The following is a 59,250-nucleotide window of genomic DNA, read 5'->3' on the forward strand; positions in this document are numbered from 1 at the left end:
TGGTCAATTAGTACAACATTTCAATCAGCAAGGATAAATAAGTTCTAGGGATCTGTTTTATAGTTCTGGGGATCTGTTTTATAGCATGATTACTATAGTAAATAATATACTGTATACTTGAAAATTGCTAAGATATATAATGATTAAAAGTATATCAACGGAGAAAATATTTCACTGAAGCATTATTCACAATACTCAACATATGGAATCAACACAAATATTCATTTACAGATAACATGGATAAAGAAAGGTAATATATAACCAGAAAAATCGGTACAAGTCTCAGCTAGGAAAACTACAAGTTTGAAGTCAGCTAGGGCAATTTGAAGAGGGCAACTTGAAGAGTCGGCTTATGGCAACATGTGCCTTAATCACACTAATCAAAAGGAATCATATAAAGTTAGAACAGAGTTCAAAGCAAGAAAATTATCAAGAATATTGGGATATATTACACAGTGATAAAGAGGACAATTCTCCAAGAAGATATCATAATCCTTAAAGTGCCTAACAATAGAGCACTAAAGAAAACTAATATATACAGTGAGAAAAAGATGAATCCACTATGATCAGTGGAGACCTCTATACCCCTGTATCAGAAATGGACAGATAAACTATTCATAAAATCAGTAAGGACACCTGAATGGTGCTGAATTCAACACCATTAGTTACATAATTCTAATTTGTCCAGATCAAAAACAGCTGATGAATTCTTTCCAACACTTAATAAAAAGGTTCTATCAACTCTCTATAGTCTTTTTCAGAAAACAAAAGCAGAGAGAATACTTCCAAATTTAAGGCCAGCATTATTTCAAGATACCCAAAAGCCATTACAAGAAAATCACAAAGCATTATCTCCCATAAACATGTATGCAAAAACCTAAACAAAAATTTAAAAGTATGTAAAAAGAAATACAGAACTATACCATGGCCAAGTGAGATTTCTCCTAAGTATGTGAGGTCAACACTAAAAAATTAACATAATCTACCATATCAAGTTAATACAGAAAAATTGTATCAGATGCAGAAGAGGCATCTGACAAAATCCTACTATCTCTTATAAATAAAAGTGTTCAGTAAACAAGCAGTAAAGAGAACCTTCCTCAAAGTAATAAGAATTCCCACAAAAACTGCTAAATGGTACAAAGTCTTGAGGTGTTCCCACTAATATAAGGAGGAAAACAAATATGCCCACTCTCAAAAGGTTTATCTCTTTCTAAATGTCATACTGGAAGTCCTATCTGATAAAATAAAACAAGAGAAGTAAATTTACAAATTATTTTTAAATGATACTATCATCTAAACAGAAAATTTAAAATGTGACAACAAAGTGCCTGATGAGTGTACAAAATTCCGGAATTCAAGGATAATATACAAAAATGTATCTCTTTCTTCCAGGTCAGCAATCAATAACTGGAATTTGAAATTAAAAAGACAGTATCAATCTCAAAACAAAACATTAAGGTATAAATTAAATGCCATCTAGAATTCCAAAAAGCTTGCTAACTTTATTATCAGCAGCTTTCATGACATCATTACGTGAAATACAAATATCACATGCAAACAAATAGAAAAACTAATAATTCATGATTTCTCAAACATCAGTAATTTACTAATTTCCTTCTTGGAGTTATAGAAAGTTTCAGAATCTGAATAAGTATGTTATACCATATACAAGTTATTTTCAGTGACAGTTTGAAATGCCAAATTATTCATGGTACAGTTTTATTTCAAGCTTGTAATATGTTGGAGATTTAGTTTGACTCTCTAACTCTACTTGTGTATGTTCACATAGGTACATATTAATATCCAAAGCTGTACACATATACAAACACCTCTATATTATCTACCATGTTTCAAACAAGTTAAGGTTAAAGTTAATTTAGAAATAGACATTAAAATAACAGAAACAAAGCCAGGGGTAGTGGCACAAATTTATAATCCCAGTACTTGGGAGGATGAGACAGGAGGATCACAGAGTTGAGACCAGCCTCAGCTACTTAGTGAGGCCCTCTGAAACTTAGTGAGACCCTGTTTCAAAATAAAGAATAAAAAAGAGGCCTGGAAGTATAGCTCAGGGGTAGAATGAGCCTGGGTTCAATCTCCAGCACTACAAAAAAATAAAATAAAGTAACAAAAACACATATAAATATTGATTTGTGAAAATGAAATTTATGTACAATAAAAGTGTACATGGACAACTTAATTTTGACCTTACCTACTAGCTGCTGAGTATGAGAAAAGGATTCTAGTATGAATTATGAAAATAACTCTAAGAGTAACTTAAAAAAGGAAAAATACACATACAGCCTTTCTTTTCACTTGCTGAATGTGTCCCAAAACTTGTTAGAGGACTTCCTTATTATTTTTATTTTTTAATGGTACAGGGGATTGAACCCAGGAGCATATACTTTTGAGCTTCACCCTAGCCTTTTTTTTAACTTTTATTCTTAAACAGAGTCTTACTAGATTGCTAAAACTAGACCCAAAACTGTGATCCTCCTGTCTCACCCTCCCAAATAGAGATTATAGTTGTGTATCAGCGCCCAGCTTGTGTTATTTCTAAAATTTTTGTTTAGTTTTATGATTTTCCACATTAAAACACAAACTTTTGCAACTTTTCAAGTGCTTTTAGCACTTTAAATTTGTGACACTTCCACAAATTCGCAAGTACCATCAGAATCACTTTAAGGGCTATTGAAATATATTGTTGAGATCACTGCAAAAAAAAAAAAAAAAAACCCACACATCAGCAAACTGGCTACCTATTCCTGTTTTCATGCTGAGATATCAGAGGAAACAAGTATCAGAAAGATGGCAACTTGAAATCTTCAGTCCCTCATTCCCCACAAAAATATCAACAAAACCCAGTAACAAACACACACACACACACACACACACACACACACACACACACACACACACACATGTCAATTAAGAAAACTACCTGGAAAAACTCACCTATTAAAAAAGAATGAAAAATACTTTCCCGGTAAATAAAAGCTGAAGTAGTTGATTATCATAAGATTTGCTTCACAATAATTGCTAGAGGAATTCTGAGTTGAAACAGAATACCAGATAACACAATGAAAATTCTATAAATATAAAGATCTGCAGTAAGCATGTAGGTGAAAAAATATAGGACCTAAATTTAATGCAAATTTGTGCCCCTAATTACTTTTAATTCTTATAAAGATATTAAAAAAAGAGACAGGCATGCTGTCACATACCTATAATCCTAGTTCTTGGGAAGCTGAAACAGAAGGATCTCAGGTTTGAGGACAGAATCAGCAACATAGTGAAACTTTCATCAATGTATTTATAGACTGTTCACAAACACAAAAAATGCTGTGGTGTGGTGTGGTTCAAAGAATACTTCTAAATTCAATACCAAATGCCACAAAAATAACAAAATTCTATGTTTAGGTTATTGATAAAGGGTATATAAAAATACAATCTGTGACATAAAAAGTGGGGAGGTTAGAGATGAAAACTAGAGATTTTGGAGGAAGGAGAACATGGCATGTGATGTAGAGGAAAATACACCCAAACCAAAAAGAGTTGGGGGTGTAGGTCAGTGCCAAGAATGCATTATACCCTGGGTTTGATTTCCAGTACATGGGGGTTGGGGATGGGGAAATTTACACACACAAAAAGAAACAACAGCCCATAGCCCATATTATTAATGATATTTGTGGGAGAAAAAAGATCATACACTTTGCCTAGTGGAATTTATTCTTGAAAAGCAAGAAAGGTTCAACATCAGTATATTGTAACACAGCACATTACAAAAAATGAAGGATATAATTTCAACTGATCCTTTTCATTATAAAATGTGTAACAAGTAGGACTGCAAAAAAGCTTTGACATAATAAAGGCCATATTTTTAAGTCTATACACCCAATATCACACTCAAGGGTAAAAGACTAAAAACATTTCCACACAGATCCACAAAAGCCAGTTAAAAAAGTAAAAAAAAAAAAAAAACCTCACAAAAAGGCAAAATTTATAATATTCAGATGATTCAACTTAAGTATAAAATACTTAAACTGGTTATCAGGGCCTGAGAAGAGTGGAGAAAAAAGTTGCTGTAATTGGCTCTTCAAGACAAGAAATGTTTCAGTACCAACAATGGTAATAAAATTAATACTACTACACTGTCTGCACCTCAAGAATAAAATTTTAGCCAGGTGTTACTTCCTGTAAGTAATAATTTGAGTCCAGCTTGGGCAATATAGCAAGGCCCTGTCTCAAAAGTATCTTGGTGATAGAGTCTTTGCCTAGCAAGTATAGGACACTAGGTTCAATCCTGAGTATTAATTAAATAAGTAAACCAACAAACCAGATTCAAGGGCCCTATGTAGTTTTTTATTTAGAAGGTCTAGATGGGTCCAAGAATTTATATTCCTAACTAGTTTCCAGATAATACAAATCTCAGAACTGACGTAATGCTGGCAATCCCTGATCCACATTTCAAAAGCTTCCAAGTATCAAACCTTTAAGATATTTATTTTAATGTTTTTCTTTACATAGATCCTATAATTTATGAAAAATAAAAAAGAACTAGGTGGTAAATTATCTAAGTAGAGATCACAACCTGGATTGGTTGTATTATTTAAAAATTACTTAGCTGGGTATGGTGGTCAATGCTGGTGATCCCAGTACTTGGGAGGCTGAGACAGGAGGGTGGCAGATTCATGGCCAGCCTCAGCTACTTAGTAAGGCCTTGTTTCAAAATAAAGAATAAAAAATATGGCAGGGAGAGGGGGTGTAGCTTGTCAGTAAACTACCTCTGGGTTCAACCCCCAGTACCACACAAAACAGAAGTGTGTGTGTGTGTGTGTGTGTGTGTGTGTGTGTGTGTGTGTGTGTGTGTATGTATGTATGTATGTATGTATGTATTTATGTATGTATGTATACATTTGGGTATAGCTCAGATGTAAATGTCCCTAGGTTTAATCCCTAGTACCACAAAAAAGAAAAATTTATTTATAGTTAACCATAGTTAGTCTAAATACGGCTCTGGCCATTGACACTCATGTTGTCTTAATCTTTAACTAGCTTACTCTTTGACCTCTCAAGGAAACACATTTTTCTATCAAAATAAGAATTATACAATCCTTCACAACTAAACCAATGATAGTGTTTGTCTGTTTGTATTAGGAATTTAACCCAGGGGTATATTACCTCTTATCCAAATACCTAGTCCTATTTTTAAATTTTGAAACAAAGTCTCACTAAGACTGGCTTTAAACCTGTGATCCTCCTATTTCAGCCTCCCAACTACTGGGATTATAGTTATGCAACACCAAGCCTGACAATGACACTGTTGTAATAATATCACATCTAAACTAAGGTGAGGGGAAGATGGCGAACGAGAAAAGCGGGGCTTAAGAGCCCCGCTAACAACCAATCTCCATTACCACAAAATCAGCGCCTTTCATAGCCAGAAAACACCATCACCAGAGAAACAAAAAAATCACCAGTCTCCAGAGAGAAAGCGGACTGAGAACAGAGCTCAGAGCCACAGAGGAGATACACTGGCCTCATGCCCGAGGACGCAGCAGCAGCGCTTTACTGCCAGCGGCAGCGGCGAATTCACCGGATGGCTACAGCAAGCCGAGGTGAGCCACTGCGGAACAGCCAGGCGGGATTTCTCGGCACAGGGAGCATCTAAAGCTCCCAGTGGCTGAGCTCAGCACACGCTGCAGGGATTCAGAGTGGAACTCAAACCAAGAAGAAATACGCCAGCCTCACGGCCGAAGGGCATAGCAGCGGCGTCATATTGTCACTGGCAGCGGCGGCAGCAGCGAATTCACCAAGTCCAGTACAGCTATATCTGCGAACTCAAGAACAGTGAGTCAAATTGCAGGCCACAGAGGAGAAATCCCAGTACTGTACTCCCTGGGACTTGACCCAGTGAGGGAGTGGCGGTGGCAAAGATATCACACCATAAGAGAACATACAACCTGGCACCCCCCCATAGTTTAAAGAAGCCTCTATTGACTCCCTGGGTAGAAGACTCTGTGATACAACCCAGTAAAGGAGTAGTGGGGTCTGAGATACTACAGACTCGAGATCCAGAGCACCTTAAGTGAAGTCATAGTGACACAAGGGAAGAACCCAGAGAAGGCACAAACTTCTGAAATCATGGGAAAGAGGAATAACACTGGAGCAATGAATGCCCACAACCCCACAACATCAGAACCCGATAAAACAGAAAATCAGAGATTTCTAGAAGATCAAATCAGGAAAATAACTGTAGAAATAATAGAGGTGCTTCGAAAAGAACTCAGAGAGAGCCAAAAAGAGATAAAGGATGCAATTAATGAAGTAAAGGCCTCAATTCAAAGCACAAACAACCGATTAGACCACATGGAGAACAGAATCTCGCTCTTAGAAGATAATCATTCCAAAAATGAACACATAGTTTCTAATCTAGAAAAAATATCCGACAGCAGGAATCTGATATTGAAGAAATATGGGCCCATTTTAAGAGAGCTAACCTAAGAATAATTGGAATAGAGGAGGGAAAAGAAAGTGAAACCAAAGGGATCAACAATCTCTTCAAGGAAGTAATAGCAGAAAATTTTCCAAACATAGAGCAAGAGGTTGATACACAGGTCCAGGAAACTTATAGAACTCCCTTTAGACAGGATCGGAGAAGAGGATCCCCACACCACATCATTGTCAAAATGACCAATGTGGAAGCCAAGCAGAGAATCTTAAAGGCAACAAAAACAAAGGGCCAAGTGACATTCAGAAGCAAACCAATTAGAATCACTCCAGACTTCCCAAACCAAGTCATGAGAGCCAGAAGGGCTTGGAGTAACATATTCCAAACTCTGAAAGAAAACAACTTCCAGCCAAAAATTTCCTACCCAGCAAAACTTTTTTTTTTTTTTTTTGGTGGTACTGGGGTTCCTGGAAGCCCTCCTTCCTCCGGGCTACACTCCCAGACCTATTTTATATTTTTGAAACAGGGTCTCTTACGCCAGCGTGGCTGGCTTCGAACCTGCGCGATCCTCCTGTCTCCGCCTCCCAAGCGCGGGGATTACAAGCGTGCGCCACCACGCCCGGCTTCCAGCAAAACTTTTTATCAAATTAGATGGAGAAATAAGAAGCTTCCATGACAAACAGAAACTGAAGGAATTTATGTCTTCAAAACCAGCACTAGAGAAAATACTCAAAGAGATTAACTACAAAGAAGAAATAGGTAACACACACCAGAACCAGAGAAACAAGATTTTCCATCCAACAGACAACTAAGATTGGTTATCTGTGGAGATTCATTATTTATGTTAGTCTTTTACCTATCACTAAATTGTATTGTTTGCCTTTACTGTTGTTAATTTTTAGGATTTCTAGTTGGAATATTAATATACCTTCAGATATAGCATTTGGAAATATTTTATCCAACTCTATTAGTAACTTTTAACTGTTTACATTGTCTTTGGATATACAATTTTTTTTTTTTATTTTTTAGGGAGTTTGTATACTCTTCTGTTGCCTTTGCCATTGAAATCATATCCAAGAAATCACTGCCAATTTCAATGTTGTGAGGTTTTATGACCCAGATTTTCTTCTAAAAGTTTATAGTCCTAAGATTTATATTTAGGTCTTTTATCTATTTTGAGTTAATATTTGTATATGGGATTAGGCAATGGTCCAGTTTTATTCTTTTCCATGTAATTATTATTTTTCAACAATATTTATTCAAAAGATTATTATTTCCACCACCAAATGTTCGTGGAAACCTTGTCAAAAATAACTTGACAATATAGGGAAGAAGTTAGCTCTAGGCTTTTATTTAACTCCAATGGTTTATATATCTGCCTTTAGAACAGTACTACACTGTTTCAATTATTGTAGCTTTATATGGTTTGAAATCAGAAAATATATATCTTCTAGCTTTGTTCTTTTTCAAGATCGTTTTGGGTATCTAGAGTCCATATTCCATATTAGGATAGATTTTTTTCTGAAAAATAAATATGTAAATATATGATAGTTTCACCTAAAAAAATAGAAAAGAAAATATTCTCTGGTAAGAAAGAAAGTAAAAAGAAATATTGAAATGTTATCTTTAAGTCATCAAAAGCTTGGTATCAGACAAATGAAACTGTTATGTGAGATTATCATTTTTAATTTTGGATAAATTGCTATAATACTAGATGTCAACCACTAAGCCAAGCATGGGAAGGAGGGATGGGGTAGAGAATGGGGTGGGGATTGGGTGGGGGGTGAATGGGCGATGTGTGCATGTATATCTACCAAAGTTTGTATCCCACTATGATGTATGAATACAGTGCACCTATTAAAAAAAAAAAAGAATTTACAATATGATAAAAAAAAATAAACTAAGGTGATAGCAGCATTCCCCTTAATTGTAATTTTGGGACAGTGACTTTTAATCACACACACACACACACACACACACACACACACACACACACACACACACACACATATATATATTTTTTTTTTTTGAGATAGTGGGGTTCCTGGAAACCCTTCTACCTCCAGGCTACATTCCCAGACCTATTTTTATATTTTTTTATTTGGAAACAGGGTCTCTTAAGCCAGCAAAGCTGGCTTAGAACCTGCGTGATTCTCATGTCTCCACCTCCCAAGTGATAGGATTAAAAGTGTGCACCACCATGCCAGGCAGTAATCCCTTAATAAATCAACATCTAAATTGTTAACTAATTCAATGTGCTATTTTTTGGAAATAAAATGTCATCATAAAGCACTTCATGCAAAGTAAATTAATCTCAGGGAATGAAAATGCTAATAATATTTAATCTTTTGTCAAGATTAAATAAAAAACATGGATTTCAGGAATATAAAGATCAAATGACTAAGTAACTGTTGGCCACTCTGAAAAATGCTTTTATAAAGTCATAGGATTATTACTATTTTTATAAAGGTAACAAAAGTAAGAAAATAGAATTCTACTTTGCATTCTACTTATATATAGAAAAATTAAGAATTTAGACAACCGAAACTGCATTATTAAAAAGAAAAAAAAGTTCATTTAGTACTTGGATCAAATATGTTAAATATTTATTAACAAGAAAATATTCTTTATTTTTGCTTGTTATTCTCAAGTACATATTTATAATAGTGTCACATTTTCTTATATGAATTTTGTATTTAGGTATTTTATAATGTTAACAGATGAATAGATATATAATATTTAATAAGAAATTTCAATGAAACAATAACTTATGTATGAATTTGTACCTTTTTAAAAACCTTTAACATTAAAATATCAACATTTTTAGCTTTACTAATCAAATTTAAGAAATGAAAATGAGCTGACAACTAATAACAGCATATAACAGTAAGTACAATTTCATTTTGTCTTCATACAAATATCTTATTATATTCATTTGATCAAGCTTTAAGTACTTTTAAAAGATTTAAATATTGTGCTTAAAAACAAAACCATTTATGACTGCACAGCGTGTAAGAAATATGAAGTATGTATTGTGTTCTTTATTATTTAGTCTATTTAAAAATATAAATAAGCTATTTACTTGTATAAATTTTATAGAATACTTTTAGATTGCTAAGTTTAATAAGTTTAAAATTTTTATATATTTCCTTTTATATTACTCCAGGGAAAAGTCAAATTCAGAGATTTAAAAAAAATAGTTTGTCAAAAAAGTATAATGAATAACAATAAAAACTGCTCAGGGGATATATACATACATACTTAGACATGTAAGAATATATAAAAGGTTTCAAACTTTATTCTATGACTTTAGTGACATTCAGTTTAAATTCCTATGTGCCTAAAGCACTTTAGAACTAAATTTATCCAGCATTTTAGAGGTTGTTAAATACCAAACATTTAGATTTCTATTCCTATAAATGTAACATCTGAATATCAGTGACATGAAGAAAGGTAAAAGATAAAAATCTGAATGTAATAGTGGAATAAAGCACCATAATGAAGCTAAAAGGTAGCTTATTAAGTGAGGTGAGGAAATTTGTTTACTAATCTCTCACAATGTGCCAGTAACATAAGAAAACTAAAAAGTGTTTTCTGTTTTCTAAGATTCATATAAACCAAATTATAATTAACAAAATTCATCTTATATATGGGTATATATGAGTCACTAACTACTTAACATTGTCAACTCAAAGGAAAGCCCAAACTAAAAGGCTTGGTGATATTCCAAGATAATAGATTTTTACTATGTATTTAAAACTTTTATCTTCTATTCAAACTCTCTAAAGTCTGCTAACTGAGAAATTAAAAAGGCTGAATTTGCCAACTCATTACAGCTGTTATATTACTTCCTCTTACTTCTATTTACTTGCAAAAATACGGTTCTCTCAAAAGTTATGAAAACGAAAATAGATTTGTCTGGGTTAGCTTCCCAGAAAATATTTAAGATATAAAGATGAAATTGAATGAAAAAATTATATCCAGAAGCACATTACCTTCTGATTTTCAATTATCAAGATAAAGAAAATATCTTCACTTTTACTAGTATCCTTATTTTTTCCTTCTAACTCTTCACTTGAGTTTTATTTCTCCATGAATAGAAAGTTTACAAAATGTTTTCATATATCCCTCAATCTTTCAAATCGTTATTAACAGTTTTTATCACAGATTTAAAATCTGGGATTGTCTGTGTAAATAGGTATAAGTCACAAACATATCTAGGGTACATTTAGACACCAAGTTGCAAAATATCCTTTGGGCCACAATGTATCTCTTAAAGACTGCAAGTTCAGTCTTGCTGTATGTCTGATTGGGAGAACAGAGCTATTTCAAGATAAAACAGTGCAGACAGAAAACTAAATAACAAATTAGGAAAATATATCAAATTTTTCAAAACTTGCTTATGCAGGAAAAAAAGAGATAAACACTATGAAGAAAGGTGAACAAAGCATTTTGTCAAAAACACTTATCTAGTCAACAAAAATTAAAATGTTAGTGTCTATAATTAGCAATGCTAGAGGCTCCAAAGGAAAATTTCATTTTCAAGTAATTTGAAAATATTTAGAAGTCAAGAACATTATTTTCATGTTATGTCAGTAAGACTTGAATCTTCCCTTTACATTAGCAGATGACTCGCTTTAATGTGAAAAATCTGTCAAAAAGTCACCAATCTTGAGTTATTTTGTCTTAGAAGAGTATCATTATAGTGAATAAACAAATAGTACAGCGGCTAAGAATGGACATTTAGTACAGAATCTAGAAGTACTTTAATAAAAGCAACTAAGTTGTTGCCTCTTTTTCTTATTTGTTAAATAAACTGAATAGAATCCAGAACACCCTTGTGAATAAGATGTAAAGAAAGGACAGACAGAGCAATAATTTTTTATGTATACACAATATAAATCATGTACAGTACTGTATGTGAACAAGAATGACAGACTTTAAAATGAATTTCTGCTTCAAAGCCAACATCTTTACAAGTCTGTGGACATACTGTTAGGATAGGTCAACTTCTTTATGATGTCGCATTATGTGCTGGTTCTTTTCTGAAGGTCTCCGGAACCCTTTCTTGCAGTACTCACACCGATGAGGATAGTCTTTTGTGTGAATTGAAATAACATGTCGTTTAAAGCCTGAGGCATCTGTAGTGCTATACTCACAATATTCACACTGATACACTTTGCGGCCACTGTGGGTCTTCATATGTTTTTTAAGCTCATTTTGCTGTCTGAATCCCTTTCTACATCTCTTACATCTAAATGGAAGATCCTTTGTGTGAACAGAGAGAATATGGCGACTTAGCACAAAAGGATCTGCAATCTTAAAATCACAGTGTCTACACTGGTGCATTTTTTTACCCTTGTGGGCAGCCTCATGTTTCTTGAGTTCTGAGGGCCTGTGGAACCCTTTATCACACATGTCACACTTGTGGGGATAGTCCTTCGTGTGAACTGAAATGATATGTCGCTTCAAATCACTTGAGTTCGAACTTTTGTGGTCACAATGCAAACACTGGTGTGTTTTGTTTTCTTGGTGGATAAGAAAATGTTCCTGCACATCTTTGGAATCTAAGAAAGTCAAAAGACAAATGTCACATTTGAATGGCATCTCTTTACTATGCTTAGTTTTTACATGGGTTTTCAAGTTAGAAGAGTCTGCAGACTTATATTCACAATACTGACATTGGTATGGCTTTTCCCCAGTATGAATTCTCATGTGCTTTTTAAGTTCTGAAGGGTGACGAAATCCTTTGCCACACTCTACACAAATATGAGTAAAGTTTTTGCTGTGGACTGCCAAAAGGTGGCGATTCAATAATCCTTGTTCAGCTGTCTCATAATCACAGAATTTACACTTGTGCATTTTGTTGGCTCCTTTTTCCTTATGCACCATTTTGTGAGTAAACAAAGCCCCAGTGTGGGAGAAATGCTTCCCGCATTCATCGCATTCGATAGCCTTCTCTGCCTTGCCAGTCAGCTTGTGGTTTTCCAGGTGGCTATGTAAGCTGATCTTGTTGTTGGTAGTGTAATCACAGTCAGTACAGCAGTACTTCTTCTTGGTAAGGTGTTCAGGATGGTTTTTCATGTGTCTTTTCAAAAATCCTCTTGACTTAAATTTCTTCCCACAAATCATGCAAGGGTACACAGTCAAGGGATGTCCATCTGGGCCTATAATTATTGCTAAGAAAGGGGAAAAAAGCATTAGTGCTTTAAGCCAAGTTCTGTTTTGTTCTAAAAATTCAAAGTGTGTTTTCTGAACATCACGAGGCAAGTACTCCAGACTTATGAGCATTCTTTTCATTGCTTTCTAACAAAAAAGAGTCACAAAATAATAACAATCTGATTTGGTTCTGTATAACCATATTAATTTTAATTCATTTATTTAAAGAAGAATGAATCAATCAAATAGAGATGAAGCCACTTTAATTTAAAAATTTGTAGAAAATTATGAATAAAGTTCACTATATATAATTTGGTCATTACAATCCCAATTTATGCTAATTTGTGGTAATGTTTAACCACACCTATTATATGCGGTAATGTTTAACAACACCATATTATATGCTGGTTTGCATGTTGTAAACCACAAAAAGTTTGCATGTTGTAAACATGCAAACCAGCATATAATATAAACCAAACAATATAGGAAAGGAATACATTATGTGAATAATTGAAATACTCTCTTACTCCTTTATAAAGTAAGCCTGATTTAAATTAACAGAGATTTTTGAAAACCATTCCCTTAAAGTTAAGTAGTGTATTTTAGGGTTTATTTTCATTTATAATTAAATCAACTGAAACTCTTAATCTTTTTCTTTAATATATAATCCAGAATCTATTTTTTTTCATTCAAAAATAATCATTCACGAATATCACTGAGTTATAAAAGTTATATTTTTTAAATTCAATACAAAAAGGCTACATGTGGTCTACAGTAAACATATCACAATATCCCTATGGATACATGCTAGAGTTTCTTCTAAGACCTCATAGAGATCCCTGTACTGTGGAACTCATGCTCTCTCACCTGTCTGGTACTGTCTAGAATCAGGTCTTCTTCTTTTCTTTGGTTTTTGTTTGGCCAGTCTGCCAAGGCCAGCAGACTCATCTATGTGCAATAGGGCACTTGCAGTGCCATTTCGATTTTCAATTCCATCAGAATTATTACCTAACAATGTGCATTAAAAAACACATTACAAAATATTATGAATCGTAAAAAAATAAATTATTACAACCACAAAAGTAAGCCATGATACTCATGAATGACAGAAATTTTCTATATCAGATAGTATTTGTTGTTGTTGCTGCTGCTGTTTTTCACTGGAGACTGAACCCAGAAACATCCTACCTCTTAGCTATATTCCAAGCTCTTTTTATCTTTTATTTTAAAACAGGATCTTGTTAAGTTGCTGATGGTCTCACTAAATTGCTGAAGCTAGCCTTCAATCTACAATCCTGTCTCAATATCTCAAATACTGGAATTATAGGCATGTGCTACAATGCCTGGCTTCAGATTTTTTTTTCTTCCTCTTTTACAGGTCTGGGGCTAGAACCCAAAAGCATTCAACCTCTGAGCTACACCTCCTGCCCTATTTTTTATTCTGTATTTTGTAACAGGGTCTCACTGAGTTGTGGAGGGCCTTACTAAGTAGTTGAGGCTGGCCTCGAACAGCAATCCTTCAGTTTCAGCCTCTTGAATACTGGGATTACAAGTGTGCTCCACCATCCCCAGCCAGATAATAAGTTTTAATGAGATGTTTAAAACAGGACCAAAAATTCCTATCATCCAAATCAGTAGCATTTTGACCCCATAGGTTTCCTTGTGGTATTTCAAAATTATAAAGTTATGAGACAGGAATAATAAAGAAAAAAAAATAAGCATTGTACTTCTTATATAATAAGAATAAAATTTTTATTAAAAGAAAAAGGTAAACTATATAATCTAAGTTCTCTACCTTTGCTTAAGTCATCATACCAGTTTCTTCATGCTTCTGAAATGCTAAGACCACAGAAACCATTTTCCAATAAGACATTCAAAAACCACCTAATTCCTCAAATTGCTGTGTGACTTACCATAAGCTGCTGCCCATGCAATTGGCATGAAGGCTTTCATTTCAGTATCATCCAATTGCTGTTCATGCACAGCAGATACTGCTGCTGCAGCAACAGCTGCATCCTCCTCTCCTACAATCACTTCCATATAAACCTCATCAGTAATTTCTGCAACACCTAAATACAAATTAACAAAATCCTTTGTGACTAGATTGAGACCACATAGGAAAAGAATAAAATCAGGTGTAAAACATAACAGTACTTCATAATTATTGTTGGAATAAATTACTCATTCTTTGGATTTCACCATAATTTGTTAAAAAAGCAACATTCTGAGTATGTATTAAGTGTCACTAATGTCCTTTCTTTGAATAGGGTAGCATAAACCTTTCCATAACAGTGTTATAAAAAAAAAGAAGAGCTTGTAGAAACATAAAGTAATCTCCCACAAAATGGCCACCTACTTACTTAAATCTTCATCTTCTTGTTGAGAGTCACTGACAGTCATATACACCATCTTTTCCCTAGGAACACGAATACTTCTGTTCTGATCAAGTAGTTCAACTCCATGGTCATTCTCAGGCTCACTCTCCACAATGTCTACAGTTCCACCTATTAAGGAAGAAGATAGTTCCAAGAAGTTACTTGCAACATCATTTCAACCTGTTTTAACAGACAAATTCCCAAATTTACTGGCTTACAGCCCCTTTTAGAAATAAAAAGAGAGCAGCTCAGTTCTCTCCTACGTGCACTCCTTATTTGTATTCAATGCCCCCAATTGTACCAGAAGCTACCATCATTCTGTTACCTCTATAACCTGCCCTAAGGAAAGAATTGGCAACACTGAGAATCTATACTAGAAATAACTTCAGAAAAGATTTTAAATTTCAATCTAACTCTTATATTGAAAAAATCTAAATGAAGTAATTAGGTGGAAGAATTTGAACAAATATATAACTTGCTAAAGAATTCCTCTTACCTAAATCATCCTCTCCAGGGTCAGCTTTAAAAATGTACACCTTGATAACTTCAGGGCAAGTACCATCCACTTTACAAGAACTGATTTCTGACTCTGTATCCATGGTAACTGCAGTAGAACCATCATGTTCCATTTTGCCAGCATCATTCACTACAGACACGGGAAACAGATCACAAACAGTAACATCAGATACTAAAATAAAATATTGCTACTTCTAAAAGTCATCTCTTTAAAACAAATTTGACCTCTATCCTGGTTCAAATAAAATTGAATGATTTTAACCTAGACAAGATTAGATGCAATAAATACATTTAAAAAGATTTTTTAAAGTCTTAAAAAACACCAGGCGTGGGGGCATAGGCTTGTAATCCTCATGCTTGGGAGGCAGAAACAGGAGGATCACACAGGTTCGAAGCCAGCCTCGTTGGCTTAATAAACCCTGTTTCCAAATAAAATATAAATTAGGTCTGGGAGTGTAGCCCGGAGGTAGAAGGGTTCAATCCCCAGTACCACCAAAAATGGTTCCATCCCCAGTACCACCAAAAAAAAAAGTCTTAAATTATCAAAATATGAATATCAAAAAGCTACACTGCAATGAGAAGAGATGAATGTATGCATGATTCAACCACAATGAGTGTCACTTGAGAAAAGGCAGTTAAGGTTTTAAATTCTTAGTTTTATTAACTGGCTTATGAACACAGAACACAGATTCTGAAATCTCTGAAAAAATCCTGCAAATTCACCACCCTGATCATAATAAGATCTCAAATTATGTTTCTCTATTCAAAATTCTTACATAGTTTATGATAAGGTAAATTTGGGATTTCAAAAACCAAACTAAAAAGCAAAAATATAGTGATATTTAATCATTTTTTTACTCATATGGAATGAAGGATTGCCTGCAAACAAACAGTATTTGGAATCTTATTTCCTATAATTGAGTATTATAAAATCTAATTACTTCATCTTAACTATAAGAACCCCAAAATACTGGACCCTAAAAAGCAGGCTTTGCAGGTTTTTTTTTTTTTTTTCCATTTTTGGCCTTTTCTGACTCTCTAACATACTTATATTTGCAAACCACATTTTAGTACCTATTTGATCTCAAAATTGAAGTTTCATTTAGAAATTCATTTGATTTCTTATACAATTTAAATCTAAAAGATCACTTACATGAAAAAGTAAACTTTCCCTTATATATAAAACTTTATATTGCCAGGTGTGGTGGCGCACGCTTGTAATCCTAGCATTTGGGAGGCTGAAACTGGAGGATCATGGTTCGTGGACAGCCTCAGCTACTTAGTGAGGCTCTTTGCAACTCAGTGAGACCCTGTTTCAAAATAAAGAATAAAAAATAGGGCAGGGGGTGTAGCTCAGAGATCAAATGCCATTGGGTTCCACACTTAGACCCACACACACACAAAAAAGAATATTTATACTAAAACTATACTCCACAGAGCAAACATTATTATTAAAATAATACAGAGCCAGGCATGGTGGCGCACGCTTATAATTCCTGTGCTTGGAAGGCAGAGACAGGAGGATCGCGCTGGTTAAAAACCAGCCTTGCTGGCTTAAGAGACCCTGTTTCTAAATAAAAAAAATATAAAATAGGTCTGGAAGTGTATCCTGGAGGTAGAAGGGTTTCCAGAAACCCCAGTACCAGCAAAAAAACAAAACAAAACAAAACAAAAAAAACCCGTAATATAGAATATTAATTTTCCAAATCTGATTATCATATCATGAAGAAAGAATGTCTTTAAAATTCTCCCTTGGTTTATAAAATATCACTGTGAGAGTGTAGGTCATAAAAGATTTGACAAATAATGCCATGTCCTGCCTCAGAAATAAATGGATAGCTTGGGGACGCCCTACGGCAAACTTAAATCTAACTCATCTCTCTCTAACTCATCTTGGAACCTCCAAATTGAGCAGCATTCCACATCACTGATTACCTTCATGAGAGATGGGAACTAAAGAAAAAAGAAACTCAAGAATATCTACAAGAATGAAGGCTGGCCGAGTGTGGTAGCACACCCTTGTAATCCCCCGTGCCTGGAAGGCAGAGACAGGAGGATCACACAGGTTCAAAGACAGCCTCAGCTACTGAGTGAGGCTCGCAGCAATTTAGTGAGACCCTGTTTCCAAGTAAAGTATAAAATAGGGCTGGGAGTATAGCCCAGAGTTAGAAAAGCCCCTGGTTCTACCCCCAGTACCACACACAAAAAAAAGAATGAAGGCTTGATAAAAAAGAAAAAGCAACAAATCCCTGAAAAAGCAGAAAAGGAAACTTCCCCCCAAAATGGTGGGAACTTTGGAAGTCTCAAAAACCTCTTATCTAGCAACCAGAGACTTATTCCATACACAGTGTAGGCACCAGACACAGAAGCACACACCCCCTGGTTGGCATCAGACAAAAAAGTGACCCAACCTACTACATGGTTCCTATCTCTTCCATCCCACCATGCACACAGGTAGAGGTAAGTGAATGAACCATAAGGAGGTGAGTACAGTCCCAGCATTGTGGGTAACTGAAAAGACACCATAAAAAAAAAAAAAGAGAGAGAGAGTGGGAAAACACACATATCTTGACTGTATGCCACACACAAAATTCTGAGGAAAATATTGGGCTTGAAAGTCACATACCAACCCTACATAGATTCCCCACACTTACTTTGGGATGGACCCTGAGCCTGCACCTGGTGCTTGGCACCTACATAGACAGAAACATCAGTCTGGTTTCTCAAAAGAGGCTCTAGCACAGGGCTTCAGACTGGCCTCTTTTTTACAGATATTCAAGCAAGTGGGAATGCTTAAAGTGTGCTCAGGAACACACTTGTAATGAATGGACTTTAAATATCTGAAAATATACATTCAGGCCCAAGAGGGCTACAGAAGACAACTTTGCTATATGTTTGTATGCTTGTATGTTTTTTCTTTTCTTTCCCCTTTGCATTTTTTCTCTTTCTACCCTCCTTCCTTTTCTCTTTCTTCTCTCACTTTTTTATAATTCTGGGGATTGAGCCAAAGACCCTGGGAACACTGGGTGAGCACCCTAAGCCACAGACCTATTCCCAGCCCAGAAAAGCCTCTTCCCAGAAGCCAGCAGTCAGTGCTAGTCTCTTCCAAAACAAACTCTGCAGGTAGGGAATCAAGCTTGAACTAGAGCTTTGCAGCAAGTTTCAATCCAAAAAGAAAGAAAATCCCAGCAAAGGACTACCAATAGCTACAGTATGGTTCAACTCTTCTACAACAAAGAATTTTTACTCATTTTAGAACTGACAGGTCTTTACTAGCTACTCTTTCGCTAAAGGACTAATATCTAGAATATACAAAAAACTCAAACACTCGCCAGGTGTGGTGGCACACGCTTGTAATCCCCGCGCTTGGGAGGCAGAGACAAGAGGATCGCACAGGTTCGAAACCAGCGGCGCGCACTGGCTTAGGAGACCCTGTTTCCAAATAAAAATGTAAAAATAGGTCTGGGAGTGTAGCCTGGAGGTAGAAGGGCTTCCAGGGACCCCAATACCACCAAAAAAACAAACAAAAAAAAAACCAAAAAAAAAACCAACTCAAACACTGCCAAAAAACCCTATTTTGCAAATAACCCAGTCAAAAAATGGGGAAGTGAACTAAATATACACTTCACAAAAGAAGAAATACAAATGGTTAGTAAATATTTGAGAAAATGTTCAACACTATTAGCAATCAGAAACACAAATTAAAAAACTACCCTGAGCCAAGCGTGGTGGTGCACACTTATACTCCCATTACTTGGGAGGCTGAGACAGGAGGATCATAGATTCAGCTATTTAGTGAGGCCCTCCACAACTTAGAAAAACAAAATAAACTAAAAACTACCCTGAGATTTCACCTAACCCCAACTATAATGACAATCACTAACAATAAATGCTGTCAAGGATGTAGAGAATTAGGAATTCTGATACACTGTTGATAGATTGCAAATTAGTGCAACCACTTTGGAAAACAGTGTGAAGAATCCTGAAAAGAATGAAACTGAATCTACCATGTGATACAGCTAAACCATTCCTACACAAAAGAAATGAAAACAGACTTCCACAGTAAGACTTATATACCTATGTTTATAGCAGAACAATTCATAATCACCAAACTACGGAACTGGCTGAATCAACAAATGAATGGATTAAAAAATCATACAATATATATACACAATTGAAATCTACTCACCAATAAGAACAAAATTACATCATTTGCCAGAGAATGGATGAAAATGGGCAATATTATGCTAAATTAGTCACTTATATACAGAAGCTAAGGAGAAATGAGGACACAGTACAGACTCCCAAAAAAGAAGAAACCTTAGTGGAGGGGAAGGCAGATGGGATGGGGATAGAAGTCTGGAAGAGGAAAGCAGCTCAATGGACATAATGTACATACACAAACTTAACAAAGCCAATCACTGTGCTGAGAACAGGAATGTGGAGAGGGAAAAGGAGAGGGCAAGAGGTGGGATGGGAGGAGGGTTCAACAAATACTCTGTGCATGTATGCCTCTATCACCCTGAACAGCATCAATAAAAAAAATCTCAAGTTAAGCTAAAAGAGGACAAAGAATATACAAAGAGTATAATAAAAACAAAAAATGGAAACATGAAAAATATATTACTATATATTTTATTGTATATAATATATATATGTATATATATATTTTTTTTTAATTATTATTTTTTTTGCAGTAGTGGGGATGGAACCCAGGGGCAGTTTACCTCCGAGCTATACCCCCAGCTCTATTTTCTAGTATTTTATTTTCGAAACAGGGTTTCACTGAGTTGCGAAGGGCCTAAGTAGCTGAGGCTGTATACAAACCGCAATCCTCCAGTCTCATGCGCCACTGCACCTGGCTTTATATATATTTAAATACTGCCACAATGTAAGGTACAAATGGGAAGAATGGCCAACTACTAAGCTAAAGCTATGTTGCAAAGGGCTTCACAGAACAAGGCTATCTTAATAGCCTAAATGGCATGGAACTTAGATTAAAAAAAAAATTAAAAGCACTCTCCCAGTGGGAATTTTTGTGAAAGGTCTGAAAATTTTTTGCTTTAAAAGTAAGGCTTTCATATTTTCCATCGTGTTAGCCTAGAAAAATTAGTCTGAAGTGAAGACATCAAGACATGAAACAGGGAGCTGGGCATGAATGGCCCACGCTTGTAATCCCAGCACTTGGGAGGTGAAGATAGGAGGATCCACGCAGGTCTGAACCCAGCCTTGCTGGCTTAGGAGACCCTGTTTCCAAATAAAAATATAAAAAAATAGGTGTCTAGGAGTGTAGCCTGGAGGTAGAAGGGTTTTCAGGAACCCCCGTACCACACACAGAAAAACACACAAAAGACATGAAGCAGGGATGCCACTTTTGACTCTACTTCAGCAACTCAGGTTATGAATCAGAAATCTTGAGTAGGAAGGAAAATAGGAAACATAGTAAACCTGAAGTCCAATTTTAAAAATAAACAGAACATAATGAATGAGTGACTGAGTTGTGAACCTACTAGCTGCTAGTTTTTGGAAAATAGCACAGATTTAGAACTATCACCAAAATGTTAATTGAAACTGGAGACCAAAGAATCTACATTATAAAAAAAAAAATAAGTGGTAGGACCTAGTGGCAACATCTATAATCCTAGGATGACAGGAGTTTTACAACTGGTCTTAGAAACTGAGTGAGGTCCTCAAAAATTAGTAAGACTGTTTAAAAAAAATTGGATTGGAATGTAGCTCAGAGGTAAAATACCCTTGGGTTCAATCCTCAGTACCTTATACAGGTAAAAAATGATTAAGCTGAAATCTAATAATATACGGGCAAGATAAGAATGAGAATTCACAAAGAAGTCTAAGGAGCAAAACCTAAAAAGTTTATTAATGCATGAAAGGAAGCTAAATTGTTGAAAGTTTCAAGAATCCTTCTTTAACCTGCAATAAATAGGTACACATACAAGTCAAGAAAGAATGTCTTTGGTGTTGATAAGCAGACATCACTATGTTCTTGGGTGAAAACTAATGAGTAAAAGGTCGAAGGGTCAAAGTGGGTCAAAAATTCAATCAAAATCTAATTTCTTCAATAAGTCTAAGGTAAAACCAGGTGAGGTGATGCACACTTGTAACTCCAGCATTTGGGAGGCTGAGACAGGAAGATCATAGTTCATGAACAGCCTCAGCTATTTAGTGACGTCCTCTGCAACTCAGTGAGACCCTGTTTCAAAATAAAGAATAAAAAATAAGGCTGGGGGTATGGCTCAAAGGTAGAAGGCCCCTGGTTCTATCCCAAGTACCAGAGGAAAATAAAAAGTCTAGTGTATATAATGCATATGTATATATAGATGGGTTCCTCTCCCCTTCAGTGCTAAGATTGGAACCAGAACCCAGGGCTTTAAAAATACTAGGCAAATCCTGTTACTCCCAGCCCAAGAAATCTAGTTCTAGGGGAAAAAAAGAAGTAATAGTATCTAGACTGAGTTATAGGATTAAGACAGTTAAGCATGTTCATGATCACAATCTTTGAGGGGAAATATAGAAAGTGAGAGACTATTGTTAGAAAATATAGTAAAATTGCTAGATCATAATCTAAAAAAAAAAGGGAGACAAAATGAGAAGCAAAGATGAAAAAATTTTTCTTGAATAGAAAATATATTATTTATTTTGAGATCTGAGGATAAATAGTAAACATAAATGAGAATATACCCAAGTTATTTTGAAGAAGGTAAGATAAGAATTTAGAATGCAAAAATTAAGAAAAGAGCAGGTTTGGTAGCTTCAACTACATGTACAGTACAACTAAGAATTTAGTTAACGGATAGAATGGCCGAGTGGGTAAAGAATTTGAAGGTGGAGAAGAATAAACTTTCCAGGATAAGCCTACTCATAATAAATTTGCCAATGCTTTGTGATTTTAAGTAACTCACTGAGCTTCCCTGAACTTCTAAGCTATCTAAATGAAGCATATTCTAAAAGTATGTGTTATAAACGTAGTTTGTGGGAAGAAAATATGCATCATGCCCTTACTTATAACAAAATGTATACTAAGGCTTCCCCACAAAGTTAAATGTGTTTATGATATATTCAGCTGACTGATCTAAGGTTATTTTCCTAAATAAATCTTTGGAATTCTGAACTAAGAATTGCAAGGACAAAGAGCTCAGTGAACAAAGCAGAAAATCCAAAATAAATTCATAATTTCTTCAGCGATTTTTTTATTTCTTGAGAACTTATCAAAGGCTGCTTTTAATGACCATCTTTTATTTTATAACTTCAATAGTTTTCTTATATATATGCTGGCCTCTTTAGGCAAGCATTAAAAACTTACTGTTTACAAGGTCAGGCTAGATATGTTAATAAATGTTAATTTGAGCCACGCTTTGGCCCCAAGCCTGAAATCCCAGTCCTTAGGAAGCTAAAACAGAAGGATTACAGGTTCAAAAATAGTTTCATCAATGTACTGACTAGACTCTCTACAACCTAGTGAGATAGTTTCAAAACAAAAAAATAAAAAAGGATCTGGAGGTATATCTTAAAGGTAAAATGCTCCCAAAATCTAACAAACACAAAAATCTTCAAAGGTATGCAAATAACCATAAAATAAAACTTATGCAGCCCCCAAAAGTCTAACAACTTAGGAACTTGCAAAAATGTTATATATTAAAGCCCATAGCTAGCTGGGTGCATGGCACACTTATAATCCCCACCTTTGGGAGGCTGAGACAGAAGAATTGCACAGGTTCAAAACCAGCCTCGGCTACTTAGTGAGGCTCTCAGCAACTTAGTGAGACCCTGTTTCCAAATAAAGTATAAAATAGGTCTAGGAGTATAGACCAGAGGTAGAAAGCCTCTGGGTTCTACCCTCAGTATCACCAAAAATTAAATAAAAAGCCCATAGCTTGAAATAAGAGATATTTCCAGTAAGTTTTTAAATATGTTAACATACCTCAAATACAAAAAGAAAATGAAGAACAAAGCTTTTTATTACTAGAGAAAAATAAAATTTACAGTAAAAGTTTTTTTACAGTTAAAAGTTTCACAGGTATACCCCAGCAATTCAACTTTCAAAAGATAAAAATTTTAAAACAATTTTAAAAATGAAAATTATAAAAGTGATTAAAAAAATTTTAGGGTGAGGGGTACTGAGGATTGAACCCAAGGTGACTCTACCCTACCCCTGAGGTATACCCCCATTCCAGTTTTTTTATTCTTTATTTGAAACAAAATCTAAGTTGCAGAAGACCTCACAAAGTAGCAGAGGCTAGCCATTTCCCCTAGTAGTAACAAGCGCACACCACTACGCCCAGCTAAAAACAGAAAATCTTAAATGGCTCATTACTACTCAAGTTTTGATTTAAAAGTTGCTATTAAGCCAGGTGTGGTGATGCAGGCTTGTAATCAATCCCAGCATTTGGGAAGCAAAGACAGGAGGATCACAGTTCGCAGACAGCCTCAGCTACTTAGTAAGGCCCTTTTCAAATTCAGTGAGACCCTATTTCAAAATAAAGAATCAAAAATAGGGCTGGGAGTGTAGCTCAGAGGTAGAATGCTCCTGGGTTCCATCCCCAGTACCACAAAAAAATAAAAAATAAAAAATAAAAAGATAAAGCTACCATTAAAATATTTAGAATAGATTGAGAATGTTGGCATAAAACTGAGTCATATAATTTCTGCACAACTATGTAAGAAAAAATGCAGTAATGAAGAATTAGAGTTTGGAGCAGAGATTTTCAAAATAGGTGTTTTATCTGGAAATTATCTCATTTCTTCCATATTTATAGATAAAACTTGGGGACAATATATACTTTGTCTGAAGCCTATGAATTATTAAAGGGAGTTAGAAGAAAATAAGCTTCCTTTTTAACTGATCATATCACTTCTTTATGGTTCTAGAGAAAATCAATTATAATTTCACTGAGGAATAAAATGGTATTGCATTTGCACTAGAGTTGCCTTTAGTCTAAATTAATATAATCAGAAATATTTTGCTATTCTCAGTTTTCCAGCTCTCTGTTCACTCCACTACCTAGTTTCTTAAAATCAGGTTGTTGTTAAGATTTATTAACCACCACCTATTCCAGTAATTGTCTATTTGATTTCTCTCTCCTGAAGTTTCTGACCAAATATTTATGATGCACTTCTATCAGTATGACTTGCCAAAAAAAAAAAAAAAAAGAATTCATTTACTCAAGTCTGTCCTTATCCTACCAAGTAAAAAAAAAAAAAAACAAGCAGTATGTGGTGGTAACACACTTATAATTCCAGTACTTGGGAGGCTGAAGACAAGAGGATCACAGGTTTGTGGCCCTCTGCAATATAGTAAGAACCTATTTCAAAATAAAGAACTAAAGAGGGCTGAGAGTGTATCTCAAAGGTAAAATGCCCTTGGGTTCAATTCTTAGTACCAAAAAATAGAAAATTAAAAAAAAAAAAAACCCAAACCTTCAGGAGAGCAACTAAAATCTGGCTTCAGCAAATTGCCCTTGTTGTTAGTTTTATTTTCTTAATATGATGTATCTTCATTTATGTACTTTAAAAATAAAACAGTGCCCGGCGTGGTGACGCATGCTTGTAATCCCCATGCTTGGAGGCAGAGACAGGAGGATCACACAGGTTTGAAGCCAGCCTCAGCTATTTAGTGAGACTGTTTTCCAAATAAAATATAAAATATGTCTGGGAGTAAAGCCCTGAGGTAGAAAGCCTCTGGGTTCCACCCCCAGTACCATTAAAAAAAAAAAAAGGAGGACTTCCGGGATGATAGCGACCGAGAATAGCGGGGCTTAAGAGCCCCGCTAACAACCAATCTCCATTACCACAAAATCAGCGCCTTTCATAGCCAGAAAACACCATCACCAGAGAAACAAAAAAATCACCAGGCTCCAGAGAGAAAGCGGACTGAGAACAGAGCTCAGAGCCACAGAGGAGATACACTGGCCTCACGCCCGAGGACGCAGCAGCAGCGCTTTACTGCCAGCGGCAGAGGCGAGTTCACCAGACGGCTACAGCAAGCCGAGGTGAGCCGCTGCGGAACAACCAGGCGGGATTGCTCAGTGCAGGGATAATCTAAAGCTCCCAGTGGCTGAGATCAGCACACGCTGCAGGGATTCAGAGTGGAACTCAAAACCAAGAAGAAATACGCCAGCCACATGGCCGAGGGCGTAGCAGCGGCGCCATATTGTCACCGGCGGCAGCAGCAGCGAATTCACCGAGTCCAGTACAGCTACATCTGCGTACTCAAGAACAGTGAGTCAAATTGCAGGCTACAGAGGAGAAATCCCAGTACTGTACTCCAGTGGGGGAGTGGCGGTGGCAGAGATATCACACCATAGGAGAACGTACAAACTGGCACCCCATAGTTTAAAGCAGCCTCTATCGACTCTCTGGGTTGGAGACTCTGTGATACAACCCAGTAAAGGAGTAGTGGGATCTGAGATACTACAGACTCGAGATCCAGAGCACCTTAAGTGAAGTCATAGTGACACAAGGGAAGAACCCAGAGAAGGCACAAACTTCTGAAATCATGGGAAAGAGGAATAACACTGGAGCAATGAATGCCCACAACCCCACAACATCAGAACCCGATAAAACAGAAAATCAGAGATTTCTAGAAGATCAAATCAGGAAAATAACTGTAGAAATAATAGAGGTGCTTCGAAAAGAACTCAGAGAGAGCCCAAAAGAGATATAGGATGCAATTAATGAAGTAAAGGCCTCAATTCAAAGCACAAACAACCGATTAGACCACATGGAGAACAGAATCTCGCTCTTAGAAGATGATCATTCCAAAAATGAACACATAGTTTCTAATCTAGAAAAAAATATCCGACAGCAGGAATCTGATATTGAAGAAATATGGGCCCATTTTAAGAGAGCTAACCTAAGAATAATTGGAATAGAGGAGGGAAAAGAAAGTGAAACCAAAGGGATCAACAATCTCTTCAAGGAAGTAATAGCAGAAAATTTTCCAGACATAGAGCAAGAGGTCGATACGCAGGTCCAGGAAACTTATAGAACTCCCTTTAGACAGGATCGGAGAAGAGGTTCCCCACGCCACATAATTGTCAAAATGACCAATGTGGAAGCCAAGAAGAGAATCTTAAAGGCAACAAAAACAAAGGGCCAAGTGACATTCAGAGGCAAACCAATTAGAATCACTCCAGACTTCCCAAACCAAGTCATGAGAGCCAGAAGGGCTTGGAGTAACATATTCCAAATTCTGAAAGAAAACAACTTCCAGCCAAAAATTTCCTACCCAGCAAAACTTTCTATCAAACTTGATGGAGAAATAAGAAGCTTCCATGACAAACAGAAACTGAAGGAATTTATGTCTTCAAAATCAGCGCTAGAGAAAATACTCAAAGAGATTAACTACAAAGAAGAAATAGGTAACACACACCAGAACCAGAGAAACAAGATTTTCCATCCAACAGACAACTAAGATTGGTTATCTGTGGAGATACATTATTTATGTTAGTCTTTTACCTATTTTAAATTGTATTGTTTGCCTTTATTGTTGTTAATTTTTAGGATTTCTAGTTGGAATATTAATATACCTTCAGATATAGCATTTGGAAATATTTTATCCAACTCTATTAGTAACTTTTAACTCTGTTTACATTGTCTTTGGATATACAATTTTTTTTTTTTATTTTTTAGGGAGTTTGTATATTCTTCTGTTGCCTGTGCCATTGAAATCATATCCAAGAAATCACTGCCAATTTCAATGTTGTGAGGTTTTATGACCCAGATTTTCTCCTAAAAGTTTATAGTCTTAAGATTTATATTTAGGTCTTTTATCTATTTTGAGTTAATATTTGTATATGGGATTAGGCAATGGTCCAGTTTTATTCTTTTCCATGTAATTATTATTTTTCGACAATATTTAGTTAACAGATTATTATTTCCACCACCAAATGTTCGTGGAAACCTTGTCAAAAACAACTTGACAATATAGGGAAGAAGTTAGCTCTAGGCTTTTATTTAACTCCAATGGTTTATATATCTGCCTTTAGAACAGTACTACATTGTTTCAATTATTGTAGCTTTATATGGTTTGAAATCAGAAAATATATATCCTCTAGCTTTGTTCTTTTTCAAGATCGTTTTGGGTATCTAGAGTCCATATTCCATATTAGGATAGATTTTTTTCTGAAAAATAAATATATAAATATATGATATTTCACCTAAAAAAATAGAAAAAAATATACTCTGGTAAGAAAGTAAAAAGAAATATTGAAATGTTATCTTTAAGTCATCAAAAGCTTGGTATCAGACAAATGAAACTGTTATGAGAGATTATCATTTTTAGTTTTGGATAAATTGCTATAATACTAGACGTCAACCACTAAGCCAAGCATGGGAGGGAGGGATGGGGAGAGAACGGGGTGGTGATCAGCTGGGGGCTGACTGGGCGATGTGTGCATGTATGTCTACAAAAGTTTGTATCCCATTATGATGTATGAATACAATGCACCAATAAAAAAAAAAGGAAAATAAAAAAGGATGTGCTTAAAACTAAGTCACTTTAATTTTTGATAGAAATTACAATATTATTCAGATATTTCTCTTATATACAAAAGTAAAAGAAAGGAAGAATATAACTTGTTTAAAAGAAAAATTATGTAATAAAAACAAAACCACATAAAATTTATAAAACATATGTCCTATCTTACAAAGTCCCAAAAGAAAAGACAGAAAAGGAATGAAAGAACATTTTAAGAATATGGCTGAAAATCCTAAATTTGGTAAAAACAAAACAAAAAACAGTAGCCTACACACATAAAGAAGTTGTTCCGCAAATACAAGTGGGTCACTTCTAACTACAACATAATACATTGTCAAATGACAAACCAAACTTTAATCTTCCAATAAGAATAGTAGCTGTTTGCCAAAAGACAATTCTTAAATGAAGTTTTAATCTTCCAAAAAGAAAGCTAGAAGGCAGCAACAGAATGACATACTCAATTATGTTGGGAAAAAAAAAGAAAAAGACTGCAAATCATGGTGGTGCATGCCTGTAATCTTAGTACTTAGGAGGCTGAGACAGGAGACTAACAGGTTCAAGGCCAGCCTCAACAACTCAACAAGACCTTGTTTAAAAATAAAAAGGTCTGGAATGTAGCTTTAAGACAGACTACCCCTGGTTTCAATCCCAGCACAAGAAGGATAGAGGACACTATGAAGCAGGTTATAAAGGGGAGAAAAAAATGCAATAAGGGATGGAGCAAAGCAGAAGGTAAAATTAAGACATTGCCAGATAATCTAAACATAGTAAAAAAGCATTCCAAAACAAATTCAGATATCTATAGTCAACTGGCTGTACAAGACAATTTAATGGGAAAAAAGCAGTCTAACAAATGGTACAGGGATAAGTTTTCATCATGGTCATTCATAACCAATTCTTAGTTCTTATCAGAAGCACTTTTCTTTCCTGGACTTAGATTAATACAGTTCCCTCTCTGAGTCTATCCAAAATAAACAAAACCATATATAATTTTGTAATTGTTTGTATTCTCCAATTCCTTCTCAAAGTCTATCAAAAAAAGCAGAATATACTACATAATAAAAATATGTATTTTCCTCAGGAAGAACCCTATGTTTCATTAATAATTTTAATAAATGGGTAACAGCACACTCACACCTTTCATATTTCTAACCTTTAATCCTTTCCTTTCATCCTTTCAACTTTTCCAGAGCTATTCTTTTAATGCAAAAGAGATTGAGGAGCCAGGCATGGTGGTGCACACTTGTAATCCCCATCCTTGGAAGGTTGGAGACAGGAGGATCACCCTGGTTTGGAGCCAGACTCGCTGGCTTAAGAGACCCTGTTTCCAGATAAAAATATATATATATAAAATAGGTCTGGAAGTTTAGCCCGGAGAAGGGTTTCCAGGAACCCCAGTACCAATACCCCCCCCCAAAAAGAGAGAGATAGATTGAGGGCCAGCAGGACAAAGCAGTCTGATAAAGCAGACTTGAAGCCAATATTAATCACAAGAAATAAAAAGGCCCACTTCAGACTTGTAAAGGGAACAATGAAAATATAACACTAATAATGTTTGTTTTGTATTTTGTTTTGTATTTTGGTGGCAATGAGGATGGAACCCAGGAGCATTCTACCATCCAGCTACACCCCAACTCTATTTTTTTATTCTTTATTTTGAAATAGGGTATCACTAAGTTGCAAAGTACCTAACTAAGTAGCTGAGGCTTTCCCTGAACCACATCCTCCTGTATCAGCCTCCCAAATCCTGAGAGTGTAGCCCAAAGTTAGAAAGCCTCTGGGTTCCATACCCAGCACATACATACATACATACATACATACATACATGCATGCATGCAAATACCAAGCCTTGACAAAGGCAGTAAAAACACGTTGGAAAAAATATGTTAAGACACTTTTTGTTGGTGGTGGTGGTGGTACTGGGGGTAGAACCCAGGGACTTTCTACCCCCGGGCTATACTCCCAGACCTATTTTATACTTTATTTGAAAACAGGATCTCATTAAGTTGCTAAGAGCCTCACTAAATAGCTGAGGCTGGCTTTGAACCTGTGCGATCCTCCTGTCTCAGCCTCCCAAGCACGGGGATTACAAGCATGCACCACCATGCCCGGTCAATGTTAAGATACTTTTTTACAAATACTGAGGGGAAAACTGTATATTCTTATGGAAAAGAATGAAACTAGATCCCCATCTTTCAAACTGTACCAAAGTCACCTCAAGTTGGATATGGTGCTGCAATCCTTAATTCCAGTGCTTGGGAGGCTGAGAGAGGTTGGAGGACAGCCTTAGCAAGAATACAGACTCTCGGCAACCTAGCCAGACCCTATTTCAAAAAGAAAAAGAGGGCTGGGGCCTCCGAGGCCAGGATCGGAGCCTGCCTAGGGGTTAGGCCGGTGCTGGGGCCAGTGAGGCCGGCACCGGAGCCTGCCATGAGGCAAGGATGGTACTGGGGCCTCCGAGGCCGGGATTGGAGTCTGCCGAGGGGTGAGGCCGATGCTGGGGCCAGCGAGGCCGGCATTGGAGCCTGCCATGAGGCAAGGCTGGTGCTGAGGTCTCCGAGGCCTGGATTGGAGCCTGCCTTGAGGCAAGGCCGGTATTGGGGCCTCTGAGGCCAGGATAAGAGCCTGCCGAGGGGTTAGGCCGGTGCTGGGGCCAGCGAGGCTGGCATTGGAGACTGCCATGAGGCAAGGCCGGTACTGGGGCCTCCAAGGCCAGGATAACAACCTGCCGAAGGGCTAGACCGGTGCTGGGGCCAGCAAGGCCGGCATCGGAGCCTGCCGTGAGGCGAGGCCTGCATCAGAGCCTGCCGTGAGACATGGCCAGTGCTGGGGCCTCCTAAGCCGGGAACGGAACCTGCCGAGGGGTTAGGCCAGTGCTGGGGCCAACGAGGCCGGCATTGGAGCCTGCCGTGAGGCTAGGCCGGTGCTGGGGCCTCCGAGGCTGGGACTGAAATCCTGCCAAGGGGTTAGGCCGGTGCAGGGGCCAATGGCCAGCATCGGAGCCTGGCGTGAGGCAAGTTCACTCCTGCGGCCTCCAAGGCTAGGACCAAAGCCAGCTTAGGGGTTAGACCGGTGCAGGGGCCAGCGAGACCAGAACTGGGGCCTCCCATGAGGCAAGGCCGCTGCTTGAGCCAGCGAGGTCTGGATCAGTCCACTGAGTAGCCAGGCCACTACTGGGACCATCAAGAGTGGGATCGGTACTTGCAACACAGCATGCACAGAGAAATATCGCAGAAAATATAAATCAGACACTTCTCTTAATCAGCAATAACTAGGAGGAAAAGGGCAACAGGAAGAGGTTGAGCTATAGAAAGGGCCCTATAGTGAAGCAACTAATGTGACCAATCAGAGGGTATGTAATACTGGAGGACGGAGCCTCTTTAAAACGCAGGAGGTACATAAACAAATGTATCAAAGTAAATCACCAAAGAAGCGTGGGATGGAGGGAGGGGGAGGGAATGGGATGGGGGCTGGAGGAGGGCTAATTGGATGATGTGTGCTTGTATATCCTCTCAAGTCTTGTACTCCAATGTGATTGATATGACTACAATGCACCAATTTAAAAAATAATTAATAAAAAAGAACTATCATACTTAAAATTAAATAAATAAATAAAATGAAATAAAATATTTACATTTTAGCCAAAAAAAAAAAAGAAAAAGAGGGAGGAGATGTAGCCTGAAGAGACAACATCCTTGGACTTAATCCCCAGCACTACAAAAAATAAAGTAAAAGAATTTTTATTTTATCTAAGACCAAAAAATCAGAACAAAATCTTTGCAAGTACTAGAAGAAAGAACAAAATCTTTGCAAGTACTAAAAGGAAAAACTAAGTCAACTCTTCAATATATAAATGTAATAAGAAACCTCATGTATGGTCCTTTAAAGTTCATGGGGAAAAAAAGCAAAACAAGCTGGGTGTGGTTATAATCCCAATTCTTGGGAGGCTGAAAAAGGAGGATCACAGTGAAGTTCAGAGCCGCCTCAGAAACTTAGTGAGTCCCTGTTTCAAAATAAAAGAATAAAACAGGGCTGGGAGTGTAGCTTGGAGTTAGAATGATTCATCCATGAAGAAGAATAAAATTCTTTTTGTCATTTGCAAAAAGAATAAGAAAAAAAAAAGAACACAGAGAACTAAAGAAAAGCATGCTAAGGGAGATAAGCCAGATTCAGAAAGTCATGGGACAAATAGTTTTCTCTTACACATGAAAGCTGGAGAGAAAAGAAGAAAAAAAGAATGGCTCAGAATAAAAAATAGGGATGGACAGTGTAACCTGCAGGTTGAGTGCCCCTGGGTTCAACACACACACACACACACACACACACACACACACACACACACACACACACGAGAGAGAGAGAGAGAGAGAGAGAGAGAGAGAGAGAGAGAAAGGAAAGAAAGCTGCACATGACACTTTCAAGACTGAGATAGAAGAGAGAGAGAGAGAGAGAGAGAGAGAGAGAGAGAGAGAGAGAGAGAGAGAGAGAGAGAGAGAGAGAAGAGAGAAGAGAGAAAAGAAAGCTACGCATGACACTTTCAAGACTGAGATAGAAGTGGCCAGCCTCTGCTGATACTCAGTGAGGCCCTCCACAACTTAGTGAAAGCCTGTTTCAAAATTAAAAAGAATGGAGCTCATGAAAATTAAGACTATAGTAGAAAAAGAGAAGTGTTCAGGGAGGAAGAAGGGGATGAAAAGATGAGAAAAGGGGAAAGAGAACAGTAAAAATTATGCAATGCACATATATGAATGTATCAATGAATCTCAGTATCACATAGAATTACAATGCACCAGAAAATTAAAATAAAAATATATTTTTCAGGATAAACTCTCTTGCAGTGTCAGTAATAATTCCAATGAAGTAGGTAACAGTATAATCAAATTTCACAGTTTCATAAAATAGTCCTTTGGCCAGGCGTGGTGGTGCACACTTGTAATACCATGCTTGGGAGGCAGAGACAGGAGGATTGCGCAGTTTCAAAACCAGCTTTCCTGGCTTAAGAGGCCCTTTTTCTAAATAAAAAACATAAAAATAGGTCTGGGAGTGTAGCTCGAATGTAGAAGGGTTCCATCCCCAGTACCACTTACCACATAAATAAATAAATAAATAAATAAATAAATAAATAAATAAATAATCCTTTGCCTCTATTCCATATCTTTCTGTTTTCACAACTATCCTTATTCAGGAATCAATTTTCTGTTTCATTTCATTTACATATGTGGCTTATGATACAGAATAGATTGATTTCTGTAAAATTAAGATAAATCTCACATACCTGCATTGTTTTACTGAAGTTTAAGTCACAAGCAAGAAACTTCAACCTTGATATAAGCTAGAAAAAAGAATCTTCAAATACACATTTGAAGCCAAGTGTGGTAGTGTACACCTATAATCACAGGTACTCAGGAAACTGATGCTAGACTACTGAAAGGTTCAAGAATAGCCTCAACAGCTTATGAAGACTTTGTCTTAAAATAAAATGAAAAGGGTTATAAAGATAGTTCAATACCAGCCTACCATGTGTGAAGCACTAGGTTCAATTCTCAGTATCACAAATAAAAACAATCAGTACCTTTGACAGACATAGTTCCCTGCCCAGACTTACAGGAAATCATAAGGTAGTCCTCACAGTTGCTCCTGTCATCCTCTTGTTGGTCCAAAGGGATCCCATTGGCATCTATGACTGCTTCTGAGGCACAGTCGGCTACCAATACTTCTTCTGTAACTATGTCAGTGGTCAGAGCATCAGTAATAATTTCTGCTTCTACTTGGCTATCATGAACCACCTGTTCAGCATGCCCAACACCAGACAGGTGTATAGATTCACTTGTCAAGACATGTTCTGGAAGAGACACTGAAGCTGAAGTAATATCAGAAACTAAAACATCATCTGGAACTGTGCACTGTACTAAAGAAACTTCTTCAGTTACATCTGAATCAAGTACTTGCTCAGGAATAATGACATTTTCAGATACATCTGCTTCCTCTAAAATATCTGAACACTGAACATCCTCTATAACAACATCTTCAATAACATCTTGGATTACAACGGAGTCTGGGTCATCAGGAACAAAGTTATGCACAGTTATGTCTGAATTAGAAACAAAAACTGTTTCTTGTACTTCGACAACAATTTGATCACTATCCATGTGTGTAGCATCAGCTCCTTAAAAAATAAAAATTAAAACAATAATTTTTCAGGTAAATATGCATGACTATCTCCAATAATATAAATCGTACTTAGTTTCTACCAAGAAAAGACTACCATTATAATAAACTAAAGAAATAAAAATATAATCTATATAACAAGTAGAAATTAACTCAAAAATTTACTAAACCATAACCAATTAAAACATAAGAAATACTAGAAAAACTAAAATCTTGGGAGAGTCACAGAAGATAAATATTCCAATGGAATAAATTTTAGAATATCAACATGAAAAATTCCCCATGCCAATAAAATAAAATCTTAAGGAGATGATTATATAAAACAAGCAAGTAATATAATCTTAAAAACAAATAAACCATTTTTCTTAATGTCTTCACCATCTCCCTAACATATCAGTTTTATTCTTTGGTCATTTTGAACATATTTCTTTTTTACCGTTTCCATTTTTCATTCACCCTATACCTTCCTTACTTTTATATTTTTGTGCATTAGCCCACCAGTAACTTCTACCTATAATGTCGGCAATAACAAAATCATCCTTTAAATCTAAGACATAGAACAATTGGGAATACAAAGTAAAGGTGGGTAGGTCACAATTAGAGGGAAGAAAATTGGTTGAGAAGGCAACTGAGTGGCAAATAAAATGAGTAAAATACAACTATCTGGGGTTGGTGAAGGGTGAAGACAATTGAGGTAGGACAACCCCACTGTAACAGGTTACTTTGCTTTCTCTTAGCCCTATCTTTCATGGTCCCTTACCCCAATTTCCAAAGTAGTTCCTCAGAATATAAAACGGCCTAATCTATTTCCTTTCTGCAGTTAAGGAATAAAGGTAGAGGGTGAACCAATAAAAGACCACCAAGAATAAATGAGTTAACCAAGATCACAAAATCTGCATAGCAGATAATACTAAATGTTACTCTCAATGTCACAAACAAGAATAGAATTTATATCTTTACCTAAAAATGTAAAATAAAATAAACTCAGAATTGTAACAAAAGATCAAATAATACATTTTAGATATTATGGCTCCTTGTTCATAGAAAAGCAAACATAAAAGACTTAAGAGTTACTAAGGTGACTTTTTTTTTTTTTGTACTGTGGATGGAACCCAGGAGCATTCTACCTCTGAGCTCCAACCTCAGCCTATTTTTATTCTTTATTTTGAAACTGGGTCTCAAACCGGGTCTGGGAGTATAGCCGGAATAGAAGGGTTCCATCCCTCGTACGACCAAAAAATTTTTTAAAAAGACATGCCCTCCAAGAAACATCTTTTGACACACAAAAATGATCAAGGGCCAAAAAAATAATAAAAGCTGTAGTAGTCTTTAAAGTCAGTTAAGCCAGGGATGGTAGGGCACGCTTGTAATCCCACCATTTGTGAGGCTAAGATAGGAGGATCACAGTTCGTGGACAGCCTCAGCTACTTAGTAAGGCCCTATGCAACTTAGTGAGACCCTGTTTCCAAAATAAAGAATAAGAAATAGGGCTGGAAGTGTAGCTCAGAGGTAGAATGCCCCTGGGTTTCATCCCCAGTACCGTAAAAATAAATAAATAAATAAATAAATAAATAAATAAATAAATAAATAAATAGTTAATACATGCTTGGATTACCCATGTGTTATAATAATGAAACATTCCTGCTTTTATTCCTATAAGATTTCTACAAAATATTTTGTATTCTTTCATTTCTATATTCCTAATAAACTACATGAAGTAATAGATCAATATAATTTATACTGTGTAGACATAAAGGTGAAAGCATTTAATGGCAAAAGCACTAAATAATCTAAATCAGACATCAGGATTGTACACTTACACTTTGTGACCTTGGGCAAGTCATTTAACCTCTGAGTTTCAGTTTCCTCATTAGTAAAATGAGGACAGTAATATTTGTCATGCATATCTCATAGGACTGTGGTGATAATCAAACGGAAATGTATGGAAAGTGTCTTGAAAAACTGTAATGAGAGGTTTCATTATTGTTATGCACATGAAATTATAAACTATGGCAGATTAAATGACTTGCTCAAAGACAGACAACTATTGTTAAGTGTTAACCTTCTGCAATAAAATGCAATTAGCCCTTCAAATTCTATCATTTAGCCCAAGTCCCAGGACTGGTTCTTGCCAGGCATGGTGGCACATGCTAGTAGTCCCAGTACTTGGGAGGCTGAGACAGGAGGATCACAGGTTCTCTGCCAGCCTAACTTGGAGGTAGAATGCCCCTGGGTTCAATCCCTAGAAATGAAAAAAGCTTAAAAAAAAAAAAAAACTTAATTCTCTCTTTTAGGCACATCAACTGAATTTCAAAACATTTTAGTAGTTCAGTGGTAGAACATGTTTGAGGTCCTGGGTTTAATCCCTAGAAGCAGCAGGGGTTGGGGGAAACCTGAAGCTATATGGCATGAAGCTAACTGGTATGAAGAAAAGCTAACATTTTAATTTCTATCATATAAAAACCAAAGTAGATGACTCATGATAGAATTCTGATCTACAGAAACCATGAGACAATAGATTTTGTTTTCAGCTACTATTTGTGATAATTTTATTCACTAATAGAAGTGAAAAGATTTTGAGCCAGAAGTGGTGGCGCACGCTTGTAATCCCAGCATTCGGGAGGCTGAGACTGGAGGATTGCAGTTCGCGGACAGCCTCAGCTACTTAGTGAGGCCCTCAGCAACTCAGTGAGACCCTGTTTCAAAATAAAGAATAAAAAATAGGGCAGGGGGTGTAGCTCAGAGGTCAAATGCCCCTGGGTTCCATCCCCAGATCCGCAAAAAAAAAAAAAAAAAAAAAAAAAAAGATTTTTTTTTTTTTTTTTTTTTGTGGTACTAAGGGTGGAACCCAGAGGCTTTCTAACTCCGGGCTATACTCCCAGACCTATTTTTGGAAACAGAGTCTCACTAAGTTACTGAGAGCCTCACTAAGTAGCTGAGGCTGGCTTCGAATCTGTGTGATCCTCCTGTCTAAGCCTCCCAAGTGTGGTGATTACAAGCGTGCGCCACCATGCCCGGCTTAGATTTTGATACTAAAAATGGAGAAGATACCAGGAGTACTCTACTCCTAAAGACTAAATAACACTCCTAATGTTACTTTATTTTAATTAATTTATTTTTGTGATACTGGGGGTTGAACCCAGGGACATTCTAACTCTGAGCTATACCCACCCTCTAGCCATACTTCTTATTCTTTATTTTGAAATAGGGTCTCACTAAGTTGCAGAGAGTCTTGCTATAAGGCTGAGGCTTTCCCAAACCAATAATCTACCTTTCTCAGCCCCCCAACTACTGAAATTACAGGCAAGCACCACCACATCCAGCTTAATCGACTTTCTCTGACCCATTCAGTTCAAACTAGCAGTATTTCTGTTGGAATTTGTTATGAGTATTTTGTGTGTCATGGCAATTTATCACAGTAGTAAGAGGCCTATCTACAAATCTTTTAAAAATAATCCCTATTAGGGCAAGACCTCAAAATTTGTTTAGACTGATGTCTCTTTCCCTTTTTGCCTCAAAATACCCTAAACTATTACTGAATATTAGTAGATAACTTGTTTCTTTAGCTGTAGAGGTGAACAAATGGAAAGAAATCTTATCCCTAAAGTATTTAGTAATTGATATTTAGTGTTATCATTGGCACCTTGTTTAGATGTGATTTGATATTTGTGGGCTTCTCTAATTTTGGATGAGATTTTTGGAATGGGAATCTTGAAATAGGGTGACTGTAACATTTTGGAAGGATGTAATTGAGAACTGGAATGAAAACAAGAAAGCAGGATGTTCCCCAGAAATTTTCTGTCCATACCCCATCCTTAAATGTTATATATATGGTATGTGATTAGGCAAAAGAAAATACAGACATATAACTAGGGGTATTTGAAGGTTATCCTAGATTACTTAAATGGATCCAATCTAATCCTATGACCTCTTAGAGGGACAGTTTTCTGGCCAGAGGTAAGATGATATAATGAAAGGAAATAACAAGCTTCAAAGAATGACAGAAAGACCTATCATTGCTACTAGAGTGAACTATATGTAAAGCCTAAGAAATGTGGGCAGCCTTTAGAAGCAAAACCACTAGGGCTAATAAACTATAGTGAAGAAACAAATATCTCCATCTTATCACCACTCAAAGTATAAACATTATTAGACTCAATATAAACATTAGACTCAAAGTATAAACATTATTAGAAAGGCTTTCTCCCTTTAAGGCCTGCCAGAAATGCAAACCCCTAATTTTGATTTTATACACTGATTTTTAACCTTCTGAAACTTTATAGAGAAAATCCAGTTGAGCCACAGTACATATATTTTCTTCTGACTTGTGAATTTTGAGATAAATTTGCATCATCTTAGGTCAATAAAATTGCAGAAATATATTAATGTAACAAAAGAAAACTTACATAATTCTTAAGTGACAACTAATGACATCTAGCTATATAACAGAGAATCAGTATAATTGAAAGTTAATAATAAAATTTTAGTATTGATGACATAAAAAGATTGTCTTGGCTATGTGATTCTGGCAGAAAAATTAGATACATAAGAATAAATTGGTAACAAATCTAGCAATTCATCCTATTGATAAATAACTCCAAATCTGGTTATGTAAGAAATAAGTCAACCCAAGAAATAATATACCTATTCCATCAAAATATGAATTTGGTTCTTGTGGCTGCAATTCAAATTCATCTTCATCCATGGCCTTTAATGCTCATTAGTCACAGCTCCTAAGTTCAGGAAATAAGTATATAAAATGTTATTTTTATATTATATATCAAAATATCATAATGGCATTTACATTTCTAAGTGCCCAGCTTTTTTTGGGTGGGTACTGGCGATTGACCCAGAGGTATTCTACCTTTGAGCAATATCCCCAGCCCAATTTTATTTCTTATTGGAAACATGGTCTTGCTAGATTGATGAGTCTCAATACTTGCTGACGTTATTCTCTAACCTACAATTCTTCTCTCTTAGCCTTCCAAGTATAGAATTACAGATGTGTACCACCATGCCCAGCCCAAATTATTTATCAATAACCTGTTATTGTAAAATAAAAAGATACACCCAGCCATGGTAGTGCATGCATTTAATTCCAGTACTTGGGAGGCTGAGACAGGAGGATCACAGGCTCACAGCCTGCCTCAGTTACTTAATGAGGCCCTCTGAAACTTAGTAAGACCCTGTTTAAAAATAAAGAATAAAAAATAGGAAGCTGGGTGTGGTGGCACACGCTTGTAATCTCAGCATTTGGGAGGCTGAAATAGGAGGATCATGGTTCACAACAGCCTCAGCTACTTAGTGAGGCCTTTTCAACTCAGTGAGACACTGTTTCAAAATTAAAAAAAAAAAAAAAAAAAAAAAAAATTACCCGGCATGGTGGCTTATAATTCCCCACAGGAGAATCGCGCAGGTTCAAAGCCAGCCTTGCTGGCTTAAGAGACCCTGTTTCCAAATAAAAATATAAAATAGGTCTGGGAGTGTAGCCTGGAGGTAGAAGGGTTCCATCCCCAGTACCACTAAATTAAGTAAATAAATAAGGCCAGGGTGTAGCTCAGAAGTAGAATGCCCCTGAGTTCCATCCCCAGTACCACACACAAAAAAAAGGAGGGGCTGGGAATATAGCTTAGAGGTAGAATGCCCCTGAATAAGTCCCCAATACTGCAAAAATAAATAAATAAATAAATAAATAAATAAATAAATAAATAAATAAATAAATATTTAAAAAGGCAAACTAATCCAGTAATTTATGGGCCAACTACTGGACAAGAAAGGGCAGCTAAATAAAAATGGATGTTTTCATAATTAAAATAAGTTTATTTTAATTTAATTATGATCTTACATAAAATGCACAACTGCCAAGTACTTAAGAAATTACTACATAAACATACATTTTAATTTGCATTAATCAGAATATGATAAAGAACATTTCTTATACCCAAGAAATCTCTCTTGCCTCCTATCAGCAGCCCAATTTTTCAAGGCTCAATTTAAACACATTTTATAAATTATCAAAAGAATGTCTACAAGATTGTTTTACATCTGTGAATGTAATGTAGGTCCCATTCTTGCTATCACTAAATTACAAAATGAATAAAACTTAAAGTTATTAACTGTAAACATTCTTGAGATTTCTATATAACTAATGATGTCCCTTAAGTGACCTCGATTATAGATGTGTGTGGTCATTTGTGTATGTATTTTTATTCATTCTTCAGGCCAAAATAATAGATATAAATTCATATTTAAGCACAATAAAATATCAACAAAGTCTAATTTTTATAAAATATCTGGAACCACAGGAAGAATCACCCTCTTTTACTCAGTGGGTGAAACTATACAATATGAACATCAAAAGTGAAGACTGTCATTTTCCAAATTGGCTAAGACTAGGGGAGAAACGAAAAATAAAAAGTCTGGATATATCTCAAAAGCATCCATATAGAGGAACCAAAAAGAGAAACATGATTTTTACTTCAGGCTATTTTTTTTCTTTTGTTGCAAATATTGCAACAAACAATCCTCCCAAATGCATTTTCTATCTCTACAATTTACTTTTACCTATGCTATAAGATGCAGCTTCTCTTAGCTTTATCATTTTTGTTAAAAATAGAATAATGTATTTGTTCTGGTGAAAATTAAAAGTAACATAGTGTCTTGGAGATATACACACACACACACACACACACACGTGAGTGTGTGTGTGTGTGTGTGTGTGTGTGTGAGAGAGAGAGAGAATGGGAGAGAAAGAGAGCTTGCATGCACTACAGTGAGAGAGAAAAATCTGTTAATAGAAAAAGTCTTTCCTATCTTACTCAAACTCTGAATTAATCTATTTTCCTTCACTAATCTTTCTCTCTCTGTTAGTGGAGTCTAGCAATAGAACCTTTGATTCCCTGGTAACATAAACAGATTTTCAATATGATGGGGACTGAGGCTGCACTGATTGTTAATAAGAGCTGTATTAATTTATAATAAGAACAAGCTTTCATATTTAGAACAATAAAATCATTTTCTCTGCCTCTAAGCTGTCAGCCAAGAGCTGCAGCCAGGACTAACCTTGGTCAGCTAAGAGTTGGCTGTTGGCCCAGGTGAACACTAAAATTATATCGATTTTTACAACGGTTTAGGTTAAAATTAAAGAGAAAAAGCAACCTATGTTAACCCGATAGTAATTACTAATTACATGAAATAGTTATAGCCCCAAACCTTCATACTTTTTTTTTTTTTTTTTTTTTTTGGTGGTACTGGGGTTCCTGGAAGCCCTTCTACCTCCGGGCTACACTCCCAGACCTATTTTTACATTTTTATTTGGAAACAGGGTCTCCTAGGCCAGCGCGCGCGGCTGGCTTCGAACCTGCGCGATCCTCCTGTCTCTGCCTCCCGAGCGCGGGGATTACAAGCGTGCGCCACCACGCCCGGCCAAACCTTCATACTTTTAAAGACAATATTCCTATGTCATTCTTTTCTTTATTGTAAGACAAGTTAACATAATAAGCAACTTTATCAGAGAGATAGGACATGGACAATGCATACTTTAAGACGAAAGGCAAAGAAAAAGCAGACTTCTACCATGCAGTCCTCTGAACTTGTTAGCCAAGTAACATATTTTGATCAGTGATGTCAGACCTGTCTGTCCCTATGCGGATGAACAAAGAAGGCTAAAAGAGAAAGCTTGCACAGCAGAGACAACTGACAGGCCTACATCTACATTTGGGGGAAAAAGAAGATTATTGGCTAGACAGTACATTAAAAATAAGGGGGGGAGAATATGGTAAATTCTTATAAAAACAAAATGTGTGCATTAAAAACCTCAATGCCAGCCAGGCATGGCGGCGCACACTTGTCAGTTCAGCATTTGGGAAACTGAGACCGGAGGATCCCAGTTCACAGAGAGCCTCAGCTACTTAGTAAGGTCCTCCGCAACTCAGTGAGACCCTGTTTCAAAATAAAGAATAAAAATAGGGAAGGGGTTGTAGCTTGGAGGTCAAAAGCCTCTGGGTTCCATCCCCAGACCCGCAAAAAAAAACAAACAAAAAAACAAAAAAAAAACAAAAGAAACTCAATATCTTATTTTCAAGACACTGTCATATTTTCTCTGAGGTGCTGCTTTATTTCTGTCTCTTCTTTCTACCTCAGTAATAATAAACTTTGCTTAAGTTTGCAGCAGTTCTGGCTATTTTTTTCTAAACTAGTTAAAAACAAGGACCCGAGCCGGGCGTGGTGGCGTACCCTTGTAATCCCCACGCTTGGGAGGCTGAGACAGGAGGATCACACAGGTTCAAAGCCAGCCTCAGCTACTTAATGAGGCTCTGAGCAACTTAGTGAGACCCTGTTTCCAAATAAAATATAAAATGGGTCTGGGAGTATAGCCCAGAGGTAGAAAGCCTCTGGGTTCCACCCCCAGTACCACCAAAATAAATAAATAGATAAATAAACAAACAAACAAACAAACAAACAAGGATCCACCTGGACATCTCACAGGTTACATAATACATCCACATTAAGACCCATCCCTATTCATTTGCAAAAAAATGTTAGGTGATAAACTATTTCAAACAAAAAGCCATGATGGCTACATTAATAAATACTATGGCACCAGGCATGGTTGCCCAAGCATTTGGGAGGCTGAGACAAGAGGATCATGGTTCACAGACAGTCTCAGCTACTTAGTGAGGCCTTTTGCAACTTAGTGAGACCCTGTTTATATACACACACACACACACACACACACACACACACACACACACACACACACACGTGTTTTCATTTATTTATTTATTGTGGTACTGGGGTGGAACCCAGGGGCTTTCTACCTCCAAGCTATACTCCCAGACCTCTTTTTTACTTTATTTGGAAACCAGGTCTCAGTAAGTTGCTCAGAGCCTCACTGAGTAGCTGAGGCTGGCTTCGAACCTGCACAATCCTCCTGTTTCAGCCTCCCAAGAGCTAGGATTACAAGGGTGAGCCACCACGCCCGGCCTGTTTCAAAATAAAGAAAAAAAAAATAGGGCAGGGGGTATAGCTTGGAGGTCAAATGTCCCTGGGTTCCATCCCCAGACCTGAAAGTCAATAAATAAAATAAAACAAATATTATGGCAAACACAAAAAAAGAGCATGTAAATACTCTAAGTTGTCACAGTTCCCTCTAACCAAAACTCTCTGGCTACATAATTCTGTTCCCTCTTTAAAAATGTAATTATAGCCGGGCATGGTGGCACACGCTTGTAATCCCAGCACTAGGGAGGAAGAGACCAGAGGATAGTAGTTCCAAGAAAGCCTCAGCTATTAAGTGAGGCCCTTCTCAATTTAAGTGAGACCTTATTTCAAAATAAAGAATAAAAAATAGGGCAGGGGATGTAGGATGGAGGTAGAATGCCCCTGGGTTCCATTCCCAGACCCACACACACACACAAAAAAAATAGTTATAGCCAGGTGTGGTGATAATCCCTAGGTTTGGGAGGCTAAGACAGGAGGACTGCAGTTCCCAGACAGCCTCAGCTACTTAGTGAGGCCCTTTGCAACTCAGTGAGACTTTTTTCAAAATAAAAAGAATTAAAAATAGGGCTGGGTGTGTAGCTTAGAAGTAGAATCCTCCTAGGTTCAATCTCCTATATTGTAATACATAAATATATATATAGTTTTAAAACAGGCATGGTGGTGCAGGCCTCTTAGATAGGAGTATCACAGATTTAAGGCAAGTGTTGGCAATTTATTGAAGCCCTCAGAAACTTACTGAGACCCTGTTTCAAAATAAAAAAGAATGGCCAGGCGTGGTGGTGCACCCTTATAATCCCCGCATTTGGGAGATTGAGAAAGGAGGATTGCTCAGGTTCGAAGCCCTGTTTCCAAATTTAAAAAAATATAAAATAGGTCTGGGAGTGTAGCCCGGAGGTTTCCAGGAACCCCAGTACCACCAAAATAAACAAACAAATAAGTAAAGAAGAATGAAAAATAGGGCTGGGTTGTAGCTCAAGAGGCAGAAGGACCCTGGGTTCAATTCCCAGTATGGAAAAAAAAAGCATCCTGTAGAATAACTTTCTGCTTTAGGTATTTATCCTTTTAGTCTTACCAGAATTTGACAGATAATCAGATTTTTCAATTTTTAAACTCTCTCCTCCCTAAATGATAGCCTACCTCACTATGTTCCTGATGGATACTATAAGTCTTCCCTCTTTTATTCTGTATTCTTCTACCAACGTTTTTATCTACTAACTGCATGATGATTCACAAATCCAAATTCAGAGAAAAAGTCTTAAACTTCCAACACACTGCTTATTAATTTTGCTGCATAAAACCAACTTTCTCTTAACCCAATCACTATAGCTTTTTCCTTCTTCCCTGCAAGATGGAATTGCCAAAATTTATGAATTTATTTTCTACAACTCTTCTTTCTTTTATTCTTAGTGTCACCATTAGCGCTCAGATTCATTATTTCCTAATCCCTGAAGTGAAATCCCCCTCAAGTGACCTCATTTCCATTATCCATTTTCACAATAAGTCACCAGAATTATACTATAAGAATAAAAATAGGGCTGGGAGTATAGCTTGGAGATAGAATGCCCCTGGGTTCCATCCCCAGACACCACCCCCCCCCCCACAAACACACACACATACACAAAAGTAAAATCTCTTCCCCCAAACCTCCTTGGGTACTGGAGATTGAACCTAGAAGTACTCTCCTAGGTTCAATTATAAGCAAGGGTATTATAAGCAAGGGTAGTCACCAAGGAGTAAGGCATCCCCACACTGTATAGACTAATGGTGGGGAAGTAGATCTTTAATGATGACTCTCCACTGCTCAGAAAACATGTTTTGTTTTAAAAGTTGGGGTGTATCTAATATTAGCCCATGCTACTTCAACAGATTCATCTGCTGTTGTTATACAATTTTCCTATGCCTAGTTTGCCATTACTTGGGTTGATAATTGCACAATTATTTATATGCAGGAAGATGCTGCTAATGTCAATGATCTAGGAATGTGATAATAGCAACTTGTTTATGTACCCAGAGAAATATGGTCAAATTATTGAATAATGGTTTAATTCTTTCTGAATCAGGCAAAAAAAAAAAAAAAAAAGGAAAGAAGGGCACAAATGAGTAAGAAACCAATCACAAACTGCTACTCTTATTCAGTAGAAAGAGTCACCAACTCAAAACCTTAAATGCAAGGGTCAACTACAATTTACATAATCTACATATCCTAATACACAGTCTGCCATATGACAGGGGCTGCTCACCTATCTTTATTAATATGAACAAGTACTATTCAACAATGCATTTGTCTGGTTATTTTCTTCTATTTCACAATGATAAAACAAAAGTCTAAAATACTGGTCAGGATTGCCCTGTTCAATTCCCAAATGGGGTTTGGGGATGGACCTATGATAGGCAAAGTGGGTTGTGTTATTTCCTTTTCTTCTTAAACTCAAAAGCAAAGATGACCACATCTTTATTTTAGTAGCCTTTCTCATGTGAGAAGTGCTAAATCTCCTAAACAAAATAAAACCATGTTTTTAAATGAACTATACTCAAAAGAATACTCACAAATATGATAAAAAAAAAAGCAAAGAGGAAGCTCTAATAATTAAAATGAAATTACCTATGGCTCTGCAGCAGGAACCAACCTTAGAGATCAGATGAACCTGAAGAAAAATAAACAGAATGATCCAAAGAATACAAGTCTAAAAATAAATTGAGATGAATAAGACATACTGGTCATAGACTAGTTATCAAGTTCCCTGAGAAGACCAAAGGAAAACACTTTTTCTGGGGTGGCAGGTCTCTAATACTACTCAAAGACAGTTTAAGAGTCCCTCTTCAAATTTATGACTTTAAGACACTAAAAATTAAAATCATGAGATTTCTAGAAAGAATTTGTAGTTGAATTTATAGTTAATTTATAATTTACAGGAAGAATTTATATTTTGCAGTGTTAAGGGGAAAAAGTAGAGAAATGTCTAAGAAATATATCACTGGGCTTGGTCATACACATCTGCAAACACAGCTGCCTTAACTTAGTGAGTCCTAGTATTAAATAAAACTGACTGAAGAAGTAGCTCAGTGGTTGAGGGTACTCCTAGGTTCAATCTCTTGGGTTCAAACCCAAGGAGGTTTGGGGGAAGAGATTTTGTTTTTGTGTATGTGTGTGTGTGTTTCGGGGGGGATGCTGGGGATGGAACCCAGGGATATTCTACCTCCAAGCTACACCCCCAGCCCTATTTTTATTCTTTAATTTGATAAAGGGTCTCACTAAGTTGCCGAGGGCCTCACTAAGCAGCCAAGGCTGGCTGTGAACCGCAATCCTCCTATCTCAGCCTCCCGAATACTGGGATTACAAGCATGGGCCACCACACCCAAATGACTCTATTTTGTAAAACAATAAAAACATCACAAATTAATAGTGAAATTGTTATTCCCTAAGAAAAATGAGAATTATAATATTTAAACTTAGAACTACTTAGGCCCAGACAATTTCATACTCTTGGGCACAAAACAACAATGTGCTTATATAAGGCTTATCTATGCTGTTTAACATATATACAAAATGATAATTTTTTAAGTCCTGGTTTCCTCAACCAAACACATTAATATTATTTTAGGTTCCTCTTCTTAAGACTTGCTCCAAAAACCAAAATTATAATACACATACTAGAAAGGCCTATTCACATTACAAAATCAAAATCAGAGAAACACCTTTCCTGTTCATTTCTCAGAAGAGGGTCTCCTTATGTTGCTCAGGACTATCTTAAAATCATGGATTTCAGTGATCTTCCCACATCATCCCCCCATCTACATGGAGAAAATGAATTTAAAAAGATCTGTGGCAGCCGGATGTAGTGGTACTTATATGTAATACCAGCATTTGGGAGGCTGAGACAGGAGTATTGTTGGTTCAAGGACAGCCTCAGCTACTTATGAGGCCCTCTGCAACTAAGTGAGACCCTGTCTTAAAACAAAGAATAAAAAAATAGGGCAGGGGGTAGAGCTCTGAGGTCAAATGCCCCTTGGTTTCATCCCCAAACCCGCTTAAAAAAAAAAAAAAAAAAAAAGATCTGTTGCAAAGAGTAAGTTATTATTATTAATCTAAAAAGATGCAAGCAATCATCAAAAAAAAATTTTTTTTTGAGAAAATTAGTATTATCCTTTAGAACAACTTCAAAGTGTAAGTAACTTCCTAGGATTTATTTATGTTCCGTTTCCAGGAACAGGTGACATAAAAACTACATGAATATACTGGAGTATGATAAAAAAAAAAAGTTTCAAAAGTTATTTATCATTCCTACTTTAGTGCATGTGCTACAAAAGAATTCATAACTCCTTTCATAAAACCAACAGATCAGCCAACAGTGGTGGCACACCCTTGTAATCCCAGAACTTTGAAGTCTGAGACAAAAGATTGCAATCTGCAGCCAGCTTCAGCTACTTAGTGAGGCCTTCTGCAACTTCGTGAGACCTTGGTTCAAAATGAAGAATAAAAAATAGGACTGGGGTGTAGCTTGGAAGTAGAATGCCCCTAGGTTCCATCTCCAGAAATGGAAAAAAAAAAAAAAAAAAGATGCTAAAAATAAAACTGAACTAAAGTTAATTCAAAACAAAAAAAATCCAAACTCCATTATATATCAGTCCAAGCCAATCACTTATCACCATTATTTAAAAATACCTAAATACCTTACATATAACAACAAAGTAACAGTTTTCAAGAACTTATGAAGCCAAATGGACTATATTTTCTTTTAACAAGTTCAAAGAGAAAAACTATGACATTCTCAATAGATACTAAAGAGCTAAAATCAAGTACTCATTTTTTACTTAAGGCAAACAAGACATTTGTACCAGTGGACAAGGAATGTGTCCTTAATACAGCAAAATTGTAGGGGTAGGAGAGAATAAAGAATGTATATCTGATCCACTCTGCTAAAAACAGTGATTCTATAATATTCATCAGTCCACATAAATGAGCCAAAAATGTTAATATCACTTTTTTTTTAAAATTGGTGATACTGTAGGTAGAACCCAGAGGCTTTCTTCCTCCAGCCTATACTTCCAATCTATTTTATATTTTATTTGGAAACAGGGTCTCACTAAGTTGCTGAGAGCCTCACTAAGTAGCTGAGGCTGGCTTTGAACCTGTGCCATCCTCCTGTCTCAGTCTCCCAAGCACAGGTATTAGAAAGGAGCGCCACCACAGCCGGCTCACTTTATTATTTTTAATACTAGGAGCTGACAACCAAGGCCATTAGATAAGATAAAGAATTCATGACTAATTATTCCAAATAAGTCTAAATTACTGTTATATAGAACCAGAGCCCCCCAAAAAACAGGAAATTTTATCAGTTTTATTTCAAGAGTACAGCCATAAAATTAATATTCAGAAGCATTCTTGTACAACAATAGAATATTCCACTGGAAAGCCAGCCAATTCTTAGGTTGCTTTAAAAGAGATAAACAAATATTTAGGCTAAAACAGTGATTCAGTAGTATCCATTTTCCCCTCAATTAGCCTCTTAGCAAATTATTCAATTAAAATCCTAGCAAATTGCATTTTTATAAGTGTGTCTAATTGGAATCTGTGAATATGTACAAAACAAGTACAGGTATACTCTATAACTATTCTGTAAAACCACGGACAATTATAAAGAATCCAAATGGTGACAAACCTCTATCAAAGATATATTAAATATGAAAAAATTATATAACTAATTATTATAAGAATGAAAAACTGCTACATACAAGGTCATAGGTAAATCTCTGACAATGTTCCTGAAAAGAAAGATACACAAAGTTCTTCATATTCTGATTCCATTCTTAAAAAAAGTTAAAAAAAAAAAAAAGAGACCAACATGAAAGTATCAAAAGTCAAAATAGTAGGATTCATTTTTGGAGTGAAGAAATAATTAACTATGAGAGAGTTTCTAACCTACATATTTTGCCACTTAGACTGATGTTCTGTAGAATGGTTGCTTTGGCCCAACAAACTTAATGACTAAAGGATGTTCTCTTTCAGTCACTTCTATCTTCTCTCCTTCAACTAAAATTCAGAGGTTAGTAAGTTTCCCTCACTATTTATTTAAACAAGCTCAAAATCAGACAGAAAGGACTGCTCATTTTTTCTCAACATTTATTGCAGTACCCAGATTTTGTTTTCTTGTGTATTTTTACAAAACAATGTAAAATAGCCAAACAAATCTGAGTATTTTGTACATGTAAAAAGTTGATACTATTAAAATGGTTTTAACAAAAAGCCTTGGATTTATATTCTTTTACCGGTAGTGTGAGAATACCTGTTTTTCAAAAAAAAAAAAAAATCTTGGAGCACTGAAAATGAGCAAAATTTTTAATATTTACCAATCTTATGAATATTTATATTTGATTCTCTTTGAGGTTTATTAGGTATCACTATTTTTTTTTCTCCCAGCACTGGAGATTGAACCCAAGGGCATTCATCTCAAAGTTACATCCCCAGCCCTATTTTTCTTATTTTGAAACAGGGCCTCACTAAATTGCAAAGAGCCTAAGTATCTGACACTGACCTCAAACCTGCAATCCTCTTGTTACCCTCACTTATTATGAAGAGCTATAGGAGATTCATTTTTATCTGCCATTTACATATTTAATTTTCATAATAGGGGAGCAGGGTACTGGAGACTGAACTCAGGGGTATTATTCTACCTCTGAGCTAAACTCCCAGCCCTTTTAATACTTTGAAATAGGAACTCACTGAATTGCTGAGGGCCTTATCAAGTTGATCAGGCTGGCCTCAAACCTGTAATTCTCTTTTCCCAGCTGATTACACTGAAAAGAATTGACATCCCCCTCCCGTGGTACTAGGGATGGTCGTGAGATACACTCCCCAGCCCTATTTTTTATTCTTTATTTTGAAATAGGGTGTCACTGAGTTGCAAATGGGCCTTACTACGTAGCTGAGGATGACCATGAACCACGATGGATGATGGGGACTAAACCCAAGGACATTGTACCTTCAAGCTACTCCCCCAGCTCTACTTTTATTTTATTTTAAGAAGCATAAAAGTGGTCTTGCTAAATTGCTGAGAAGTCTGCGTACTTGCTAAGTCTGTCCTCAAACCTGTGATTCTCCCATCTCAGCCTCCCAGAGTATTAGGAATAGAAGTGTATGACCCAAGTTTCTTTGCAAGTTTTCATGCTTGCATTCCTATTTGGGGGAAAAAAGTTACTCTCACCTACTTTCCCCAACCCTCAAATGGACTATGTTAAGGTACATTAAGAAGCTTCTATTCAAAGCTCAAAAATATTCAATAAATAGATATTCAACATTTGACCTAGTTATACACGTATTCTTTGACTGAACAACGAACTAAATCAAAATGGACTCTGGTTCCTTTGAAATTTCCTTCACTCTTCCAAGGGCAATTTTTTCAACCTGCAGCTGGATTTGTTTGGCATGTACATGGGTTCAATAAGTGTAGTGAAAGCCAGGCATCATGGTATACACACTGTAATCCCAGCCCTCAGGAGGACACCTCCTGAGGATTGCGGTTTGTAGACAGCCTCACTTAGGGAGGCCCTTCACAACTCAGTGAGACCCTGTTTCAAAATAAAGAATAATGCCAGCGTGGTGGTGCACACTTGTAATCCCCGCGCTTGGGAGGCGGAGACAAGAGGATTGCGCGGGTTTGAAGACAGCTTTGCTGGCTTAAGAGACCCTGTTTCCAAATAAAAATATAAAATAGGTCTGGGAGTGTAGCCCAGAGGTAGAAGGGTTCCATCCCCAGTACCACCAAAAAAAAATAAAAAAATAAAAAATAAAAAATTGGGCTGGGATGTAGCTAAGAGGTAGAATGCCCTTAGGTATTCCATCCCCAGTCCTACACACACACATAAAGTGTAGTGACAACAATGTTATTAAGTGTATTAACAAAAATGAATGCAACTCACTTGAAATGATGACAAAATGAACAATTTATGAATACTATAGTGATAATATCATAACTGCTGCCTGAATAAGCGAATATATCAATAAATATATTCCTATTTCAGAGATGTTAAATATGTAAGGGGAAAGATCTATCTATGAAATGTGGTCATGTGATTTTCAGTAAAGCTGCACAAGGTCATGAACATTTCTGTCATAAATCACTGTAACTGGTAATTAAATTTTTAAAAATTGCTACTCATAATGGAAACAAAAATTATAAATCATTTTATAGTTCAGTTAACAAGTTTGATAAAACCTCTCTATAAAACAATGTAATCCTACATATTATATGTAGAGACTCTAGAGCCACAGGGTCAAATTCAAATCTTTCTTCACAGGTTAGCTATACCATCTACATATAACTTCTTAGCCTTCCCAGTCATTCATATGAAAAGAACAGTAAAATAATACTTACCTCAAGAAATTGATGTAAATAGTTGGTATATTAAAAAGCCTCAAAAAATAGGTCAGAGTGTTTATAATAATAATAATCTTTAAGATGATGAAAATAAAAGTCATGGAAAGATGAGCAGTAAGGCACTCATTTATGCATATGTACATATATACATACATACTAGCTCAGGGGTAAAGGGTTGTTAGCATAAACAAAGCCCAGGGTTTAATCCTCAGCATGATTAAAAAAATATATATGTTCACCAAAATGATTTCTCTCTGTATGTGTCTATGTATTCTGAGACCAAAAAATAAAATAAAATAAAATAAAAAATAGAGTAAACTGAGCCTGGCGTGGTGGCACACGCTTTTAACCCCCACGCTTGGGAGGCTGAGACAGAAGGATCACACAGGTTCGAAGACAGCCTCAGCTACTTAGTGAGGCTCTCAGAAACTTAGTGAGGCCCTGTTTCCAAATAAAATAGAAAATAGGTCTGGGAGTATAGCCTGGAGGTAGAAAAGCCTCTGGGTTCCACCCCCAGTACCACCAAAAAATAAATAAATAAACAAACGAATAAATAAATAAATAAATAAATAAATAAATAAATAAATAAATAAAAAGAAAGACATTTTTTAAAAAATAGAGTAAACTGAAATAAAAATATACTTAGCAGAATTTGATATGCCTCATGAATTGCATTTATCAGTGAGGATAAGAACTAAAAAAAAATTCACACGAAAAAGGTAAAATCAGAATTCTACAAAAACCACACCCTTAAGAGCACATAGATTAATCTCCTAAATAATAATAATAATAATAATAATAATAATAATAATAATAATAATAACTTTAAAATAAGTATTAAAGGAGGAAGGAGACTGGAGTGGTAGTCCTGGGTTCAACGTCAGCCCAGCAAAACAAACAAAAAAGAGAACAAATTTTTATTCTTATGTATTAGGGGAAGAATTTCTCAAAGACATAAAGGACACAAGGTGTATACATGTATATACACCTTTAATATATATAATTATATATGTATAAATAGTAAAGGCATGACTTCAAATTGTTATTCAACAAAGCATATCAAACATAAGATTAAAAGAGGCCACAAACCAAGAAAGGATATTTACAATTTATATAATCAACAAAACATAAAAATGATATGTATAAAAATGCATACTATGAAAATAAAGCAATAAGCCACAGGAACACTGGGCCAAAAGGTATAAAAATTAAATGAAACTTTAAGTAGCCAATACACTGAGGTAAGTAGAGCAAGTGGAGAAGCTCAATCTCATCTATAATCTAATAAATGCAAATTAAAAATATTAATCAAGTAACATTTCATCCCCCAGAGATTAGAAATCATTGAGTTGTCAAGTGTTTGGCAATGATACAGAGAAAAAGTTCACAATAATAACTAAGTACAACCACTGTGGAAATAATTTAGCAATCCCCAGAAAACTGACACTGCGTACACACTCAAGATGTTAATTCCATGAGAGACAAAAATATATACAAAAACTGTTCACAGAGTACAACCTTAAAACTGCAAAAAAAAAAAAAAAAAAAAGGCCGGGCATGGTGGTGCACGCTTGTCATCCCTGCGCTTGGGAGGCAGAGACAGAAGGATCACACAGGTTTGAGGCCAGCTGCGCGGCTTAAGAGACCCTGTTTCCAAATAAAAAAATATAAAAAATAGGTCTGGGAGTGTAGCCTGGAGGTAGAAGAGTTTCCAGGAACCCCAGTACCACCAAAAATAAATAAATAAATAAATAAAAACTGCAAAAAAAATTGGAAACCTAACCAAACCCAAGAATGGATATATAGCCGGGCGTGGTGGTACAAGCTTTGTAATCCCTGAGCTTGTGAGGCTGAGACAGGAGGATCGTGCAGGTTCGAAGCCAGCCTCAGCTACTTAGTGAGGCTCTCAGCAAGTTAGTGAGACCCTGTTTCCAAATAAAATAGAAAATAGGTCTGGGAGTATAGCCTGGAGGTAGAAAGCCTCTGGGTTCCACCCCCAGTACCACCAAAAACAAAAAAACAAAAAACAAAACAAACAAACAAACAAACAAGAATGGACATATAAACTACAGTAAACTACATTATAATATTCTAGAAATTAGTAAATCAGTAATTTCTCAAACTTTTTATACGATTCTCCTTTACAACTTAAAAACTTGAGAATTACAAGTTTTTAAGTAGCTTACACTACTAGTTTTTAAATTTTTAAAAAGTAAAGGTGAATTATTTTAACATTTATATTATCTACTCATTTAAAACTAATCAAATATGAAATGTTGGTACAAAGCTTTTGCTAAAAGTAATTTTCAAATTAAAATTTTAATTTTAATCTATTTAGTAGCAAGAAGACAAAATTTCTTCTTTAGAGATTTTGTCTTGTTTTGTTTTTGTGGTATTAGCAACTGACCCCAGGGGCATTCTACCTCTGAGCTATACCACTCACCCCTATTTTTTATTCTTTATTTTGAAACAGGTTCTCACAAGCTGCAGACAGCCTAAATAGCTGAGGCTATTGGCAAACCTGTGATCCTCCCATTTCAGTCTTCCAAGTACTGGGATTACAAGTACTTACCACAAAGCCTGGCTTGCTCTTAAGTTTTTGAAAGTCATCAGTCACAAATCCTCTAGACAACTCCACTGTGCAGTACAATCATGAAAAATGAATACAAAAAAAAAGGTAAATTAACTTCTCAGTATTTTTATTTAAAAAGATCCTAAGGGGTGGCAAATGCCTATAATATCAGTACTTGGGAGGCTGAAACAGAAGGATTGTGGGTTTGAGACCAGCCTCAACAACTTAATGAGACTGTTTCATAACAAAAATAAAAAGCTGTTGGTATAGCTCAGAGGTACCCTTGTGTTTAATACCCAGAAAAAGAGAGAAATACAGATAAAAGAGGAGGAGGAAAAAAGAGAAAGGATAGAGTTCTACAATTTGGTTATTCCTACTTTAGGGGAGAAGACAAAAAATTGGAATATAAGAGATTTGCTAAATTAAAGATGTCTACATTACTCTATGTGATAGAGAAGAAAGAATGAGCTCAAGAAAACTGTTTAGAAGAGAAAGTAAGCAAGAAACTGAAATTGTCTCATGAATTCTTAGCATAAAAAAGAATCTTTAATAATTTTTTTTTAAGTACTAGGATTGAACCCCAGGGGCATTCTACCTCTGAGAAGGCATGTCTGAGCCCCGCCTCAGCAACTGAAAGAATGTTTCAAAGTAAAAAATTATAGTTGGGGGTGCAGGTCAGAGGTAGAATGTCCCTAGGTTTAATACCCAGAACAAAAAGAAAAAAAAATGGAAGGAAAGGATAAAGAGAGGGAAGGAGGGAGGGAAATAATAAAAGGAAGTAAAGAGAAAGCAGTATGAAGTTTTTCACTTTTTTTTTTTTTTTTTTGGTGGTACTGGGGTTCCTGGAAACCCTTCTACCCCGGGGCTACACTCCCAGACCTATTTTTTAATACTTTTTTATTTGGAAACAGGGTCTCTTAAGCCAGTGCAGCTTGCTTCAAATCTGTGTGATCCTCCTGTCTCCGCCTCCCAAGTGCGGGGATTACAAGAAAAAAGTATTTTACCAATCAGTTTTCAGATTATCAAGATATTCCCCATTAGGCAAAAAATAAATCATGTTTAACCATATCTGATAGAAATCCTTTCAAGTTATTCACTTACCTGTCTTATGCTTGAATCTAATTTAACCTCAATTTGGCACATACAATGTTGCTCTACTGGAACATCTTTTTGCTGCTGTAGTTTGCAAAATCTTCTGTATAGCTCTTCAGCTGTCAGGATATAAAAAAACTACTTCTACAGTCAACAAACAGAATTCATCATCAATTCAACAAGTCAAAAACAGAATGCATTAGCAACTTCTCTCTAGTCTTCTGCAATATACTGTTCCTCCACTCTTTTAAACCAAGACCTGTTTCAGTAAACATGATAATTTCCAATTTCCTTCAGTATTCTCATGCAGCATCAATGTTTTGATCTTTTGCACTCTAGGAAAATGGAAAACTTCCTTTTCATATAATTTTAGAAAACAAAGTGTGCTACATGTCTTCTGAAGCTTCTTCATGTAATACATTCCTAGGTCAAAACATGAACATTAAAGCTTGAATAAATGATGAGAATAAAAATGTTATTCTCATCATGGAATTACTTTCATCAAGATAAGGTTTATAGGGCACTGAAGGCTACTCAATTTTAGGAAATGCTTTTGTACACCTATTCTTCTATATGAATTTCTAAATTATCCCTTGTAGCTTTCAACTATGGTAAATAAAATAACTCATTATTTTAAGTGTAATACTTATGAGCAAAAGAATATTGATGTGAGAATTCAGAACAGAAAAAGCAACCATCTAGATTACCATCACTAAAAAAATTCTTGATAAATCTCTCCTATAGTGAAAACACATAAATTTTTTTACTAGCTCTCAATACTTCTCAACTTTCAAACTTTTTCAATGGCTGGAACTGTAACTAGGGTTTGCTGACATTCTGCTACCTTGATAATTTCTGTTATGAATTTCAACCACTCTTCTAACTATTCAATCAAATCTAGCCACACTGTAAACTTCTGTTCTATGAAAACATTTCACTCTTGTGATGCCATTTCTGTACTCCCACATCAAACAAAATTCTATCCATCTTTCAGGAAACTTACAAAACGCCATCCTACTTCTGAAATCTTGATATTACAAATGAAAACTTCCTCTCCCAACGATATTCTTGCAGCAAATTTTTGCAGCCACGTTGTGTAGTATAAGAACAGTTTCAGTTTTTCTTAGCACCCGACACGACGGGTGTTTAATACTACGATTTTCTAGCCAAATTTTAATATAAAGTGCAATCAAAAGTACTTTGAAGCAAGAGATATTTCAAATAAAACAGAAAATCTAAATATTATCATGGACACATGAAATTGTGTATAAAAGTTGTCTTTCAATTAAAAAATCCTCTTTTCCAACCTCTTACTCAAAACATATAAACTATCACACAAATATTTTAAATGCATCTCCTAAATGAGGTCTACTTCAAAACTAACTCCTTTTGTGCTGTAAAATTTTCCACTGTTAAGGGTAATAACATCCTTACCATCTAATTTTATTTTTCAGATAACCAAGGAGCCAATAATTGTTGTAAAGCAACCTTCAACCTGGTTATTCTAACTACTATATATCACGTTGCATGAGCAAAAATAGTTCCCGGGGTTCTCCTGCGTCACTAGCCTAAAAGTTCTAAGAAAAGCATCGGGGTAAGTCTGCGAGGGAAAGTGAAGGCACCTCGGCAGAGGCTAAATTAGGCCGCCTGCTGCAGTTTAACTAAAATTCGTCCGAAACAGCAACCAGTTATCTAGCTGCACTAGAGTTCAGGGAGGTGGCGCTGCAGCTGAATACCTACATCTAAGACCTCAGGGAAAGAGCATTAGCAACCACTGGAAACGAACACGCCTACAGACTGCGGTACCGGGGCACAAACTCGGGTTTCGTCATCAAGGCGGCTGTAGCCGTCGCTAACTCTATTTTCCTGCTCAGAGGCTAAAGCGCAATTTTCTCTACCGCCCTCAAGATGGCGGCGCTCTCTCTCTGTGCAACTTTTCTAACTCTCCCGCGCAGAAAGAGTTGGACCGCCGCCATCTTGCCCCCACAACCTGGTATTTACTTAGATAAAATAGGCCCCGCAGGCCTGCGGCCTTCACCCAAGGCCTGCAACCGTTACCGCCTCTCTAGGCCTCGCTTTCATGTTAGTGCCTGGTTCGACCGCCTATTTCCCTGGGATCTTAGAGTCGCCTCCCAGACCGCGAAATAGCTGTCCTATAACCCCCGCCCGCTTGCAGAAACGTCTCCGCGGTTACTCGGATCAGCCGATCGCCTCCCTGGGCCTACTGCGGCCTCCTCAGGGCCTATTCCGCGCCGCGCGCCATGTTATCGGGACTTGCGCGAGAGGGCGCTTGGCGGACCTCCAAGCAGGCCCTGATTAGGCCGCCACGCGCGCACTAGACCCCACGACCGTGGCACAGCCAGGACTCACCGGATAGGCGTATGGCAAAGGTGGCGGGTACTGCAGGCCGGCCTTTCTCTGAAGCACTGGGCCGGGCTCCAGCTGATGGGGCGGGCGGAGGGAGGAAGGAGGGGCCGAGCTAGAAGCTGACAAAAAGCGGCCCAGCTCCCCAGCACCTGCCAGCCGTCAGCACGTCACGTCACCGCCCGGGAGAGACACCCAGAAAAACGTTTAAGGATAGATGGGTCCCCTACTCTGTCCGGTGGGTCCTCCTGGCGCCCCGGGAACCGGGAGACCACTGGCCTCGTTGAGGCCGGGCTTCCGGCGACTTGAATCACAACGTTCTATTTGTCCTTTACGCACCCTTCCGCAACATCGTGGCACGCGCCAATGCTTTGGCGGTAAAGCCCGCTCTGGCTTGAGATTCCCGGACCTTTGAGGTGAAACAGACCACTGGGTTCGCCCCCCCCCAGCCTATCTGTAGCCTGCAGGTGCCTCTCGGACGATCTACCACCTCTTCGCATGCAACCTGGCCTACATAGCAACTTGAGTTGTTTACAGGCCCCCAAAACCCACTCCTGCGGTACAAATGTTTTATAACCTGCCTGGGAAGATAAATTTGGTAACTCATGTAGTCCCTGCCTCCCACTTATAAATTACAAAATAGCATTAAATAAAACAAAGAACTAGCAAAGAAAAGTTACCTGAGAGCAACTAATAAAAACGCTTGGTTCTTATTAAGAAAGCCTGACTTGAAACAAATTTTTTTTTGAGAATTCTGCATATAATGAACAAAGTTAATGTGTAGAATATTTATGGCGTTTCAGAAATTGCTTTGCAATTGAGGATTGAATCCAGAAACACTCTTTGTTGGGAAAAATGGAAATAAACCCCTAGTATTTTTAGTTTGAAACAAGGTCTCACTAAGTTAGTCAGGAGCTCACTCAGTTGCAGAAACTTCTCTTGAAGCTGTGATCCTCCTGTCTATATGTGTCTGTGTCCTCAACAATAGTACGATTTACCAAAGCTATAAATATACAGGTAAACAGGTATGACTTTGTTTTGTTTGGTGGTGGTGGTACTAGGGTGGAACCCAGAGGCTTTCTACCTCCAGGCTATACTCCCAGACCTATTTTATACTTTATTTGGAAACAAGGTCTCACTATGTTGCTGAGAGCCTCACTAAGTAGCTGAGGCTGGCTTCGAACCTGCATGATCCTCCTGTCTCAGACTCCCAAACTCTGGGATTACAAGCATGCGCCACCACACCCAACCAGGTATGACTTTTATTATTTCGTAAATACGTAAAGTTTAAAAAGTTGAGTAAAGGGGAAAATGATCAAATGACAAAACTGATCAATTCCAAAGTTGTGTATTTTGCATTTTCATTAAATATTTATGTGCTTTATCTTTCCATAATGAATTTAGACTTATGTCTTACAAAGTTACCAGTACCCCAGCATGGTGGCACACGCTTTGTAATCTCAGCATTTGGGAAGCTGAGACAGGAAGATTGCAGTTCATGGCCAGCCTCACCTACTTAGGCTGTTTGCAATTCAGTGAGACCCTGTTTCAAAATAAAAATTGGGCAGTGGGCATAGCACAAAGGTAGAATGCCCCTGAGTTCTATCCCCAGCACCACAAAAAATAAAATGCCACAAGTAGTTTACTGGGTGTTTGTTTGGGTTTTTTTTTTTTTT

The 59,250-nt window shown here is 36.7% G+C and overlaps 1 protein-coding gene across 1 annotated transcript; it reads right to left on the reverse strand.

Moving 5' to 3' along the window:
- Window positions 1-11,449: 11,449 nt before the first annotated feature.
- LOC308279556 (zinc finger X-chromosomal protein-like) lies at window positions 11,450-38,873 on the reverse strand (the record flags this gene model as incomplete). Its single annotated transcript, XM_080719688.1, has 7 exons — window positions 11,450-12,633; window positions 13,481-13,621; window positions 14,527-14,682; window positions 14,974-15,117; window positions 15,485-15,634; window positions 33,606-34,166; window positions 38,813-38,873. 7 exons carry the CDS (start codon window positions 38,871-38,873, stop codon window positions 11,450-11,452), a joined length of 2,397 nt encoding a protein of 798 aa, XP_080575814.1.
- Window positions 38,874-59,250: the final 20,377 nt, after the last annotated feature.

This window comes from Muscardinus avellanarius (assembly GCF_963383645.1).
Source record: "Muscardinus avellanarius genome assembly, chromosome: Y".
NCBI classification, from domain to species: Eukaryota; Metazoa; Chordata; class Mammalia; order Rodentia; family Gliridae; genus Muscardinus; species Muscardinus avellanarius.